Source organism: Phocoena phocoena, chromosome 18 (assembly GCF_963924675.1).
Source record: "Phocoena phocoena chromosome 18, mPhoPho1.1, whole genome shotgun sequence".
In the NCBI taxonomy this organism is placed as follows: domain Eukaryota; kingdom Metazoa; phylum Chordata; class Mammalia; order Artiodactyla; family Phocoenidae; genus Phocoena; species Phocoena phocoena.
The window spans coordinates 53,574,763-53,646,851 of NC_089236.1; the positions used below are offsets into that span (position 1 = coordinate 53,574,763).

General features: G+C 39.5%; 1 pseudogene; it reads right to left on the reverse strand.

Annotated features, from left to right (window-relative positions):
- Positions 1-25,357: 25,357 nt before the first annotated feature.
- On the reverse strand, positions 25,358-27,124 carry LOC136137552 (tigger transposable element-derived protein 1-like; annotated as a pseudogene).
- Positions 27,125-72,089: the final 44,965 nt, after the last annotated feature.

Here is a 72,089-nt window from a genome sequence, read left to right on the forward strand (position 1 = left end):
AAATAAATAAGAAACGAGTTTCTTCCCAGGAAACAAGCAAAACACAATTTTTGCCCCATTTTAGCTTCTATTTAAAACAGTGTCTAAGTTTCTTAATTCTTTGTAGGCCGCTTGTTCTGCATTGCCATTGACTCCAAGGAAATAAAGGACAATTGTAAGATAATTGAAACCTATTCTTCAAAAATTCTCTTAAGTGAATACCCTGTCATTGCAATTCAGAGGTGGGTCTGGACCTGGCCCAACTTTCCATGTGGATGATACTACGTCTTGGAAGTTACCCTTAGGAAACCAAGTATTCTCTAGTCATTCTGGATATACACGTCTAGTACCATGTGGATTTGGAGTGGAGGTGGGGAGGTGTTTATCATTGAGGAATATATTTACACTGATGGTGACATTTTGGTATATTTAAGTTTAAGGGGGTATTCAGCCCAAGATATCATCTGAGACAGGTCAGATTTGCTGACTACATTAAAATGTACCCTGAATTTGATTTAGTCAGATGTGATGAGGCCAACAGATCAGGAGACAACTGCCATGAAGGAAGAAGCTTTTACTTCCAGTTGCCTAGAAACAGGAAGCATGGCATACAGGGCCACATGCAGAAGCGCTGGGGTCAGCCAGGAGGCAGAGGGGTGAGGGGAAAGCATGACCACAAGCCTTTATCTTGGTTTCTGCGGGAAAGACAAGGCAGGGGGGGGTAAGCACCTTAGGATTGGCTTGTTTGAATAATTTCAGTGAGCTCTAGGCTATAGGGATGATCTCTAGTTGCCTGGTACTTGGACTGGGATGATTTAGAACAAGGGAAATATTGGTTTGGTGTTTGAGATTTAGTTAAAAGAAGTGTTTAGGGTTGGATCTGTTGGTTTGCATATCAAAGGTGCACTCCCAGGCAAATTGTTTGCTACCTCTAGGAATTAGCTAACCCTGGGAGGAGCAGTCCCTCCTCTGGTCCACAGGTTCCCCAAGATGCCAAAGTGTCATAAAATATAGAAAAAAATATATGATTAATACACTGGCTCTACTTCTATCCTAAAGCCTGTCCTGTAGGACCGACCTGCAACCAAAGGTGAGATTTTGAGGTTGATGGCATGTTGGTCTTCCTCTCCTAAGGGGAAGTGGGGCCTTGACAACAGATGGGAGCTTATTTTAAATGTTTGGCCAAATAACCCTCAAGGAAGCATAATAATAATGATAATTACTATTTATTGATCTGTTACTCTGTGCCAGGTACTATGTTATGCACTTGGCATATATTATTTATTTCTTTTTTCAAACGTAGGTACTGTTTTCTCCATTGTAATATGAATAAACCAAAAGCTTAGAGAGGTTTAGCAACTTGTCTATGGTTTCTTCATCAATAGAAAGCAGAGCAGGTATTCTAATCCACCTCAGACCACAGAGGTTAATGTTTGTGCTCTTAACCTCTACACCCAGACTCTGAGATTTCACAGAGTAGTAAAAAAGAAACAACGGCAAAGATGAAGAGCCTGACAGAGGGTTGGCAATATTTTAGTTTTGCAAAGCAAGATCATTTAAAAAGGAGGGCAGTGTTATTATATTATTCCAACAAAAGAAAAAAAAAGAAGTGAGAAACACGTAATCTCAGAATACAAGGCCACTGTTTCCATGGAAATACAACAAGTCCCCTACATACGAATGAGTTACGTTCCGAGAGCAGGTTCGTAAGTTCAATTTGTTCGTAAGTCAAACAAAGTTAGCCTAGGTACCCAACTAACACAATCGGCTATATACCACTGCTTTTACATTTGCTTCCAGACAACCTGGGCTTGAAATAAAGATACTGTACTACTGTAGTCTATACAGTACTGTACAGTAAATTATACAAAACACAGCCACTTGTAGAGAATGCATACCCGTGACAATGTACTCCAGACACGTGAACTAACTTACGTAACTGGACATGCGAACTCACGTTCACATCTTTGAAATTTTGCAACTTGAAGGTTTGTATGTAGGGAACTTACTGTAAATGCAGTTTTATGAAAACTCAGTGTAGTATCTTCGTTTTTCTCCTGTTACTGTGGGCAGTGTCTGATGGGCAGGGTTTGGGATTGGTGTGGGACAACACGACAATACTGAGTAGTGATGAGGGGCCCTGGTGGCTACTGGCACTGCTCAGGATCTGGTGTCAGACCCTGCAGGAGGTCATCCCCCAGTGTGGTGAAGAGGGCATGAGGTTAAAGAGGCAGATGAGAGCTATACAGCTCTTTCTAGAAACACCAATTTCAGAAGCTCAAAGGATGAAACAGATTTAAGGCAAATACAAAGAGAAGGGGATGGATTTGGTATCTTGTTTGAATGAAAGACAACAGGAAAAATGGTTTGTTCATAAGATAAAATTTAGCAAAGCTGAAGAGGACAAAGGTGAGGGATGATTGAATAAGGGCACAGGAACTTTTTGCAAAGATGACTGGTGACCAAATGTACTACATCGTCATTAAGGACAGAAAGGGGACACTGGCTAAAATAGCAGCAGGAGGAAGGTAATAAATCAGATGGAAGGAGCACATGATGGTTGTAAGTTTCCTAAAATATTGGAATTAAGAGTAAGATGCCCTGTGCCAACCCTTAGGCCCATTAATTCTTCACTGTTGACCAATACGAACAATGGAATTCTTTTTTCTGTTCCTCTCATTTCTGTTTAGAGCTGAAATGAGTTCCAGGATGGGTCTTTTCCACTTGCCACTTTGCATTTTTCACTCTGATAAGATATTTTTACTATTTTCTTTTAAAGCTATTGTTGGAGGAGACCATTGAGAGGACATGGTTGCTGGCAAGCTGAACCCAAGATACTCCTCACTCCCTCCCCTGTCCTTGGAATGTATACTCTGCCCACCATTCCCACAGTGGGAACATAGCCTTGAGAGAGTAAGGTATTGTCGAGCCCATCTGGACTATGTATATGACTGAACCCTGTTAAGGCCTCTATATAAACTTTTAAGATGCTGGTGGGTGGATGTGGAGAGCTAGTCATCTTGCAGCTCCCCAAGACAAGCCTTGTAAGTAAGTTCCCTTCCCTATTTAAACAGCCACCTACCAACCTGGAGTGGGCTGCCTCTTTCTTCAGTCTCTCCTTGCCTTCTGTGTATGGGGCCAGTTTGAAAACCAGCAGCTATCAAGGTTGAAATAAGGAACTTTCTTTTTTAAAGTTGGGAAAGACAAGGTAGATTGACGGGGGAGATATCCTACCTAGGTCTCGATTTGGCCTTTAGAAATGACAGCAATACTATGTCTATATACACATAGAGCAATGTTACCTGTGACTGTGATATAATGCCCAGGAGTTTATAACTCAGCAATTCAGGACACAGCTTGCGTGGAGGGGGAGTATGAACTTTGTGATAAGGGCCCAGTAAAGTCAAACATAGTGTGTGATAGTCTGGCACTCAGGAGACCTGAGTTCTTGTTTTTGCTCTTTCCCTATCAGTTTTGGAAACGTTAGTTTTCTCTCTGTCTATTTACACCTTTGCACTTATCTTGTTACCCACTAGCAAGCTATGGTTATTATAAAAGAAATGGCAGATATGTCTCAGGCTTCTTGCATAATTTGGAGCATGATTTTACCAGGTCACTTATCTTTATAACAACCTGGCAAGGGAGATATCGTTTTCTATATTTCATAGTTGAGGAATCAGAGACCCAGAAAGGTTAGGTGACTTGCCCAAAGCTGCACAGTAGTGGAGATGAGATTGAAACCCAAGGCTTTGTTCTGGTACCCTACACAAGGGCTTCTCCAACTGTAATGTGCATATGGGCTACCTGGGGACCTCCTTAAGCTACAGATTCTGGCTCAGTAGGTCTAGACCTGGCCTGAAATTCTGCTCTTCTAACATGCTCCCAGGTATTACCCTTGCTGTTGGTCCTTGGACCACACTTTGAGTGGCAAGGTATTACGTACCCATCGTTGACAAATATGGTGGAAGTCTGAAGTTCTGTTCTTCCTGAATTTAGGGGAAAGTATTCATTCAGTCTTTCACCATGAAGTACGATGTTGGCTATAGGTTTTTGCAAATGTCTTCTAACAAGTTAAGGAAGTTCTTTTCTGTTCACAGTTTGCTGAGAGTTTTTATCATGGAGAGATGTTGAATTTTGTCAAATACTTTTTCTGCATGAATTGATATAAGGAATAAACAAACAAAACAAAATGAAAACAAACTCCTAGATATACAGAACAAATGGATGGTTGCCAGAAGAGGGGCAGGGCAGAAACAGGTAAAGGGAACAAGAGGTACAAAACTCCAGTTATAAAATAAATAAGCCACAGGGATATAATATACAGCATAAAAAATATGGTCAATAATATGGTAATAACTTTGTATTAATACAGATGACTACTAGACTTATCATGGTGCTCATTTCATAAGGTATGCAAATGTCAAATCACAATTAGTATACCTAAAGCTAACACAATATTGAACATCTACTATATTTCAATTAAAGAAAGTGACCAAAAGCACAGTGTTCCCGTATACCCCTTGTCCGCACACATCCTCCCCTATAGACATCCTGCACCACAGTGGTACATAGGTTAAAATTTATGACGATATATTGACATATCACTATCACCCAAAGTCCATAGTTTACACTAGGGTTCACTCTTGGTGTTGTATATTCTATGAGTTTTGACAAATTACCTTTTAAAATATTATCTATGTGTTTTATATTTATTAAAAATATTAAAAATACTGTTATCAAATTGATATTGCTATCTCATATTTTTAAACTTACATTTCAATTTTCACTTAGGGGATTCTTATATACTCAATTGTATTGTTTATGTTTATTTACTTTGCCCATGATATTAACATGCTTTGCATATGTTATTCATTTGTAAAAGATTTTTATATATTAAGGCTTATAAATAATACATAAAATTTTATTTTGTTAAATATATTAATTTACTGAAATCTCTTAATAGATTCAATAGTCTTTCTATTGATTTATAAAGCTTCCTTCTGATCATCTTGTCATCTTCAAACAAGGACACTTTTTCTTATTCTTTTCCTTTGCAATGTGTATATATATCTTGTCTTTTTGCATTGGCCAAGATTTCCAGAACACTGTTAAAAATAGCAATGATAGTGAGCATCTCCTATTTCTGTCTTTAATTACCAAGGGTCCAGTGTTTTGCCTTGTAGAATCATCTTTATCACTAGCTCCTAAAATAAACTTTTAACATGAGAATGCTCTTTTCTATTTCTCGGTTACAATGAGTTCTTATCAGCAATGACTGATTCCTGATTTCAGTTGGAATAGCACTAATCTTTGACTCTGATAACTTTCAGTACCTAGACACCAGGATGGGACCTCAAACTGTTAAGCTTAATTTTCTAAGCATGTCTCAGAATTCTTTCTGACAGCAGCCATTACCTTGGTGTCTCTCTCTGATATTTTTTTACTCAGCAGTATATCCAGACCGCAAAAATCAATCTAGACTTTAGCTGCTGAAAGTTCTACAGTCACCAGAGGCTCCAGAGAAAACTAAGACCCTCAATAATCAGAGGTTTCTACAATTTCCATCATTTGGTAACACAAAGTATCCTGTTTTTATCCTCATTCCTTGGATTATGAATCCCTCAGGGCAACCATTCCAGTCTTTCTGCTTTTCAGCACCCAAGTGCCACCCTTCTCCTCACTCCCACTCTACCTGGGAACTGCTGATATTAATTGTTTTAGAAATCCTGTGGCCATCTAAATTCTCTCTGATTCTAATTCACCTGGAATCGAAGTTTTGCAAAGGAATTAGAAAAACTGGAGGTGGGGAAGCAGGTAAGCCATTTGATTATCTCAAAAAGTATCACTTGTACCTAGAGGGACAAGTCCTCAGAATTACAGAAATTGCTTTGCTGAGCAAGGGGTTGAGGGTGGAGGAATGGTCAGCATATCTTCCAACCTTTCAGATGAAGAGGTTTGCTCTTTTTCTTGAAAGGCATTATAATAGAGTGGGTACAAGCAGAGATCTAAATCCTGAAAATATGTATTTGAATTCTGGCTCCAACATTTTTTTTGAATTTTATTTTATTTATTTTTTTATACAGCAGGTTCTTATTAGTTATCTATTTTATACATATTAGTGTATATATGTCAATCCCAATCTGGCTCCAACACTTTTAACTCTTTGGCCTTGCGTAAGTTACTTAAGTTCTCTATATCTCAATTTTTTTCAGATATAAAATGGGGATTAAAATATCTTGTAGGATTCATTTGAGGGTTAAATGAGTGTAAATACACACATAAACACACACACACTCATGTATCTCTCTATCTTTCTGTCTCTATCTATCTAAACAGGTAGATATATAGATATATAGTGTTTAAAACAAGCATATGGCACACAGTAAGCTATCATTATTGAGGTGAAACATGGCAGTCCTCTATTTATTATTCTTAATCCAACTCCTTTGACCTTTTAGGAGAAAAATATCCCCAATTACTAGTATAAACTGTCACTTTTAGGTCTTAGTTGTGGTGTGAATTTTTATGTTCCTAAAAGTACTTTATTTTTTAATAGATATAAAATACTCTAGATGCATTTTAGCGTTAAGATAGGAGAGATTATTAGAATCTGATAGGCAATGTCTTTGAAAAACCTGCTTCCAATCTTGGGATGTGGGGATAAAGTAAAGAGGATTAAAAATAAGATAGATTTGGTGATTCTATTGAACTTGTCATTTATATAAACACAATATTAGGAATTCAAAAGATACTATAATGGATATATTACCACCTAATTAATGCTTTTGCATGTATGACTACTCTCAGTAGCACTTATTTTTTTAAGATTCAGCCTAAATTTTTGGTGCAGTGGACCAAAACATCTGCCTGATATCAAAACAAATATTTTTGTGTTAAATTGAATATAGAACAGAATCATATTCACTGGCAGATGATACCCCCAGTACCAGATTTAGTGGCTGGCTGTTCTAGTACAGTATCTTCTTCAACTACAAGCAAGTGTAAATACATATCATTTGCATATGTCATTGCACATTCACCAGAATGGGTTACTAGTGTGATTAAAGCTAAGGATTCAGGTTATTGATAAAGGGGATTTATTATCTCATTGCCAGCATTACCAACTTAGTCTAAAGCCTTACTACTTTTTCTTTTTATTATTTATTTATGTATTTATTTATTATGGCTGGGCCAGGTGTTCGTTGAGGCATGCAGGATCTCCACTGCGGCATGGGGGCTTCTTAGTTGCGGCATGTGGACTCTTGGTTGCAGCATGCATGTGGGATCTAGCTCCCCAACGAGGGATCAAACCCGGGCCCCCTGCATTGGGAGTGCGGAGTCTTACCCACTGGACCACCAGGGAAGTCCCTAAAGCCTTGCTACTTAAAGCTTGGTCTCCAGGTCAGGAGCTTTGGCAGCTATTTGGGACTTGTCAAAAAAGTGATATCTAAGACCCCAACAAAGACTTGCTGAATCAAATCAAATTAACAAGACCCCTAGATGACTCACATGTACATTAAATTTTGAGAACCACTGGTCTAGTGCAGTAGCTCTTGAACTTTTCTGTAGAATTGAATTGTCTAGTAACTCTGCCCAGCCATCCATACCAAGTAAACCAGAATCTCTGAAGGTCACACCCAAGGCCTCAGCATTCCTGAAAACTCCCCCATGTGATTCCAAATGTGCAGCCAAGTTTGAGATCCAGTGGTCTAGAGCCAGCTGAGAACTCTTCAAAGAGAACCCCTTCCCAACCCTGTGGCTTTTTATAAGCCTCCAATTTCAAATTGGAGCTTGGGAGCAACAGCAATGTCTTCATCTGAGCTGGGAGCCCCGACACTAGAGAAAGAAGGTTGCATTCTCTATGGAACTTAAGACTCAGGTTCCCCAGAAACTCAAGCTTTCAACTCTATATTCTCTATGACTTTCAAGAGCTCGTGAGATAGGGTTAGTTAGGGGTAGTGTCTCCTCTAATGTGATTTGTGTTTTACAGTTTCTAGTGAATGTTACTCAAGGTAGAAGAGTGACTAGCAAGGTAATTACCATACTGTACAGGGTATCCTGTGTCTCTCACTGTAACCCTTCTTATTTTCATTTACAGTGATGGCAGCCCAGAGTCACTGGAAATCACCATGGGAGCCATCTACAGGGAGAGCCTTCACTCTCAGTAATCAGTCTGGAGGCTTTGGCTCAGCACCTGGGTGTTGGGGCCTCATCCTAAAGAGCACCACTGGTGCTGCTTTGAGAAAGACCTGTGCCCACAAAGTTCCCCAAGTTAATTTTCTCCCTGCTGTGGAACTGCCTTCATTTGCATTGACTTTCAATGACCTACCTTCAGGCAAACACCTGCCTGCAATAAGAGGTGTGGTTTAAAATAGAACAGTGTATTTAATGAATAACAATTTCCACGTATGAACATCTACAAGCTTGTGGCCCTGGATCAACCAGGCTGTAGGTAGGAGACTGGCATTGATTAGGAGTAGGTAGAAGAGGTAGTGTGAATGAAAATGGGGCACTGCTCAAAATCTTGAAGACTTTCTGCCTGAAACCTCCCTTCTTCATTTCACTAATGTGATTATAACCTTTTCATTTTTTCTTCTATATAGTCACTTGTGACTTGGATCATTAGTCCATGCCCTTTGCAACAGAGGAGACTGACTTGAGGTGAGAGGGAAACAGCAGGAGAACGTGAACTTGTAAAGATTCAACTTCCATGGCAGCCTTGCAGCTTGAAAACAGACATAGAAAAATAGAGACAATATCGTGAATAAGCAAAGGTATTGTTGATTCGCGTTTTTGCAAATAATTGCCTGGGATGCAAGCAATTTTTAACGTAGAAAAATAACCTTAGGGGCTTGGGGAATAAAAGCGAGCCACCTGAGATATTTAAGTTTAGGAAAAACAACTATTTGGCATGCAGAGTGGCTACCTTTTCTGCTGTATTTTAATGTATGCAAATGTAGCTTGTATTGTAACAATAATCTCATGGCAAGTCCGAATGAAGCCAATGTAGGTGGCTCTTGGATGCAATTTTGATTTGAAATTACTCTTGGAAAATTTAGTGCATAGTGTGGAGGCAGCAAACAGATAGTGCAGGGAGAGAATATTGATTTTTTTAATACTCATTTTATTTTATTTTATTTTTTTACATCTTTATTGGAGTATAATTGCTTTACAATGGTGTGTTAGTTTCTGCTTTAAAACAAAGTGAATCAGTTATACATATACATATGTCCCCATATCTCTTCCCTCTTGCATAGCCCTCCCTCCCACCCTCCCTATCCCACCCCTCCAGGTGGTCACAAAGCACCGAGCTGATCTCCCTGTGCTATGCGGCTGCTTCCCACTAGCTATCTACCTTACATTTGGTAGTGTATATATGTTCATGCCTCTCTCTCGCTTTGTCACAGCTTATATCCTCAAGTCCATTCTCTAGTAGGTCTGTGTCTTTATTCCTGTCATAGCACTAGGTACTTCGTGACATTTTCTTTTTCTTAGATTCCATATATATGTGTTAGCATACGGTATTTTTCTTTCTCTTTCTGACTAACTTCACTCTGTATGACAGACTCCAGGTCTATCCACCTCATTACAAATAGCTCAATTTCGTTTCTTTTTATGGCTGAGTAATATTCCATTGTATATATGTGGCATATCTTCTTTATCCATTCATCCGATGATGGACACTTAGGTTGTTTCCATTTCCAGGCTATTGTAAATAGAGCTGCAATGAATATTTTGGTACATGACTCTTTTTGAATTATGGTTTTCTCAGGGTATATGCCCAGTAGTGGGATTGCTGGGTCATATGGTAGTTCTATTTGTAGTTTTTTAAGGAACCTCCATACTGTTCTCCACAGTAGCCGTATCAATTTATATTCCCACCAACAGTGCAAGAGGGTTCCCTTTTCTCCACACCCTCTCCAGCATTTATTGTTTGTAGATTTTTTGATGATGGCCATTCTGACTGGTGTGAGATGATATCTCATTGTAGTTTTGATTTGCATTTCTCTAATGATTAATGATGTTGAGCATTCTTTCATGTGTTTGTTGGCAGTCTGTATATCTTCTTTGGAGAAATGTCTATTTAGGTCTTCTGCCCATTTTTGGATTGGGTTGTTTGTTTTTTTGATATTGAGTTGCATGAGCTGCTTGTAAATTTTGGATATTAATCCTTTGTCAGTTGTTTCATTTGCAAATATTTTCTCCCATTCTGAGGGTTGTCTTTTGGTCTTGTTTATGGTTTCCTTTGCTGTGCAAAAGCTTTGAAGTTTCATTAGGTCCCATTTGTTTATTTTTGTTTTTATGTCCATTTCTCTAGGAGGTGGATCAAAAAGGATCTTGCTGTGATTTATGTCAAAGAGTGTTCTGCATATGTTTTCCTCTAAGAGTTTGATAGTTTCTGGCCTTCCATTTAGGTCTTTAATCCATTTTGAGCTTATTTTTGTGTATGGTGTTAGGGAGTGATCTAATCTCATACCTTTACATGTACCTGTCCAGTTATCACAGGACCATTTATTGAAGAGGCTGTTCTTTCTCCACTGTACATTTCTGCCTCCTTTATCAAAGATAAGGTGACCATATGTGCGTGGATTTATCTCTGGGCTTTCTATCCTGTTCCATTGATCTATCTTTCTGTTTTGTGCCAGTACCATACTGTCTTGTTTACTGTAGCTTTGTAGTATAGTCTGAAGTCAGGGAGCCTAATTCCTTCAGCTCTGTTTTTCGTTCTAAAGATTGCTTTAGCTATTCGGGGTCTTTTGTGTTTCCATACAAATAGTGAAATTTTTTGTTTTAGTTCTGTGAAAAATACCAGTGGTAATTTGATAGGGATTGCATTGAATCTGTAGATTGCTTTGGGTAGTAGAGTCATTTTCACAATGTTGATTCTTCCCATCCAAGAACATGGTATATCTCTCCATCTATTTGTATCATCTTTAATTTCTTTCATCAGTGTCTTATAATTTTTTGAATACAGTTCTTTTGTCTCCTTAGGTAGGTTTATTCCTAGATATTTTATTCTTTTTGTTGCAATGGTAAATGGGAGTGTTTTCTTGATTTCACTTTCAGATTTTTCATCATTAGTGTATAGGAATGCCAGAGATTTCTGTGCATTAATTTTGTATCCTGCTACTTTACCAAATTCATTGATTAGCTCTAGGAGTTTTCTGGTAGCATCTTTAGGATTCTCTATGTATAGTATCATGTCATCTGCAAACAGTGACAGCTTTACTTCTTCTTTTCCGATTTGGATTCCTTTTCTTCTCTGGTTGCTATTGCTAAAACTTCCAAAACTATGTTGAATAAGAGTGGTGAGAGTGGGCAACCTTGTCTTGTTCCTGATCTTAGTGGAAATGTTTTCAGTTTTTCACCATTGAGGATGATGTTGGCTGTGGGTTTGTCATATATGGCCTTTATTATGTTGAGGAAAGTTCCCTCTATGCCTACTTTCTGCAGGGTTTTTATCATAAATGGGTGTTGAATTTTGTCAAAAGCTTTCTCTGCATCTATTAAGGTGATCATATGGTTTTTCTCCTTCAATTTGTTAATATGGTTTATCACTTTGATTGATTTGCATATATTAAAGAATCCTTGCATTCCTGGAATAAACCCCACTTGATCATGGTGTATGATCCTTTTAATGTGCTGTTGGATTCTGTTTGCTAGTATTTTGTTGAGGATTTTTGCATCTATGTTCATCAGTGATATTGGCCTGTAGTTTTCTTTCTTCGTGACATCCTTGTCTGGTTTTGGTATTAGGGTGATGGTGGCCTTGTAGAATGAGTTCGGGAGTGTTCCTCCCTCTGCTATATTCTGGAAGAGTTTGAGAAGGATAGGTGTTAGCTCTTCTCTAAATGTTTGATAGAATTTGCCTGTGAGGCCATCTGGGCCTGGGCTTTTGTTTGTTGGAAGATTTTTAATCACAGTTTCAATTTCAGTGCTTGTGATTCGTTTGTTCATATTTTCTATTTCTTCCTGATTCAGACTTGGCAGGTTGTACATTTTTAAGAATTTGTCCATTTCTTCCAGGTTGTCCATTTTATTGGCATACAGTTGCTTGTAGTAATCTCTCATGATCTTTTGTATTTCTGCAGTGTCAGTTGTTAGTTCTCCGTTTTCATTTCTAATTCTATTGATTTGAGTCTTCTCCCTTTTTTTCTTGATGACTCTGGCTAATGGTTTTTCAATTTTGTTTATCTTCTCAAAGAACCAGGTTTTAGTTTTATTGATTTTTGCTATCGTTTCCTTCATTTCTTTTTCATTTATTTCTGATCTGATCTTTATGATTTCTTTCCTTCTGCTAACTTTGGGGGGTTTTTGTTCTTCTTTCTCTAATTATTTTAGGTGCAAGGTTAGGTTGTATGTTCGAGATGTTTCCTGTTTCTTAAGGTAGGATTGTATTGCTATAAACTTCCCTCTTAGAACTGCTTTTTCTGCATCTCATAGATTTTGGGTTGTCGTGTCACCATTGTCATTTGTTTCTAGGTATTTTTTCATTTCCTCTTTGATTTCTTCAGTGATCACTTCGTTATTAAGTAGTGTATTGTTTAGCCTCCATGTGTTTTTATTTTTTACAGATCTTTTCCTGTAATTGATATCTAGTCTCATAGCGTTGTGGTTGGAAAAGATACTTGATACAATTTCAGTTTTCTTAAATTTACCAAGGCTTGATTTGTGACCCAAGATATGATCTATCCTGGAGAATGTTCCATGAGCACTTGAGAAAAATGTGCATTCTGTTGTTTTTGGATGGAATGTCCTACAAATATCAATTAAGTCCATGTTGTTTAATGTTATCATTTAAAGCTTGTGTTTCCTTATTTATTTTCATTTTGTATGATCTATCCATTGGTGAAAGTGGGGTGTTAAAGCCCCCTGCTATGAATGTGTTACTGCTGATTTCCCCTTTTATGGTTGTTAGTATTTGCCTTATGTATTGAGGTGCTCCTATGTTGGGTGAATAAATATTTACAATCGTTATATCTTCTTCTTGGATCGATCCCTTGATCATTATGTAGTGGCCTTCTTTGTCCCTTCTAATATTCTTTATTTTAAAGTCTATTTTGTCTGATATGAGAATTGCTACTCCAGCTTTCTTTTGGTTTCCATTTGCATGAAATATCTTTTTCCATCCCCTTACTTTCAGTCTGTATGTGTCTCTAGGTCTGAAGTGGGACTCTTGTAGACAGCAAATATATGGGTCTTATTTTTGTATCCATTTAGGTAATCTGTGTCTTTTGGTGGGAGCATTTATTCCATTTACATTTAAGGTAATTATCAATATGTATGTTCCTATTCCCATTTTCTTAATTGTTTTGGGTTCGTTATTGTAGGTCTTTTCCTTCTCTTGTGTTTCTTGCCTAGAGAAGTTCCTTTAGCAGTTGTTGTAAAGCTGGTTTGGTGGTGCTGAACTCTGTTAGCTTTTGCTTGTCTGTAAAGGTTTTAATTTCTCCATCAAATCTGAATGAGATCTTTGCTGGGTAGAGTAATCTTGGTTGCAGGTTTTTCTCCTTCAGCACTTTAAATATGTCCTGCCAGTCCCTTCTGGCTTGCAGAGTTTCTACTGAAAGATCAGCTGTTAACCTTATGGGGATTCCCTTGTGTGTTATTTGTTGTTTTTCCCTTGCTGCTTTTAATATGTTTTCTTTGTATTTAATTTTTGACAGTTTGATTAATATGTGTCTTGGCATATTTCTCCTTGGATTTATCCTGTATGGGACTCTCTGTGCTTCCTGGACTTGATTAACTATTTCCTTTCCCATATTAGGGAACTTTTCAACTATAATCTCTTCAAATATTTTCTCAGTCCCTTTCTTTTTCTCTTTTTCTTCTGGAACCCCTATAATTCGAATGTTGGTGCATTTAATGTTATCCCAGAGGTCTCTGAGACTGTCCTCAGTTCTTTTCATTCTTTTTTCTTTATTCTGCTCTGCAGTAGTTATTTCCACTATTTTATCTTCCAGGTCACTTATCCGTTCTTCTGCCTCAGTTATTCTGCTATTGATCCCATCTAGAGTATTTTTAATTTCATTTATTGTGTTGTTCATCGTTGTTTGTTTCATCTTTAGTTCTCCTAGGTCCCTGTTGAATGTTTCTTGCATTTTCTCTATTCTATTTCCAAGATTCTGGATCATCTTTACTATCATTAATCTGAATTCTTTTTCGGGTAGACTGCCTATTTCCTCTTCATTGGTTAGGTCTGGTGGGTTTTTATCTTGCTCCTTCATCTGCTGTGTGTTCTTCTGTCTTCTCATTTTGCTTATCTTACTGTGTTTGGGGTCTCCTTTTTGCAGGCTGCAGGTTCATAGTTCCCATTGTTTTTGGTGTCTGCCCCCAGTGGCTAAGGTTGGTTCAGTGGGTTGTGTAGGCTTCCTGGTGGAGGGGACCAGTGCCTGTGTTCTGGTGGATGAGGCTGGATCTTGTCTTTCTGGTGGGCAGGTCCACGTCTGGTGGTGTGTTTTGGGGTGTCTGTGGACTTTTTATGATTTTAGGCAGCCTTTCTGCTAATGGGTGGGGTTGTGTTCCTGTCTTGCTAGTTGTTTGGCATAGGATGTCCAGCACTGTAGCTTGCTGGTCGTTGAGTGAAGCTGGGTGCTGGTGTTGAGATGGAGATCTCTGGGAGATTTTCGCCGTTTGATATTATGTGGAGCTGCGAGGTCTCTTGTGGACCAGTGTCCTGAAGTTGGCTCTCCCACCTCAGAGGCACAGCACTGACTCCTGGTTGCAGCACCAAGAGCCTTTCATCCACACGTCTCAGAATAAAAGGGAGATAAAGTAGAAAGAAAGAATTAGTAGAAGTAGAAAGAAAGAAAGAAAGAAAAAGCGAGAGAGGGAGGGAGGGAGGAAGGAAGGAAGGAGGGAAGGAAGGAAAAAAAGAAAGAAGATAAAGTAAAATAAAATAAAGTAAGATAAAATATAATAAAGTTATTAAAATAAAAAATAATTATTAAGAAAAAAAACTAAAAAAAAAAAAAAAACGGACGGATAGAACCCTAGGACAAATGGCGGAAACAAAGCTATACAGACAAAATCTCACACAGAAGCACACACATACACACAAAAAGAGGAAAAGGGGAAAAAATCATTAATCTTGGTCTCAAAGTCCACCTCCTCAATTTGGGATGATTCATTGTCTATTCATGTATTCCACAGATGCAGAGTAGATCAAGATGATTGTGGAGCTTTAATCCGCTGCTTCTGAGGCTGCTGGTAGAGATTTCCCTTTCTCTTCTTCGTTCTCTCAGCTCCTAGGGGCTCAGTTTTGGATTTGGCCCTGCCTCTGCGTTTATGTCACCGGAGGGCGTATGTTCCTCGCTCAGACAGGACGGGGTTAAAGGAGCCGCTGATTCGGGAGCTCTGGCTCCCTCAGGCCGGGGAGTGGGGGCGGGGGGTGGGGGAGGGAGTGGCACGGAGTGCGGGGCGGGCCTGCGGCTGCAGAGGCCGGCGTGACGTTTCACCAGCCTGAGGCGCGCCGTGCGTTCTCGCGGGGGAAGTTGTTCCTGGATCCCGGAACCGTGGCAGTGGCTGGCTGCACAGGCTCCCCGGAACGGGGGTGTGGATAGTGACCTGTGCTCGCAAACAGGCTCCTTGGTGGCGGCAGCAGCACCCTTAGCGTCTCATGCCCGTCTCTGGGGACGTGCTTTTGGCCACGGCTCGCGCCCGTCCCTGGAGCTCCTTTAAGCAGAGCTCTTAATCCTCTCGCCTCGCGCACCAGGAAACAAAGAGGGAAGAAAAAGTCTCTTGCCCCTTCGGCAGGTCCAGACTTTTCCCTGGACTCCCTCCCGGCTAGCCGTGGCGCAGTATTCCCCTTCAGCTTGTGTGCACGCCGCCAGCCCCAGTCCTATCCCGGCGCTCTGACCGAAGCCCGAGCCTCAGCTCCCAGCCCCGCCCGCCCCGCTGAGTGAGCAGACAAGTCTCTCGGTCTGGTGAGTGCCAGTCGGCCCTGATCCTCTGTGCGGGAATCTCTCCGCTTTGCCCTCTGCACCCCTGTGGCTGTGCTCTCCCTCGCGGCTCCGAAGCTTTCCCCCTCCGCCACACACAGTCTCCGCCCGCAAAGGGGCTTCCTAGTGTGTGGAATCCTTCACAGCTCCCTCCCACTGGTGCAGGTCCCGTCCCTATCCTTTTGTCTCTGTTTATTCTTTCTTCGTTTGCCCTACCCAGGTACGTGGGGGGTTTCTTGCCTTTTGGGAGGTCTGTCTTCTGCCAGCGTTCAGCAGGTGTTCTGTAGGAGTTGTTACACGTGTAGGTGTGTTTCTGGTGTATCTGTGGGGAGGAAGGTGATCTCCGCGTCTTACTCTTCTCGCCATCTTCCTGGAAGCTCTATACTCATTTTAAAATAAAGTGTTGTATGCCAAATGATGTGATTAGGCAAACTATTAACATCGTAAAACTCTCCATAAGGTTTGCTTTTTATGTGTTTTGAACAAACAAATCAATATTGAATTGTATTGTTAGTCTACTATATGTTTATATATTTGGGCACTATTTAACTTAGGTATGAGGGGAGGAGGTAGAGCTCTTGATCTCTCAATTCAAAATTTTTTTTCTAGAGCCATTAAAATTTGTTTCAATATAAGCCATAGATATCTATTGCTTTTTTTCCTTTAATTTATTTAATTTTTGGCTGCGTTGCGTCTTCGTTGTTGCGTGCGGGCTTTCTCTAGTTGCAGCGAGTGGGGACTTCTCTTCATTGCGGTGCGCGGGCTTCTCATTGCAATGGCTTCTCTTGTTGTGGAGCACGGGCTCTAGGCATGCGGGCTTCAGTAGTTGTGGCACACGGGTTCAGTAGTTGTGGCTCGCGGGCTCTAGAGCCCAGGCTCAGCAGTTATGGTGCACGGGCTTAGTTGCTCCGCGCCATGTGGGATCTTCCCGGACCGGGTCTCGAAGCCGTGTCCCCTGCATTGGCAGGCGGATTCTTAACCACTGCGCCTCCAGGGAAGCCCTCTATTGCTTTTTAATTTGATCATTAACCCTTTTTGTGTATCTATAGTTGTAATCACACTGTAGAATTCCGGTTTACAGGGAGGTAGCAGTGGCTAAAACCTGCATATTCAGTGTTGCTGAGATATTTTGATGTCATCACTCAGGAATTACTGAGTGTCCATTGTATGTAGAATTCTTTAAGTTGTGGAGGAAGCAGAAAAGTTATAGAAACCTTGATTCTCAGCATGAGGGGAAAAGACAGGGAACTAATATTTATAACGTATCCACTCTCTACCAACCACTGGCTTATGAATAATAATAACATGAAAATGTTATTCCCCCCCAAAAAAGCCATACGGCAAGCCTCTGAAACAGGTACTATCCCTGTTTACAGATGGGAAAAGTCAGTTGTTCAATATCATACAGCTTATTAGAGTTAAACCAGGATTCAAAGTCTGGTCTCTCTTATATCAAAACTTTGCCTTTTCCATTAGAAAGAGATATAGCATACATGTAGACATTTTGCCTTGATCACAACTTTTCTAGACCAATATATAAATGTTGATGGGATGCTAGAAAAATCAACCTGACCTAGAATTAATCCAGGAAGATTCTTGAAGAGGGTATTGCTCTTCTTGGAAAACATCTTATACGTTAAGTGTTACCATGGCCCTCCTCTGCCTGGTAATGTTGTTATTCTACTGCTGTCTTCTGCCTTGTAGAATCTTGATGGTATTTTACTAGCAAAGCTGAAGTATGCCCATTTTCCTGAAATTTTCGATGTGAAATAGCACTGTTTCTGGCCGTTTCTATGTGTCCATATTTTTCAATTTAGATTACAACTTTACAGAGTGTGGACTTTTAAAGTAGGTTATCTCGCAGTAATCAGTAAGAAATAGATTATTCACTCTTAAAGCAGAATGGGATAGTGTTGAATTGATTAACATCTATACCAGTGACTCCTTGGTATTATTATAACTCCTTCCTTTCTTGCAGAATTACCCACGTCAACAACTTTGATAGATTTATATACACTGTGTAAATTACGTGGAATTCTTTTTTTTTTTTTTTTCTGCACTGTGCGATATGTAGAACTTCCCCAACCAGGGATCAAACGCATGCCCCCTGAAGTGGAAGCGTGGAATCTCAATCACTGGACCACCAGGGAAGTCCTACGTGGTTTTCTTACAAATGCTAGTAAACCAACTTCTGGATGATCATTCTTATTACTTACTGTGTTTGCAGATAAGAGAGAAAAATAAGAAATCTTAGGGAGAGATTAAATTAACCTGATTGTGAATTCCTATGCCGTGTTGTCTTCCAAGGCATCAGTTTCAAAATTATGCCACTGTTGTTTCAGGCTGGCACTACTGGGCCAGAATTCTGTTTAGTAAAATGAGTGGTAACACAATCAATACCGCAGGTTGTGCTACTTTCCTATATTCTTGTAATGCTTGTTTCCAATTAAATTAAATAATCCCATCTTTGGCTTCTATGAAATATTGAGTTTATTAAGGCAAGCTTTATGTCCCTATTTAGGGCATGGTCTCCTGCTGGGCATGAACCAGAGGATTCTAAAGAAACCGATAGTTTGCCTCCTGTAGAATGATTTGGGGGTCTCTGAGCTCTTTGGATGATTGTCTACATCAACTAATCCAAAAATCAATACTGATATTATGATCTGAGAATGGCTTTATTGTAGTTTACATATTAAAACATAAGCTCCTGATTTTTTTCTTTAAAAAATAATATGCTGATTTATCCTTTTTGAATTCATGGCTTGGATCCTAACAGCACAAAATTATTTTAAAAATTCGATATTAAATGATCTCCTTTGAGTCAAATGAGAAATGAGTAACAAAGATATTGCTTAGAAAAGCTGCTAGCTTGGTACAATGGGAAGTGCTATTTAAGATGCTGATGGCTAGAGGTGATCCATGAAATCATTTAGAGAACTCTTAGAAGCAAAGTTGAGTCTTAAAAGACAAGGTATATTTCTCTAGTCTGGAGCTAGGCCATGACACCAAGAGCTAGAAAATCTAGGTTCTATCCATGATTCATTTACTGTCTAATCATCAAAGCAAGTTATTAAGACCTTGTGCCATGTTCTATGGGAATGCTTACCTCCTAAATATGTGAATAAGCCAAGTATTAAGAAACTACTGCTTATAATTATGTCTTGGTATGTTATGTTTCCTGAAACTTTAATTATACCTGATTTCACATCTACCCTTTGAAATTACTGATAGTATTAGGCTCATTTTTTTTTTTTTTTTTTTTTTTGCGGTACACGGGCCTCTCACTGTTGTGGCCTCTCCTGTTGCGGAGCACAGACTCCGGACGCGCAGGCTCAGCGGCCATGGCTCACCGGCCCAGCCGCTCCACGGCATGTGGGATCCTCCCGGACCGGGGCACGAACCCGTGTCCCCTGCATCGGCAGGCGGGCTCCAACCACTGCGCCACCAGGGAAGCCCTAGGCTCATATTTTTCATTGGCAGTTTTTGTTGTTGTTAAACATTACCTCTGCTTTTAAAACTTAGGATTATTCCATACTAGGGGAATGGATCACTCTTTCTACAGTTCCAGTGTATGACATTGTTCATAATGATATTAAAAGTTTTACCCTTTTTAGCTTCTCATTTTAAGCTTTGATAGAAGGTCACTATTTCTTCTCAACTATATTGCCCTGATTTGTCTTCTTTTTTCAAAATTTGTATTTTATGCTTTCTTTTCATGTTGGGATCCTCCCTATGTGATTTCATTTATTATGAAAATGTGTTAATCTATCAGGGCCTCCTTTTAGAGGAGTAAGACCCTGTAAAGGACATTTACAACTTTAAATATGATTTTATTTTTTGATATTCAAATTATTTTAAAAGCAAGATGGGAAATGAGAGGCGAGAGTAGACTTGTTTTGGAAAGGATGAAAAAGCAAAAGAAAACAAAGGAAAACAAAAGGAGAAGAGAGGGGGAGAGGCAAAGAAGCTTTGAAAACTTCATCTGTCTTTCTAAGACAGGACCTGGCATCTTTGACATTCTTCTGCTCTGGAGTCCTGTGGGGAATTTCTGCTGTTCTTAAGCAGCCCACAGAGTTCATGGATGTGCTCAGCCGTTGCATATGCTACAGAAGGTGGTAATATATTTAATGGCATGTGTCTAGTTAGTCACCAGTTACAATAAAAGGACATGAAGCAACACGCGTCTGTTGGGCCTCTCTGCTCTTTAGCAAGACTGCAGTCTTTCTTTCCAGGCTCAGGAGGATGACGTGGGTCAGGACTGTCTGGGCACTGTTCCCAAACTAGTTCTCTTTCCAGATTCCACCAACCTTGAGATGTTGGAAGACAGAAGAATGTGCCTACAGAATGTGCCTGGCACATAGTAGGGATTCAAGAAATGTTTACTGAATAACTCAAGGGCTGTGAGATGAACATGGAGTTATCTGAATCCAGCTGGAGGCTCAGGAAGGCAACAGTCCTAGACCGTGGAGATACCAGAGTGAAGTCATATGGAGATTGGCTCTCAATTTAACCTCACAATCAGTTACATTAAAAAAATAGATTTATAATTAACATGATATAAGTATCATGATATAATTAGCATGATATAAATATTGTGATATAAAATAACATGATATAAATAGATTCTAAGTGTCCAGTTCAATGAGTTTTGACAATTGTATAGACTTTTGTAACCACTACCAGAAGAAGATATAATTCTAATCATTCCAGAAAGTTCCCACGGGCCCCTTTCTGCCTCTTTCTGCTCCCACCTCCACACCTACTTCTGTAGATTAATTTTGCCTCTATTTGGATTTCATGTAAATGGAACCTGGTTTCCATTTCATAGAAATAGTTGTGTGACTTCTTTCACTTAACAATGTTTTTGAAGTCCACCTATGTTGTTGTGTGTATTGTAGTCCTTTTTAAATTGTGAACATACAATAGCATTCTATTGTATGGATATACCTCATTTGGGTTGTTTTAATAGCCAGGTTTTGGCTATTATGAATAGAGTTGCCATAAACACTAAAAATACCATACCGAACGCCTGGCAACCACTAATCTGTTCTTCATTTCTATTATTTTGTCATTTTAAGAACGCTGTATAAGTGAAATCATACAGTATGTAATCTTCTAGGATTGACTTTATTCACTCAACATAATGCTCTGAAGATCCAGTAGAGTCATCGCATGTATCAGTGATGTTCCTTTTCATTGCTGAGTAGTAGTCCCTGGTGTGGATGTACCACAGTTTGTTTAACCATTCACCAGTTGAAGGACACCTGGGCTGATTCCAGTTTTTGGCTATTATTAGTAAAGCTTCTACAAATATGTGTGAGCTTAAGTTTTCATTTCTCTGGGATAAGTGCCCAATTGCTGGGTTGTATGGTAGTTGCACTGCAAATGTAGTTTTGTAAGAAACCACCAGACCGTTTTTCAGAACAGTCATACCATTTTATATTCCTGCTAGCAACGTGTGAATAGTCCAGTTTTCCCACCTCCTCTTCAGCATGTAGGGTTGTCCTTATTTTTTATTTTAGCCATTCTGATAAGCATGTAGTACTGGAAAAGGGTTCCCAAACCCCATTTTAAAGTATGTGGAGGCTTCCCCACAACAACACACTGCTGGTATCCAAGAATTCAACTCAATTCTAAAGCTATCTACCGGAGATAGAATCAGATTCCACAGGAAAAGGGCTCAAGTCCCACGAGGCCATCCTCTACTTCAGACACCAGCTGCAAGTCCAGGTTGTTACCTCTATTTCTGGCTATAAATCAGAGGTTCCCATGACCCCTCTTTGGGTTCAATTAATTTGCTAAAATGGTTCACAGACTCTGTAAGCCTATTTACTCACTAGATAACTGATTTTTATAAAAAGATATTAAAGGACAGGGATCAGCTGCCGGACGAAGAGATTCATAGGGTGAGGTCTCAAACTAAGGAGCTTCTGTCCTCATGGAACATGTGGCACACAGCATTCTGGTTCCGCTGTGTAGAAGCTCTCCAAGAAAGGCCAAAAATCTGTCCTTTTGGGTTTTTATGGAGGCTTCATTAGATAGTCATGATTGATCAAGTTATTGGTCAACGCAATCGATACAACCTCCAGCCCCTCTCCCCTACCTGGGAATCAGGGATGAGACTGAAATTGCCAACCCTCTAATCACACGGTTGATTTTCCTGCAACCAGCCCCCCACCTTTGGGTAGGGAGCTGAGGACGAGAGACCAACTATTATTCGATTGCTCTGATCACTGGGGAGATTTCAAGGATTTTGTAAGCTGTGAGCCAGGAACTGTGAATGAAGATCAAATATATATTTTTCCTATAAATCACAATATCGCAGTAGTGATACCTCATTGTGGTTTTAATTTGCACTTCCCTAATGGCTAATGATGTTGAACTTCTTTTCATGTGTTTCCTTCCCACAAATTTTTTCTCTTCCATGAAGTGTTTGTTCATGTCTTTAGCTCATTTTTTGATTGGATTGTTTTTTTTACTGTTGAGTTTTGAGGGTTCCTTGTGTATTTTAGATACTAGTTCTTTGTAGGATTTGTGTTTTGAAAATATTTTCTCCCAATTTGCAGCTTGTCTTTTTTATCTTCTTAACAGGGACTTTCACAGAGCAAAAGTTTTAAACTTTGATGAGGTCTAACATAAATTTTTCCTTTCAGGGATCATGGCTTGGTGTTAAGTTTAAGAATTCTTTGACTAAACCTAGATCCTGAAGATTTTATCCTATGCTTTTTCTAAAGTTTTACAGTTTTATATTATACATTTAATCTGGGATCCCTTTTGAGTTAATTTTCATAATGTGTAAGATTTAGGTTGAGTTCTTTCTTTTTCTTTGTCTATGGATGTCACATTGTGCTACCATAATTTTGTTAAAAGGCTAGCCTTCTTCCATTGAATTGCTTTTGCGTCTTCGTCAAAAATCAGTTGGAAATATCTGTGTGGGTCTATTTATAATTTCTCTGTTCTTTTATTTTGGTCTATGTGTCTATCTCTCTGCCAACGCCAACTGTCTTGATTGTATAGCTATATTGTAAGCCATGATATTGGATAGAGTAATTCTTCCCATTTTATTCTTATTTTTCAAGAACGTACTAGCTATTCTAGCACCTGTGCCTTTCCATACAAATTTTAGAATAAGTAAGTTTGTCTCTGTCTGCAAAACCTTGGACAAAATTCCCTTGCTGAGATTTTGGTAGGAGCATTAAGCTTATAAATCAATTTGGGGTGAATTGACATCTTTATTGTGTTGAGTCTTTCAGTCCATGAATACAGTCTATCTCTACATTTCTTTGTCTCTTTTGATATCTGTCATGAGCATTTTAATTTTCAGCATACAGATTGTGTACATGATTTGGTAAGTTTTATTTTATTGGGAGCAACTGTATGAATGGGAATTTTTGATGCAGCTGCCCCATTTCTATCCAACCATTGTATATTATGTGTTTTAGGTGGAGGAGGAAGGTAACTTGTCTTTTATTTTGTAGGACCTCAATCTGATGGAGAGGACTGAGCTCTCCCAGAATTCCTAGACTTTATGCTACATTTAACAACTAGATGAAATTTGGGGATTCTCTCTTTTGAGAAGTGGGTGAATGTGTTCTATGTGTGTGAGGAAAAGAACACATAGGTCTTGAGGTGGCCAAAGAGGTAGACTGTGGCAGAAATTGTCTCCTAATAGTCTGTTATTCCTTTTTACACAGTAATAGACTTTTTGGTTAATCACAAAATCATCCAACTTATGACTTGATTTTTCAACCTCACTTATACCTGCATGTAGCCATGTGTTTAAGCTCTGGCCCATGGGATATGAGTGGATGTTATGTATGGAGTTTTCGAGTTGTACCCTTAAAGAGAGGAAGGGTAGCCATCATGATCTGTCTTCCTTCCTTCCTGCTATCTGGAATGTAAATGCAGGGCTGAACTTTTTTTGATGTGAATGAAGGCAACACTCTTCATTCACATAAAGAAGATGTGAACTATTGTAGGGATATTAAACAAATGAGATAGAAGGAGCTCGAGTCCCTCAAGTGTGAAGCCACTGTATCAGCCAAAAACTCTGTATGCTCAGTTTTGGGCCTTTATACAGGAGTGGAATCTGCATTCTAACCTATACTCCTGTCAACCAAGAGATAAAAGCACTATTAATATTTTAGGGTGGCACTTAGTAGTCATTTCTCTGTGTGAATATCTTTGTATGGTTGAGATTTATACTCTGTTTTCATTTCTGTATACTTACTTTTACTAAATAATATATTGTGACTGTCATTCTTTGTCAAAAGAAGTACATCTATGATTATACTTTTAAACAATGACTGGTATTCTGTTATGCATCTACCATAATTTCATTAGTCATTTTCTCATTTTTGGACAGCTTTTGCTATGATAGTACTACCATGAACATCTTTTTATATAAATCTTTGACCACATTTCTGACCATTTCTTTAGGGTAGATCTCTAGAATTAGCTATTATTTGAGCAAGAGAATAAGGATCTTAAAATTGATAAATTGCTTCCAGAAAGTTGTACTAATTTATATGCCCACAAACATTGTAGGAGAATGTATGTTTTCCCATCACCTTACCAAGATAATTAACATTAAAAAAATGTTTTTGCTACTCAGATATGTGAAAATAAATCTTATTGTTATTTCAATTTGCACTTTTAAAATGACTATTGATGTGGAATCATTTTTCTCATTTCTCTTCCATAAGTTGGCTATTCATATTGTTAAAAGAGAAACTGAGGCACATTATACTTTTGAAGAGTTTATTTGAGCAAACATCCATTTGAATAGGGCAATGCCAAACCGGAAGTGGTTCGCAGTGCTTCACCAGCAGGAGCCAAGGGAAAGGCTTTCGTAGAGCAGATGTGGAAACAAGCAAGGGAATTGTTTGGCCATAGCTTAAGCAGTTAGCCTATTTGGGAAAATCTACTTGGCTGTTTGTGACTGGTTGGTCTTAATTTTCAATTTCTTGAGGCATTTACAGGAATCAACTCTGGCTTAGGCTGGCTTCACTTTGCTTACTAGGCTGCCAAGGTATTAGAGCCATCTCAGTCTAATGGTTTCCTTGTTTAATTACTTTACCAGTATTCATTTCTCATATATCTATTGATTCTTAGACATGTTTACATTATTCAATTTCCATGAATTCTTCACATGTTGAGAATTCTCCTTTATAATATTATGGCATATATTTTCCTGATTTGATCTATGTCTTTTAACTTTAGATATTTTTGAGAAACTAAAATTTCAAATAAAAAACTACAGACATACCTCAGAGATATTGTGGGTTTACTTCCAGACCACAGCAATGAAGCAAATACCACAAAGAAGTGAGTCTCATGAATTTGCTGGTTTCCCAGTGCATATAAAAGTTATGTTTACACTATACTATAGTTTATTAGGTGTGCAATAGCATTATGTCTAAAAATACAATGTACATACCTTAAATTAAAAGTACTTTATTACTGAAAATGCTGTCATCTGAACCTTCAGCATGTCGTAATCTTTTTGCTGGTGGAGGGTCTTGCCTTGATGTTGGTGGCAGCTGACTGATCAGAGTGGTGGCGGCTGAAGGTTGGAATGGCTGTGGCGATTTCTTAAAGTAAGACAGTGGTGACTGACATTGTCGCCATATTGATTGGCTCTTCCTTTCATGAACCGATTTCTCTGAAGCATGCAGGGCTGTTTGATGGTATTTTACCCACTGTAGGACTTCTTTCAAAATTGGAGTCAATTCTCTCAAACCCTGCTGTTTTATTGACCAATTTTCTGTAATATTCTAATTTTTTTGTTGTCATTTTAACAATCTTCATAGCATCTTTACCAGTAGTTCTCACTTCAAGAAACCACTTTATTTGCTCGTCCGTAAGAAGCAACTCCTCATCTGTGAAAGATTTATCATGAGATGGCCGCAGTTCAGTCCCATCTTCAGGCTCCACTTCTAATTCTAGTTCTCTTGCTATTTCCACCACATCTGTAGTTACATCCTCCACTGAAGCCTTGAACCCATTAAAGTCACCCACGAGGATTGGAATCACTTTCTTCTAATCTCCTGTGAATGTTGATATTTTGACCTTTTCTCATGAAACATGAATGTTCTTAATGGCATCTAGAATGGTGAATCCTTTCCAGAGGTTTTCAATCTACTTGTCCAGATCCATCAGAGGCCTCACTATCTATGGCAGCTATAGCCTTACAAAATGTATTTAAATAATAAGACCTGAAAGGCAAAATTATTCCTTGTTCCGTGGGCTATAGAGTGGACGTTGTGTTAGCAGGCATGAAAACACCATTAATTTCACTGAACGTCTCCCTCAGAGCTCTTGGGTGACCAGATGCGTTGTCAATAAGCCATATTTTGAAAGGAATCTTTTTTTCTGAGCAGTAGATCTCGACAGAGGACTTGAAATAGTCAGTAAACCATATTGTAAACAAATATGAGGTCATCCAGGCTTTGTTGTTCCATTTATAGAGTGCAGGCAGAGTAAATTTACCATAATTCTAAAATGCCCTAGGATTTTTCAAATGGTAAATGAGCATTGGCTTCAATTTAAAGTCACCAGCCACATTAGCTCCTAATGTGTCAGCCTGTCCTTTAAAACTTTGAAGCAAGACATTTTCTCCTCTCTAGCTATGCAAGTCCTAGATGGCATCTTCTTCCAACATAAGGCTGTTTCATCTACACTGAAAATTTGCTGTTTAGTATAGCCACCTTCATTAATTATATAGATCTTCTCGATAACTTGCTACAGCTTCTACATTAGCACCTGGACTTTTATGTTATGAAGATAGCTTCTTTCCTTAAACTTCATGAACCAACCTCTGCTAGTTTCAAAGTATTCTTCTGCAGCTTCCTTGCCTCTATCAGCCTTCATAGAACTGAAGAGAGTTAGGGCATTGCTCTGGATTGGGCTTTGGCTTAAGGGAATGTTGAGGCTGGTTTGATCTCCTATCCAGAACACTAAAACTTTCTCCATATCAGCAGTAAGTCTGTTTCATTCCTGTATTCACTAGAATAGCACTTTTAATTTCCTTCAGGAACTTTTCCTTTGCATTCTCAACTTGGCTAACTGTTTGGCACATGAGACCTAGCTTTTGGCCTGTTTCAGCTTTTGATATGCCTTCCTCACTAAGTTTAAATATTTTCTAGCTTTTGATTTAAAGTGAGAGATGTGTGAGTCTTCCTTTCACTTGAACACTTGGAGGCCATTGTAGGGTTATCAGTTGTCCTAATTTCAATATTGTGTGTCTTAGGGAACAGGGAGGTCCAGGTAGGGGGAGAGAGATGGGGGAATGGCTGGTTGGTGGCGTAGTCAGAACACATACAGTTATAGATTAAGTTTTCTGTCTTATATGGGCACGGTGCCCCCAGGTCACCACAGATCATCATAACAAATATAGTAATGATGAAAAAGTTTGAAATATTGGGAGAATAATCAAAATATGACACAGAGACTTGAAGTGAGCAAATGCTATTTTAAAAACAGCACCGATAGACTTGCTTGATGCAGGGTTGCCTCGAACCTTCAGTTTGTAAAAGGCGCAATATCTGTGAAGTGCAATAAAAATGAAGGCAATAAAACAAGCAGTGCCTGTATTTAAAATACGCTGAGTTCTCCCATTAGTTTCATGGAAAGCATTTCTTCCTTCAGAAATAAGATATTCTTTCAAATTTTCTTCTATTTTAAAATAGTTTTTTAGGGTGTGGATTTCTGAAAGCAACTTAAAATGTATTTCAGTGTATGGTATGAGAAATCTAAAGAATTGTTTCTGTATACATACTTCTCTCATTGACATAATTTGAATATTTCATTCCTTTTCCATTGATGCTTACTCTACCATGTATTACATTTTTACATATGCAAAGGTTTGCATGGACTATTTATGTTAATTCATCCATTTCTTCTTTAAGTGGTAACTATATTTTTATTGGCTCTTTTAGCAGTCAGTTGCCTTAACTACTCGGCCATCTCATCAATTGACTCTTTTAAGTTATATTTGAAAAAAATTTAAATGTAAAAAAGCAAAAGAATAATATAACAGTCATTCAGATTCCCACTACCCAGGATTGATATTGATTAACACTTTTCATATTTGTATTGATACAATATTATTTTAGTGATTTTGCCCCCTTTTTTTTAAATCTTGGCTTTTTAATATTTTATCAGAACTGGTAGGGTAACTTCCACATCAACTCTTTTTTCTAAAAGTTTCTTACCTATTTCTACTTATTTCTTCTTTAAATGAACCTTAAAATCATTTTATTAAATTCTCTTAAAAATTCATCAAGTGTTTCTTTTAGACTTTTGCTGATTCATAAAACAATTGACGGGCTTCCCTGGTGGCGCAGTGGTTGAGAGTCTGCCTGCCGATGCAGGGGGACACGGGTTCGTGCCCCAGTCCGGGAAGATCCCACATGCCGCAGAGCGGCTGGGCCCGTGAGCCATGGCTCCTGAGCCTGCGCATCCGGAGCCTGTGCTCTGCAACAGGACAGGCCACAACAGTGAGAGGCCCGTGTACTGCAAAAAAAAAAAAAAAAAAAAAAAGACAAAGAATTGATAATCCCAACCAGAAAAAGCATATTCTTTTATTTTCTTATATCATCTTTATATTTCTCAATAGATTCTTATAGCTTTATCTACATGAATCTCACGTATTTTGAACTGGATTATTTCTTGTAATTAATGATTATTTAAAGTTTTGATATCTTATTTTCCCTACTGTATCTTCAAATTGGTTATTGCTGGTGTACTTTTGCATATTTATTCTCACATTGGATTTGAGGAACTTAGTTTGGAATGGTTAGGTACTATACCCAAATTGTACAGTGGAATGGGAGAACAAGATTTGCACCCATGTCTTTTTACTTAAGGTACAATACTCTTTCCATTCCATCATATTCTGATACTTGGCAAAGACCAAAAACTACTGCTAAGAACTAGAATACAAAGCACTGTGCCGAATGCTGTAATGGAGAAGGAATACTGTGAGAACTGATCTTTGTGTTCAAAACATTTTTTGAAAAACCAAGTGGAAGATACATGCAATTGATTAAAAAGCAATGAGAGAGATCAGCACGATTGTTTTGCAGTAGTGATTGCTCAGTGGACCTCTGTGAATTGAATGACTGAATGCGAGAGGAGCTTTCACTACATTTCCTGGTTTCGTTGTTGCCCACTCAGCCCCTTTTTTGGCTGCTGCACTTTTTACTGCTTGTGCTTATTTTTGTTCTGGCTTCTGGATCCCTGTGGCTGTGTATTCACCAATGTTAAATAAATCGTCTACATCCTCCAGCTGGATGCCCTGCTTTTTGAGAAATGTCTGTGGTTTTATTGCAACAAGTCCTAGTGAAACTTGGTCCAATTACATAAACTTATTAAATATTATATGAATAACGCTGTCACCGCCATACACTGATGTATGTTGTGATTCGCTCCCAACTCAACTGATGATGCATAGCCATTCCCCCAGATGGATAAGCTTTTGCAGAGGGTTCCCTCTGCCCTTCAGACTGCTGTTCCCTCAGAAAGCTGCCTGGCTCCACAGCCACAGAAACTACAGTATAACCAGGATGCTGATGAAGAACCAGCCTGGAGCGGGGCAGAAAGGGAATCATTTATGACAGGATAAAACATCTTTCCATCTGCAGGTATAGGAAGGTGATGCAGGAAGACATCAGGAGCAAAGTTCATCTAACAGCTTTATTTTTAAAAAAACAAATACCCTGCAACTTGTATAACCAAGAGTTGTGCTCTCAGAGAGAGTCAATCATCTCAGTAGAATTTACATGACTTTCTAACTTTTCTTGAGAGATTTCTTTCAGAACATGCCTTCATTATATATTTCGCATATTTTTAGTGGAGTCTCATCTAGTTCCTTTTAGGGTAGCTCCGATTGCTGGAAATAGCCAAAATTCCCTGGAAATTAAATCTACTGGGCAAAGTTTGTAAACAGAATAGATACCTGGATTTTTGATGGTGATGGAAATGTGACCCTGATGGGATAAAATGGATTTTTATTTGGATTTTCTACTGGCCTTAATGACCAGGGAGCTAACCATAAGGCCAGCCTCGTGGGTTTATATAGATTTATAGGTTTCTTGTTCCCAACGTTGCTTTTGTAAGGTCAAAACTCATTTGTAGGAATACATTCTAGGTTGCTTAGTTAAATGTCAATCATATTATCTGTACACCTTTTTCATGTCTTGTCAGGAAACTGTGGGATTAACGAGAGCCTCACTGTGTCCCTCTGCTACCAAAGTCAGATTGCTTCTCATTTAGTTTGTTTCCTGTCCAAGGGCCTGATAAAACCCATTTATAACATGGTCTCACCCAGTCCCTGATGAAAGAGACAATTTCTGAGTACTAGAATGATGGACTGATTAATTGCTGGGCCCCTTGGCCATTTTAGTGGTTCTCTTTTTCCAGAAAATTGCAGCCGTTTTATTTCTTGCTTTGTCATAGTTTGATGAAACCCAAATTTACATTTATTCTCTTACGTGACATTCTCTTAGCCATATTTGTAAAGAACTTAGAAAGGCCTTTTTAAGTGACTTTGAGAAAACGTTAAAGGGCTTACTCAGCTCAGTTAAAAAAAATTAAGAAAATCCGAATGCTTAGATTATGAAATCCATTTATCCAGCGATAATCATGGGGAAGCAGGAGCAGCCTTAATAAAAGGAAGAAGAGGTGGACCAAAGAGGAACAAAGGAAAGTAATTCTGGAAGCACCAGCAGGATAACAGTTGTTACTGTAGGGGAGCAAAATTTGCCACCCCTAGATTTCTGTTCAGAATGGTGATTATTTGAAGCTAAAAACAATCAGGGCCCAAAAGACTCAGGAAGAAACTTTGACCTTCCTGCTAACCACCTAACATAATTTAGGTAGAGGGTATGTTCCCAGAAGAGAGCTATCACCAGAGGTATCTGCAAAGAATATGGGCTACAAGGCCTAGTGGTCAGGGTCCACTCTGCATCCCACTGTCTCTGCAGGGCCCGGCAAACATTTGTTTGCCAAACTTTTGCTTTTCCATCTCCATGTAAATTGTCTGCTTCCCCTTTGAAGTCCCAAACCCCTACCCCGACATCCTCTTTTGCCTTTAGCTGAAGATGGGATTTAAGGTGAGGGCTTCAGCCATTTTGGTGAGTTACTCAGTTCTCCTGCGTCTCTCCCATGTCCACATATTATTAAACTTTTGTTTGATTTTCTCCTGTTAATCTGTCTCATGTCAATTTAATTCTTAGGCCAGCCAGAAGAACCTAGGAAGGTAGACACCATACATATACTAAATGTGTGCCACATGCTATGCACTGTGTTTGGTATATTCCTTGTAGTATCTCATTTAATTCTTACAGTTACTGAACTTGGTAGCTTTCTTCCACTCTATTTTACGGATTTGGAAACCGAAGCCTCATGCTCAGGATCTCATGGTAATAAGTAGTAGAACTTGGCTTTAAAGCCATGTCTTTCTAACTACAAAGTCCATTTCATTCTCCTACGCCTACTTGATTTATACACTGGCCAGTGCTGTAAAAGGTATTTTGACCATTATGGTAGAGGAAAGAAAGGAGGTGCTCATTTTCTTCACTTCAACTCATACAGCTAATTTACAACTTGGTTCAAAATGTACAAGTGATATGAAACATAAAAATGCAATAATATCTGGATTTGGGCCCCGAAAAGCAAATTAATGAAAAAAGACAGAACTGGCCTGCTACATACAATAGTACATGAAATGAGTTTCTTTATTAAAGAATAAATGCATTTCATAGTCATCATTTTGAGTAATCTAAAATATGTGAGGGAGGTTATCTTTACACAACATTACACACTTTGATGTTCCCATTCACTGTGCATTTTGACTTTCTGATGCAACATTCACCGTAGAGTCTGTCTCCCTCTGAGGGCTTTCTTTCAGATCAAAAAATGATGGAGTAGCATGGATTATTTTGGTATGTGCATTGCTCCTTCTCTGAGGTGGAAATGTTTGCTTTTCTGCAGTAAGTTCACTGGGAGACTAGCTCTGCACATAGAATTTCAAATATAGCCTTTGTACTCCGTTTCTCTTGGTTAATTTACATATTGTTGCTGTATCACCTGTTAGCTTTGCAGAGAACAAGTACAGCAGGAAGTTTGCTGTTGCCCAATGACAGGGGCTGAGATATTTACAGTAGATGAAAAATTAGACCAAAGTTAGAAGGGTTACTTATAAAATTCTTGTCACCTCTCTCTTTCACTTAAACAGATTTTGAAAATATCAAGAGAGGTTCTTTGTTTTGCATCATCTTTCATGATAATGTTGTTTGTCTCCTTCCTTTCCTTTCCACTTTTTTAAAGCTTATTTTGTAATATCTTGCCGCACTTGATTGTTAAATTGCTTGTTTGGTCGTCCATCTTCCCCATTAGACCGTAAGCTCTCTCTGTCTTGTTCAAAACTGTGCACTCAGCACATAGGTGAGCACTTGACACTCATGAGCTATTTGTAGAATGAATGAGTGCATGTTAATTGAGTGATTGGCTTCCTTTTTTTACAGGATCACTAATACTTTCCCCTCAGTATTCAACTTGATTGTTATGAATATATAGTATCTTTTTATTGCAATACAATAATCTGAACACATAAATAAATTTTGCAAAAAATATACAAAAAGACTAAGATAAGCTGAGAAACTGGACAGGAAAGGAGCTCCCACGCATGCAAACAGTTATCAGCACCGTTTTTATCCCCCTGGTTGCAGAGAGATTGACTCTTTTCTAGCTTTGACTCCCCTCTGCGGCTGCTCAACCATGGGGACTCTGGAAGCATCCAAAGCTATGCAGCCACTAAGTTTGCTGAGAGATTGTTGCCCATAGGGAAACTGAGGGGCAGTGCTGACCTTGGCTGCCAGTGCCACTAGAATTTATGTAGATTTTAGCATTATAATCTAGACGCTGTCCACATCTTCAGAAAGATACAAGTTTAAGAGAAGAGGACAACCAATATAGAGGATAAAACTACTACCCTTTTTTTAATTAGAAAAATACAGGTCATACTGAAGACAGTGTAGCTTCCTAGATGTTCATCTTTATCCATTTTTATTTAACTTCCCTTTCACATATTTCCTCCTTTGTTTCAAGTCTCTTATTTTGATAGAAAAGGAAGGAATGCAGAAAACATAGAAAGATTATTTGTTACATTAAAAATTTTTACTCTGAAATAATATGAAGTATCTATCTACTTATAGTAAAAGACTGATATAGACGAGTAGTCTAAGATAAGTCAGGTTTATTCCTCAATACCAACATTGTAATATAAGCTCATTTAATTCAATTCAACAAATATTTGTTGGGTTTCTTTATGGGTAATGAAATGTGCTCCATATATTTAAATACAATAAACAGTTAAATGAAACTGAAAATGAGACCAACTGTTCAACCCATATGTAGAAAAGATGAACACACAAAGATGTGGACAATGTTTTTTAAACATTCTAAGTAGAAAACCGAGAGAGTTTTATGAGAATTTTCCTTTTTTTAACTTAAAATATTTTTCTTATTCAGTGCCTGTAATTGCTATTTTTCTTCCGCGGGCTGAGTCCATGAGCTGCCAACCCTATGGGCCTAAGATGCTAGGAAAGTACCTAGGATGTTAAAATTTCAAATACTTTGCACCTTCCATTTCCTTAGGCAAACAATTGTTCTTGTGTTGCCAATTCCACTGATGATCTTTTGCTTCTAGAAAGTTTTGAAAAAGAAGTCCTCAGAGTTAAAAAAAAAAAAAAATCAACTTACAAAACGATAACAAGTTTGCCAGATGTATTATAATAGTAGCTTCCTAAAGATTTCTTAGAAGAGTTTAGTAGTGATCAGAAAAGCCATAGGAAATATTTACCTTTCTTCATTTAAAAGACAAAAACAAAACAAAAGAATAACAAACATTCACTATTCTGAGAAGGTGGAAGGAAGCTACCAATAGTAAGACAGCTTGTGAATATCACGTGGCATTTGTAATCTCCAGTTATTTGATATATTTGAGAGATAAAAAGATCCAAAGACTGAAACATTGGAAAGTAGTAACTTTGTACAGATGCACATTGCCATCGTGAACTTTGGGGGACACGTGTTTAAGTACTCGCAATGTGAAGTCTGACTCAATCAGTTGGCTTGTGCTTTAAGACCGTCTTATTCTTTGCCTATCATTGCTAGTTTCACCGAAGTCTGATGAAACAGAAATATGAGCTTGCAGTCCTGTGAGTACATGGCTGGCTCAGGCTAGGTAGAACGCCTAGGAACACAGTGGACAAAGAACGAAGGTGCTCATAAAATGGTGCCTGCATGGCTGAACTGAGAATGAGTTTGGTTAGAAGAGAATGGTTGTAGTAAAAAGTTGAAAGAGCAAAGCTTGCTTAATCATCAAAAAATTAAACAGGGTAGTGGGAGCTGCTACTTATACAATATATTGTGATTTTAAGTCCACTGAATTTTTGTTAGGAACCGTACTTGGAACTTCTTTTAGATTGCACTGCTGAAACAGCCTGAGGCATTGGAACACAGGACTGGTAAGTTTTGATGTTGTGACCAAGATCTGAATTAGAGGGTACCATTGGAGAAAGCAGGCCTGAAAGAAGTATTTCTGTGCCAAGGACAGTCGGCAGCATATAAGCATGAGGGCCTATCAGATAGACTCCCAAAAGAGCAGGTGGTGCTGCAAGAGATTCTGGGGGCTTGGGGGGAATTGCCTTATTTTAAAAATTAGGGCTTCCCTGGTGGCGCAGTGGTTGAGAGTCCGCCTGCCGATGCAGGGGACACGGGTTCGTGCCCCGGTCCGGGAAGATCCCACATGCCACAGAGCGGCTGGGCCCGTGAGCCATGGCCGCTGAGCCTGCGCGTCCGGAGCCTGTGCTCCGCAACGGGAGAGGCCACAACAGTGAGAGGCCCGCATACAGCAAAAAAAAAAAAAAAAAAAAAATTAAAAAAAAAAAATAAAAAATTTTTAACTCAGACAAGAAATTTTAATTCTGCATTTTAGACTCTGCAAATGCTTTAGAACCAATATTCGTTCTAACACATATATGGTATGCTCCTTTGACTAAACAAGCAACATTTTAGTTTAGCTCCGATTTTCCTTTAAAAACTTGGTTGCCAGAGAAAGACAAATATCATATGATATCAGTTATAAGTGGAATCTAAAAAAATGATACAAATGAACATATGTACAAAACATAAATAGACTCACCAACATAGAAAACAAACTTAAGATTACTGAAGGGGAAAAGTAGTGGGAGATAAAATAGGAATTTGGGATTAACAGGTACATACTACTATATGTAAAGTAAACAACAAGGGCTGACTGTATAGCACAGGGAACTATATTACAGATTTTGTAATAATCTATAATGGGAAAGAATCTAAAAAAGAATATATATTCACTTTTCTGTACACCTGAAATGTTGTAAGTCAGCAATACTTCAATAAAAAAAAATTGGTTGCCATTTAGAACAACGTGAATGGACCTTGAGGGCATTATGCTAAGTGAAATAAGCCAAAGAGAGACAAATACTGTCTATATGATCTCTCTTATATGTGGAATGTAGAATCTAAAAATATATATATTAAAATATTTTAAATATATACATGTATAATATATCATATATAAATACATATGATATATAAGATATATATAAATATATATAAAGTATATTTATATTCCACATATAAAAACTATATATATATTTATATTTTTTTCTTTGTATATATAAAACCAAACTCATAGACACAGACAACAAATTGGTGTTTGCCAGAGGTGGTTGGTGGGTGGGAGAAATGGGTGAATGTTTTTGTTTTTTAGTTTAAATACATTTATTAAAAAAAACCATAAAATTAAAAATTGACATGGCTTCATATTTTATCCTAGGCTAAAACTGATTTTTAAAATAGCTCTTTAAAAAGCATATCACATAAAACCAGGTAGTTTTAGCAAATGTATAATGACCTTTAGAAAATTCGTTTTGGTACCCAGTTCAATTTTTTTGTTTTTTTTTTGCGGTACTCAGGCCTCTCACTGTTGTGGCCTCTCCCGTTGCGGAGCACAGGCTCCAGACGCGCAGGCTCAGCAGCCATGGCTCACGGGCCCAGCCGCTCTGTGGCATGTGGGATCTTCCCGGACCGGGGCACGAACCCGTGTCCCCTGCATCGGCAGGCGGACTCTCAACCACTGCGCCACCAGGGAAGCCCAATTTTTTTTTTTATCACATATTTCTGCTCCACTTTAAGACATGCTGGTTTTAGAGTTCTGAGCAGCACTAGTCTCGTGAGAACCCATCTGCCAGATCTGTTCCTAATCACCTTGTCTCATGCAGGAGACTTCTGGAACATGTAAACAAATGATGAAGTTCAAAAAGATTTCTCTGTCTCTCTGTCTCTGTTTTTTTCAATATCTCTTTCTCTCTGACCTTAGCTCCTAGCCAAAAGGTCCAATGCTGGGTATAAGTAGTAACACAGAAAGTATTAGTTTTCTTACCTTTTCTAATAAATTATTTCTAATGTAGAAGTAGCTGGTGTATTTCCTTTCCACTAAGCCAGTTTTATCGCTGGAAACTCATTCTCTTATTCACATGCTAAACAAACATTGACTGAACATCTACAATGCTGGACATAGGGAGTACAGACATGAACAATCTTCTCTGTGCTCATGGAACTCATAGTCAATGGGGGTGTGAACAAGAAATTGGAAATCCTAATTCAGTATGGTAAATGCTATGCTGATGCCTGCATAAGGGTGCTTTATGAACACAGGAAAGAGCCCTGTAACTTAGCCGAAGAAGGGAGGGGATTAGAAAAGAAGGAGGTTGTGGTTAAGCTGTGTTTTTAAAGGATGAAGGAGATTTAGTTGAGGTGGAGAAAACTGGACAGAGTATTTAGATCAATAGTAGAGCATCAGCAAAGGAATGGTGGCAATGGGGGAAGGTCATTTTTATGGCTGAAGCATTGGCAGAGCATGGGGCTCGGGGAAGATGAGCTAGAAAGGAGCCATCAGCTGGGCCTTGCATGTCAGGAGTGCAGACTTTAATCCAAAAGCAAGGGGGACTTTAACCCAAACTAATGGGCGTTGAAGCATTTTAAGTGAGTGAGTGGAGAGAGGAGTCACTCAGGTAAGGCGGAGGAGGGTGTGTTTGTTGGGGTGAGAGGAGGCTCTTCCTTTGAGAAGATCAGTGAGGAGGTATGTAGTAATCCAGCTGAGATAGGAAGAGTTTTTGCGCCCAGCTACTAACAGTGAGTTGCAGATAAAGAGAGAGACCGTAAGAGTTACTTAGGAGGAAGATCCTTTAGGGCTTGGAGGCTGATGATGTTGCAGGGAGAGAACTTGAGAGATGGGAGAGTCAAGAATCATGTTCAGGTTTCTGGCTTGGGTAACCAATGGTGACCTTTACTAAGATTAGCATATAAAAGAAGAGGATTTGGGAGTGAAATTATGAGTATGTTGAATTTGAAGGTCTATGGAATATAACTGGAGATGTCCAGGAGGCAGTGTATGTGGAGCTTAGAAGAGTCATGTGATCTGGAGAGAGATGGGGGACCTCTGTGGAGAGGAGCTTAGGTACAGCCATGGGTGAAGTTGAGACACCCAGAAAGAGTGGAGGAAACTCAAAGTTAGTAACGCACAGATATGGACATTAGGTTACCTGTTATGTGATAATTCACTAGGAATGGAGCCCTCGTAGCTAGTGTGAATGTTTTAGTCCTTTAGAATAACAAACATCTAACTGACATTTAAATTAATTCTCTTCTTGTTCACTATGACTATATGCCCTCTCTCTGCTTTGCATTATTCTCTGCAACGGAGTGACCTGTACTTTCCTGGTAATAACAAAACACATGTTACTGGATTAACTGAATGGTTTCCCTTCACTCTTAACCACCATCTACTTTGAAAATTTACTTCTTTTTAAGGATTATTGTTGTCCCTTTTATTTCTATCATCTGATGTGTTTTTTTTTTCTACCCCTAATTAAAATGTGAGCGTTTCACTTGTATCCAGCTCCACAAACTGAATATATGGATACAAAATGGCGTGAACTTCCTCTTCAAGACCACTTTCACAAGAGCAATATGTGTATGCCTTCTTTCTTAGATGAAAATGATCCCAATGTGAGCCCCCATTAGTAAGACAAGGGCTTTGATTAATTTCCCTAGTTGTAATAGTGCATTTGCACAGTTCTCTGTAAACGTGCCTTGTTTTCTTTTGGAAACAAAGGTGGTCATCTCAGGGCTGAGTATCTGGCCGTAGGGAGTTTCAGGTGGCATCAAGCTATATGCTGGACAATGGTGTATGCTCAGCCTCACTTCTCTGCTCTCTGGCCATCCAGAGTGTGTTGGGTGGCTCTGTTCCATCCTTGACTATTTTACCACTTACTCTTGTCCTTTTATTCTAATAGGAATCTAAGTCAACTCAGCATAATTGGAAGAGCATCTACTGTGTATAAGACACTGTGCCAAGTGCCAGAGATAATATCCAAAAAGAGTTGCTGTCTCTGTTTTAGAGGGGCTTATAATTTCATAAAGGATACAGATATTTGCATAAATAATGAAAGGGTTGGCAGTAAAAAAAATAAATTTATTTATTTATTTACTTTTGGCTGCGTTGGGTTTTCGTTGCTGCGTGTGGGCTTTTCTCTAGTTTCAGCAAGCGGGGACTAGTCTTCGTTGCGGTGCACGGGCTTCTCATCGTGGTGGCTTCTCTTCTTGCGGATCATGGGCTCTAGGTGCGCGACCTTCAGTAGTTTTGGCGCACGGGCTTAGTTGCTCCATGGCATGTGGGATCTTCCCGGACCAGGGCTGGAACCTGTGTCCCCTGCATTGGCAGGTGGACTCAACCATCGCATCACCAGGGAAGTCCAGTGTTGGCATTTTAAGTCTTTTCTTTCTTTGCCTTTTTATTAGATTCTTACTGAGGACCTATTTAATTTCACCTAGTGGAGAAAACCAGTTCATTTCACACTTTTGTTGGGGGGGGGGGCTCCCCTGGCCACCCTTTCTAAAATAGCAGCCTCCCACCCAGACACATTCTCTGTCCCCTTTCCCTGCTAAACTTCTCTTTTTAGTATTTATCATTATCTAACACAGTATATATTTTACTTAATTTTCTTATCTATTATCTGACTTCTATGCCATGACGACTGGGATTTTCACCAGCTTTATTCATTGCTGGATCCCTGGTGCCTTGGTAAATATTTGTTGAATGAATGAATGAATGAATAACTAAATGCATGCGCTTATTCTTTCAATAAATACCTAGCATGTGCCATGCACTTGGGAGGAAATGATAAATAAAACTTCCATGATCCTGTCCTCATGTAGTTTACATTTGGTGAGAGAGATCGACATTAATGAAATAGTTACATAAATATGCAATTACAAACCTAATTGTACATCCTGTCCTTCAAAGTGATCAATAACTAATAACAACCCACTTTATGCTGTAAACTCTCAATTGTCTAAATCTCTTTATCTGCAAAGTAGAGTTATCGTAACCATATTGGTAAAGACAGTAAAATGGAACATTTTCTGGCAAACAAACATGTTTAAGAGCTAATATAACACTATACTGCCCTCTTCCAGTCTGTCTAGTATTTGGAAAATTAATTTGACAAAGGAAGTTAGTATCTTATACCTATAACGGCATTTTCTTACCTGTTCAGAGTATTCATCCAGTGGATGCCACCCAGATTAAAGTGCTTAGAAGTGTGTGACTGCAGTTATATTCTGGATTAATTCGTTTTCAGAAGAGCCTCTTGTTTCAACAAATGAAGTTTGGAAACTTTTGGTGCTACAGCCAGGATATCAGATTTTTCAGCTTTAATTGTAGAATATTCTAACTAAGCCCATTGAGTTTTATTGGCTTTTAAAGTAAAATACAACCCAGTCTGAACTTTCAGTTTCAAAACTTACATGTTTTGTTCAAGAAGTGCTTTTGAAGTTTTACTTTATTATTTTAAAGGTTAATATTCCTTTGACTTGAGATTGAATTTTTAGGAACAGACATAATAACATTAGTTTTTGTGGGATTAATTAAGAAAGGTGTTAATCAGTAACTGCTCAAGTTCCTCTTAGTTGCACTTGCCAAGGAATATAAATAATATTTGTTTGAAAGTTTCATCCATGATTAACCTCAAGATGTTAATGCTGCTCCTTCTGTTTCAACTCCTGTAATAAGCAATCTTTTGTGTAATAGTTGGTAAATAAGGTTGTCATGCATATTGACAGAAATAACTAAAGTATCACTGCCCACTGCCCCTCCCCCCCAAATTTTAGGACTGCAGAATTAACATGGCACTTTTAAAAAAATCTAAATACATACCAGCTGCAGTCTTTAAAGTCTCATATCATTTTGTTAGCACAGTGCCTGCCTACGTGAGCAAAAACATGGGAACTGCATCCCAACGCAGTTGACAAGATTTTTTATTTTCATGATTACTTCTCTGCCTTTTTTTATTTTGCCTGCAGGCAAAGGTTGGCATACATGTCAAGAGAATGTTCTCCAGCTGGGGCCTGCAGTACAGAGAATTGTATATACCAGAGGGCTCCTGGGACTCTAGGCAGATTATTATGGTAATATTGGAGGCTGCTGTCCTCTCCTTCCCACAGCTGGGCCGCCTCTCTCATTGTAAGTATTGAAGCAATACGTTTTGCAAATTATACGTTGGGAACAACAGGGACCCAGTAAAGTGAGGAAAAAGAGAAACATTGCAAAATGCTGCCTTTAATATTATATTTTTCTTGTTCATCAAGCAAAATAAATAAAAGCTTTAATTTTTTTAAATTAAATGAGGATCATATATTGAAAAAAGAGCCATAAGAGGAGAAACTTAATATTGATTTTATTGAGTGAGAGTTTTAAGAAAATATCGTTGTGGAGAAATTAGACAGTAGCCTGATTCAAGAGAATCATGGTAAGATTACATAATAGCTTTTCTTACGGATTTCAAAAATCCTTTTGAGTCCAATGAAGCTGGGTTAGCAAAAACTGCACAAAAAATATCATTTTAATTAGTGCTAATGTGATCTCGTCATGGTCCAGCTGTTTCACGCAGGATGAAAATGCGTGTTACTTTATTAGTAATGCATCTTAGAAAAAATGTCACTTCTGATTTCAAGCATTTGTTATTAAAGTACATTTTAATACAATAGTAGAGCAACATGATTGATTTGGCGAAATGAGGCATTAGTGAAATTCAGGCAAAAGGGCTTAAAAGCCTTCTTAATTGAGGAAGAAATGTTTTCCTCTGTCTGGGCTTCCTTTCTGGAAACATTAATAAAAAGAGTCATATTTCTATTGCGGATTTTGAAGACATATCATGTAAAAGAGTGTTAAAATGTCAATAATTCACAAATTAGCACTTTTTCCCATCTGGAGCACAAAGTTACTTCCTCAATTTAAAGTTTTAGGCTAATTTTAACAAATGCTCTGCTGTTTCAGTTTTCAATAATGAATTTAAATTTATTCATCAGCAAACATTTCCATGTCTCTCTCGATAGAGAATCTACAACTCATTCTTTTGGATTCAGCTTTCATTATTCCAGCGAGTCTTAACCCAACTTCTTCATCAAGACATGAACTCCTGCATCCTTAGAAAGAGAGCTACCTCCTGTTTTGAAAACTTAGGAGTATGGCTCAAATCTTTTCTTTAAATTCTTATTTGGTTTAGCAAGACAACCTTCTCACACAAGACAATAATATTAAGTACAGTATTTTTATTTGTAATACGTCTTCTATTTCTTTGCCATAGACCTATAAAACAGCTCACTATGTGCAATCTTGTACCACACTAATATATTTATCCAACCTATTTATTTGATATCATGCCAATATATTTTAGCTTGTTCTTGATAGGGGTGTTCAGATATAATTTACTCGTCTCAGCTAGAAATTCATTTAGGAGGAATTTAGTAAATCAAAGGCTGGTAGGAAGTGATGATCAACATAAATGCCAGCCTCTATGATCTTTACTGAATTATAGCTATCATTTGGAAGTGGTAGTAGAGGGGGGGAAAAGCCAGCAATTCTCTATTGTTTTTCACCACTGTTTCTCATTTTTCCAATCACTGTCTCAAGGTTTAGTCAAAAAAGAACACAAATACTCAACTTGATTGATGCTACCAGGGAACTTATTTGTCTGTTGCAAGCCTCCACTGCTTGATGCAGGATAGCGCTGTTTTACTGTCCTTTTAATTCTTATCGTATGGACTTGAGCAAGTTGATTCCTTGGAAAGCCTGAGATAATGAACCAAAAGCAACTTTTGATTTTATAAAATAGGCTCTTTTCTCAATGATTTTTTTCCTGTGCTTTCCTGGTGAAGGAGAGCCTTTGTAGGCAAAACAATTTTATAGTAAGTCTGTTTAAGGGTTAAGCAAACAATCCTTTTGAACAGGGGCCCAACACACACGTGCACACACACATTATTTTTCTACATATAATGTCCTGCTGTCGTGAATGGTGGTATGAGGTTGTCTTGTGATTTTGCTGGTAAGAGAATGTGGGCACCATGAAACCTTGAAAGGAGTAGAGGTTTGCTTCCCTATTTCTTTGGAACCCACTGATTCTCATACTGTGTGCTTCACTCATGGCAAGTGGGTGAATGATATTTCACATCAGATATATTCTCCTTATTTTTATTTTGAAGCTTTAGTTATATGGAAACATGCTTTTTGTGGTGATATTTTTCATGTGTTGGAAATACTGGTGTCTATCTGCCTGCCAGCACTACTAGCCTTTACCTGCTGGGAGCCCAGCAGGAGAAAATAAAAACCCAGCAATGGATGCAGGATATTTTTCTCTCTTTCACACACTATCTAGAGATATGTATGGAGAAGATTGGGGTCAAGACCCAGGTTTGGATTTCTATCATACAAAAGACAAGATTCCTGTAATGCCAAGCCGATATACAGAGCTAGGCAGCAATGGTGGGGGTCATGGTGGCTCTCAGTCCTAGCAATGGGCTGGGTGGCTTTGAGGAATAGTGTGGCACCATTGAAGATATTCACGATATTCAGTATGTTCGATTCCCATCACTCAATCTTTATTGAATGTCTACCATGTGCAAAGGTGTGGGCTAGGCATTGTGGGGTATTCAGAAGAAAGTGGAGATACAGTTTCTGCTTTCAAGGAGCTTCTGTTTTGTGAGAGAGACAAATAAAGATATGGCTAGGTTCTGAATGACAGACCTCAAGGGCTAAAGGACACCAGGGTGGTCACCATGGCTTAGATCATCAACACAGATTTCAGATGGTAGGGCTGGATAGGAATGTCAACTTCCGGGAGAGAGTAAAGGAAATAAGTCAAGGGACTGAAGTGAGGATGCAACGGAACCATTTTATAAAGTGGGGAGTGTCTCAGCATCAAATGAAGAATCTCAGTCCACTCTGTAATTTAGGAGACAGCTTAGTGATACATATTAGTGGGGACACTCTCCCAGAACATCAATCTGCAGGAATATCGACACAGATACAGATGGGTTGAAGGCTGACTTCCCAGTACAAGGAAGTTAACATCTCACTTGTATTGACTCCATTTAAATTTCAAATTATTTCGAAGTCTTGGGAAGTTCCTATCTGTGGCCAAATTCTCCTGGAAGTAGTGCTCATATATCTGGCTCCATGCACGCAGATTTAGTTTGTAGAACTTGACACTTTCTCCATCATTTATTGAATATAAAATCTTTTGGCCAAAGTAACATTTTTTCTCAGTGAACACCAATGACTTCTACATAAATATATCCTTTCACAGTCCAAGGAAAACTGGAGAATGCTAAAGCAGTCCAGAAAAACATGAAAGGCAATGCCAGCAAAATTCTGCCAATACTTCTTGCAAGTGAAGAATCATACTTAAATATTTTTGAAGACTTGCCAACATAATTAAAGACTGAGAATTTCTTTCAGGTGACTGGTTCCTTGGCCTTGCTTTTAAAATTTCACTGATATCTTTTATGAGTAGAAACTTTCCTTCTGTTTAAGCTTCCTTCAGAGTTAGCTTTTCTCCTACATTGCTTTTTCCAAAGCACACTCACGGAAAAAAATGGTATGGTAACCTGGGTAGCTTCTTTTGAATACTCTCCTACACATTGAGAGACTCCCAACTATACTGCTCTTATTTCATCACATACCATTTCAAAATTAAGTTTCAGACATCCTTTGTCAGTATAGGTTTGCATTTTTATGGGCTCCCTGGCCTACCTTCTCAACTGTCATCAAGATATTAAAGTGAAGTCTTGGGCTTCCCTGGTGGTGCAGTGGTTGAGAGTCTGACTGCCGATGCAGGGGACACGGGTTCGTGCCCCGGTCCGGGAAGATCCCACATGCCGCAGAGCTGCTGGGCCCGTGAGCCATGGCCACTGAGCCTGCACATCCGGAGCCTGTGCTACACAACGGGAGAGGCCACAACAGTGAGAGGCCTGCATACCACAAAAAAAAAGAAAAAAAAGAAAGTTAAAGCTCAGCATCTGGACATAGTAGACCCTCGACAGTGTTTGCTGAATACTAGGCTACATCATTATTCTTGTTCCCCTACCTTCAGGGGAACCGTGTCCTTTGATAGTTCCCCTTTCTTTCTCTCTATCTGTTTAAAGACTGACTTGATATTAGTCATTTTACTAAACAGAGATTCTTTTTTAGGACCTAGGTGGATTCTGTCCTATTCTTAGGAAATGCTGGTTTTTTGGAGATGGGAGAGTAAGTTGGTGGATGAAAGAGAAGGAGTAGGGGAGGATTCTTTTCGTCCTAGTTCTATGACCTGAGCACGCACTGGACTGGTCCACATCACTTTCCTCTTCACCCTCGCCCTCAGTTTGGTATTTCCTTTCTGCTTCAAGGCAGCCAGAGGCTGGGAATCACTGTCTTTTGTCTTCTACTTTTTAAAAAATTGCATAAGGTTGATTTACAATGTTGTGTTAGTTTCTGGTGTACAGCAAAGTGATTCAGTTATGCATATACATAAATATTCTTTTTCATATTCTTTTTCATAATGATTTATTACAGGATATTGAGTATAGTTCCCTGTGCTCTATAGTAGGACCTTGTTGTTTACTTTATATATGGTAGCTTGTATCTGCTAATCCCAAACTCCTAATTTATCCGTGTCCAACCCCCTTTCCCCTTTGGTAACCATAAGTTTGTTTTCTATGTCTGTAAGTCTGTTTCTGTTCATTTGCATCATATTTTAGATTCCATATATAAGTGATATCGTATGGGATTAGTCTTTCTTTTTCTGACTTACTTCACTTATTATGTCTTCTGCTTTTGAGTTGTGCTTGTCCAGGACTGCAGCTCACCCTGATTCAGGCACCCCTTCCCCACCTCATTCCAGCTCATGCACACTGCTTTTTTGGGGAAGGGGGTTGGTCATACTTTAACTTGGAACCTTTCAAAGCCCAAGTGTAAATAATTAGGCTAAAGTGATTAAACTAGCAGTAACTTAGAGCCAAGAATTATGTAGGTGGAAATTAGGAACTTTGCAATAAATTGTTTTCTTTTTGTTTTTTTCCTTTGAAAAGTAGAAACTCAAGCAAAGCTGCTGTGTTTGGGTGCTCTCAGAATCCATACAGGGAGCCTATCCAACCACAGAGACTTGACCACCCCGTTCCCCCAACAGTCCTGCCACTCTCTCCCCTCCGCCCCCTGCAGAGCGCCAACGCTAAAAGAATAAGAAGTAGAGGTGGCGCAGTAGTTGAGAGTCCGCCTGCCGATGCAGGGGACACGGGTTCGTGCCCCGGTCCGGGAAGATCCCACATGCTGCGGAGCGGCTGGGCCTGTGAGCCGTGGCCGCTGAGCCTGTGCGTCCGGAGCCTGTGCTCCGCAACGGGAGAGGCCACAGCAGTGAGAGGCCTGTGTACCGCAAAAAAAAAAAAAAAAAAAAAAAAAAAAGAATAAGAAGTAGAAACCACGGTGAGTGTGTGTGTGTGCCTGTGTATTTTTGAATAAATTTTTTCAATTCTTTCTGCAAATTATTGGAAAATGATCAAGTGATTTTTTTTCTCAGAGATCTCAGAATGCATTTAGCTTTGTGTAACTAGGTTTTGTTGTGTTCGAGGCTTTTTTGCAAGAACTAGTAGCAGGCTATCTCAATACCTTAAATTTATATTTTGAAATTGGTATCTGCAATATTTAGTATATTTGGGCTATTTTATTCTGTGACTGCGATTGTATTAGAAAAAAAGTGTTTGTTCTTTTGCATTCATGACAGTTCTGAGTATAGTCAGCATGGGATTAAATAAAAGAAGATTTCTAACTCTTCAGAATTCCTATTTATGTGTACTCTACGAAAAGTTTTCTTGAGGGACTTTTATTTTCTGATTCTTTATCAATTTTATTTCTCCATGTATTATGTGGTGCATTACTGCTATTATTATTATTGTTTATCTCTGCATCACTATTGAACGTAGTAATGTATTTTCCCTACCCTAGATTTTATTTTGTCTAGCATAAACAGCATCAAAATTTAAATATTTATGGTAGGGATCATTTTAAGAGGTATTTTTCTTTTCCTCCTAACCACTTCTAACACAAGACATTGTAAGAGAACAATATGAGAAAGTTAAGATAATATTTGTCTTTATTGGTGTTTTCATGCTGTTTTCTAGCTGATTTATATCATTATTTAATGCCAAAATGTGAGACCTGATAAAATAATAATGCAGGAGGCTGTATGCTTGCTTGGTTTTTATTGTATCAATTTGTATTGAAAATGCATAAAATATTTTAAAAATAATAATGCAAAAATTAATTAGGTCTGATGAACACTAGGGTACTCATCTTGACAGTCCTTGAATAACTGTGCTTTGGTTCTGGGGAGAATGCACTGTTGACTTGGAAGAAATGAAGACTTGGTTGGAGGGAGATTAAAATATCAACTCTCACCTCTCACCCCCAAGTATTTTAATTTTCTTCAAGAAACTCACAGAGGGTTTATGGGTTGTCAAAGTGCTTGTTATTAGGCAGGGATTAATCAACAAATATTTATTACAGACCATTTACTAAGTGCTTTTCGCCTGTATTATCCAATGTCATCCGTACACCAGCTCTGTGAAGTAGAAACTAAACCTCACGTTGAAATGACCAACCATTGACCCGACAGCCAGTTAACAGCAGAGCCTGATTCCAAATTCTGGAATGTATGTTGTTACTAGGTAGTAGGGCCTGTGCTAAGTGTTTTATGAATATACTGTACAATTTTCACACCAGTCCTCCAAGATGGTGCTATTATGTTCATTTAGAGATGATCAGATCAAAGCTTAGAGAGGTCAAGAGGCTTGCCCGACATAGCGCAGTTTGTGGTATTGGATTGGAACTGAGGCACAGGTTGTCCCAGGGCTGCATTAAAACTCCATGCTGCCTCTGTGTTCTTTCCACTGGCTTCCAAAAGAAACCTCACCATGTATTATCCATGTTTAATTCATCCAATCAGCAATTATATACCAACATTCCTCAGATCAACAGTAAGAATTATTAGAGACATGTGAGATAGCTCCTGTCCCTTCACGTGGATTAAAAAGGAACCACATTTGGGATCTTTTATTACAATTTCTTTTTTTTATTAAAAAATACTAAAGAAGAAGATCTTTCAAGATCTATATAGTAAGGTATATTAGAGAGCATTTGTAATAGTACGTTGTCTCAGCTAAGGCAGAAAGAAACAGACTTCAGCTGTGAAAGGAGAATGCAAATTAATAATGACCACCATTTATCCTGCTCCTGCTGGGTACAGATGAGGGACAAAGGAAGGATACATGAAGAATGCAAGACAAAATCCTTGTTATTGTGGTACTTGTAATCCAGCAGAGCAGACCAAATCTCCATGTGGATTCAGTGTGTATGTTGTATACCACAAGAGGAATCCTGCTTTTATTTGGGCACTTTATATTTTCCATCTTCTTGGTGCAATCCTAATTCCATAAGTGTATTAAACATCTATACTTAGGGAATTTTAAATAACCAGAAAATATTTTTGTTTGCAGTCAAAATAGAGTAATAGGGATCAGATTTATCCTCCCACCTGAAACCAAACAAACCAGGCAAAATATTTAAAGCAACAAAGGACGATAAACCCTAAGAGGCAGGAAACAAATGTGGTGAGTTCTATGATTGCTCCAGCTAACTGCATGGAGAGAGTTTCTAGGCTCCAAATCAGAAGAGAGGAACCCAGGCTGTAATGGGCAGACTCCCTGAGCTGAGGAGACAGAGCTGTGTGTCTGGGGAATTCAAAGTGGCTGGAATTCACAGGACAGAGTACTTGAGAAATAACTTCAGAGATACTTCCTTGAGTATTCACGCATATGAAGAAACTTCCCACAACTGGGGAAAGTGCCACCTGAAAGAATTAGAGAGAAACATGCCCGGCATATCCATAGGGCTAGGAATATGCCTGTTCCCAAAAGCCAGACCAGAAAAACATTATGATTCATGGAATATCAGTAGATTACTCAGAAGAGATTTACCTCAGTAGTGTGGAAAAATTAGCCCTGTTATAAATAGAGCTCTGATCTCATCTACCAAATATCAAAAGCAAGACTTGAAAAGATCAGACTGTTTTCATGTGACTTAACTTCATCCCAGAACAAAGCTCAAGAATATTTAATATTTATAGGAATACAAAATATCCGGCATCCAACAAGGGAAAATTCACAAAGTCTGGCATCTTAAGAACACCAGGCATGCAAAGGAGCAGGAAAATATGATCATTAATGAGGAGAAAAATCAATAAATCAAAACCAATCCAGAACTCACACAAATGGTAGAATAACAGACAAGGACGTTAAAATAAATTTTTATGGCTGTATTTCATGTTTAAAAAGTCAGGTTAATTGACCATATCAATTGTTGATGTAAATGTGGAGGAACAAAAATTTCATATGCTGCTGGTGAGAATGTAAGGTGCTACAACCATTTTGGAAGAGTTTGGTAGTTTCTTAAACATTTAAACCTGCCCTTCCTTTATAATCTAGCCATTCACCTACCATATATTTACCCAAGAGAAAAGAAAGCCTATGTCTATGCAAAGACATACATAAATGTTCATAGCACCTTCATCTGTAAGAGCAAAAACCTGATAACCATCCAAATGTCCATCAACAGATGAATGGATAAACAAGTTGTGGTATTTCCATGTAATGGAGTACTACTCAGCAAAGAATAAGAATAAACTATATATGATACATGCAATAAAAATGGATGAATCTCAAAATAATTAGGCTGAGTAAAAGAGGCCAAGACAAAAAAAGAGTACATATTGTATGACGCCATACAGTATATCATACTGTATAATTCCATTTATTTAAAACTTTAGAAATTGCAAACTGATCTATAATGACAGAAATCAGAAAAGTGGTTGCTTAGGAGTCGGGGAAGGATGATAGCAAAGGCATGAGGAAATTTCTGGGGATAGCTAACTTGATTGTGGTTATGCTTTCATGGGTGCATAGATATATCAAAGCATCAATTACAAATTTTAACTATGTGCACTTTATTATATGTCAACTATACCTCCATAAAGCCATTAAAAAAACTCCAAGAACAGAAAAAGTATAAATAAGGATAAAAAATAATAAGAAAAGAATCTTTGGAAAAAAAAATCAGCATTTTTAGCTGTTTAGCACTTTATAAGCTCATTCGTATTTTTGTACTTGAGAATTTTGTCCTCCTCTTAGTATTACTTTTTGTTATGTTTTCCATTTGTAAGAGTGATTTAATGACTGGCCCTGTATGAGACCCTCCAGATATGTGACATTTATCTTTTTTTAAGTTTTCTGCTTTTGGGGTTCTCATCAATGGTGGTCATTACCCCTCTCATTTCTAAAAATTGTTTAGGCTTGGCTTGGGCCATTTCCTTTTTTTTTTTTTTTTTTAGACTTGTATATTGTGAAAATCAACAAAATAAACACCAGTGAAATATTTATATTATAAGCCTCTGTTTTTTGAGGCATTTTCTGATGTTTGGGTGTATGTATTATATTGGGTGTATTCAATATATACTCATTATTAAAGTCATTGATCATGTTAATTAGCAAATGGAGGTCAAGAACTCTAAATACATTCCCTTAGGGCAAAAAAAGACCAATGAGAAAGCACGTAGAAATACAGATTGGTTTGAGAATGCCTTCAAGGTATGCAGGAAAATACATATCACAGGGTTTTTAAAATTAAACCAATAAGAATAATATAAAGCAATGAATTTCAAACCTGGTTACATATTAAAATATTATATTAAAAATACCATGGCTGAGCCCCAACCTATACTGATGGACTCAGAATCTTTGGGGATGGGATCTGTGCTAGTAATTTCATGAATCTCTCCATTCAATTCTAATCATGCTGCCAGGGTTTCAAGAACCTCCAGTATAGTTGTACAGACAGATCATGGGCTTCTAGAAAGACTTCCTCTGCCACTTTCAACCTGAATGGCCCTGGGTGAGTGATGATGAAAGTCGTGCTCAACTTTGACTTTGGAGTCACATGCAGGGTTTTTAAAACTACACATGGTAGGTCTCTCCCCGAGAGCTTCTTGAACCTGTGGACCGAGGTGCAGCCTGGGAGGGAGCTATTAGTAAGAAGCTTCTCTGGTGATTGTAACGTGCGGCCAGAACGATGAAGCACCGTTCTTAGATGCACTTCCTCATCTATGATGTGGGAATAATACTTCATAGCTTTGTGTGTGTGTGTGTGTGTGTGTGTGTGTGTGTGTGTGTGTGTGCACGCACACGATACTTTCATGAAATAATATGTATTAAGCACTTCATATAGCTGTTCGGCTTATAGCAAAAGGTTGATAAAAGGTAGTCATTATTTTTGTGTTTTCTGAAATGCCTAAACTCTAGAAAGGTGGGGTCCATGTGAGAGAACTCCACACCCATGAAGGCTCTGCCAAACCCTGGAAAAGTAGACTGTATATTTTTAAAAAGTCTAAACCCATGAAGGACTGTATGAGGGGATGTTATTTTGTATAGAATAGAGCTGAGGTATAATGAGGCTTTGCCAGTTTCAGAAGCACACGTTATTCCCTTTGAGGAAGAAATGTGTCTTATGAGAAAAGTATTTGTTTGAAATGGCACTAATACAAGGACCCAGGGAGACTGGTGGGCTTGTACCCATTCTCCCTCAGGAGCTGGTTGAAATGGGTTAGTTCATGAAGAAATCTGATTTTTTTTTAAAAAGTAAGGCTCTCTAGTGGTCAGTGAATTTGGCTGTTAAATACGATGCTTTTCTATTGTGAGAGAAAAGTCACTAAAACAAAAAGACAAAGTGCCTCATAAGTGCCCAAACTTAGCACAGAAATAAGAGCCGGGACTGCCTGGGACTGACTCAAGTTGGCTGCTCTAAAACACTGCAGTATAAACAGTCTTACGCCAGTAGTCCTGGGCTATTACCACCATCATCACTCATGTACCTAGACCTTCCCCATGACCTCACCACCCCCTTCTCTCAGCCTCTCTCTGCCTCAGCCTCTCCTATGGGCAAGATGTTATCTTTTGGTGGTATAACTTTGATACTCTGATTCTCCTAAGATCCTACATTAACTTCTAGTCCCATCAAAATAAACTTTCCATCTTGGGGTGTACAACCAGCCTCCAACTCACTCCTTACTCTACCTTGTTTCCCAGGACAGTCGAATCCAGTTGGACACACCTACCTGTCATCACCTGTGTGAGCTCTTTCCTCTCGCACCTGGTATTTCTTGAGCCTTCAATTTGTTTAGTCACGGTGTCAGGCATGGTGTCATTATCCCCATGTGAATAATGAGAAACTTGCGGATCAGAGATATTAAACAATTTGGCCAAAGACACACAGCTAGTAAGTGGTAGAACTATGGTTTGTACCTGGTTTTGTTCCCAAAGCCCATGGTTTTTCACTGTTAGTATATCACACTCTGTAGGCTTCCCCTCACCAAGAGGCATAATTTAAATTCTTTAAAAAGCTATTAATAATTTATTTTATACCACCCTGATAAATCTTGATTCCGGCCACCATAACAAGTATAGTTGAGATACTCTCCTTTATTCTAGCTTTCTAGTTTCCCAAATATATTAATGAAAACCTGTAGAAATATTTTTCTTTTTTCTGGGGGGGGGATGATTTCTCTGTTACTATCATTCCTATTAAAGTTTCATTTATTAGACTCTGTCTTAAGGAGAGGAATTGCTCCATTGTCCTCATAGAGCCTAGTAAAGATTTTGTAGCAAAAATATGTCAGCTACCTTCAGAGCAGTGTGTTGTCAGTAATATCAGGCTACTTCCAGAATACAGCCAAATCAGTATATTTGGAGAGTCTATTATGTGTTCTGTGAACACACAGTGTGTGAGTGATGAATGGTTCCTGCCGTCAAGGAGCTTATAACCTAGTGGTAAAACATGTTGAAAATAACAGCAGTGATAATTTCCTGTAAAATAATTCTATATTAATTGAATTGTTAAAACTATTTAGGGTGTGTAATTTACCCAAACACACACAAAACAGGGACAGATACTTTCATTTGAATTTCTCCAGTGGGAAGCCGAACCACAGAGTAGATCTGTAACTTTCTTCTGGTCTTCTGGTGGGAACAGCTCAGACTCACTGCTCTCTGGCCAGCTGTGCAGTAAGGCTGATACCCCTGTGCTTGGCTGTGTCCCCTTTGCAAGTGAGAGCTAGGGGGAAATTGTGAAATTTTTATTCTTAGGATTGTTTAGTGAGGATTGATGGACTTCTTGGGAATTTTCCCAAGTTTAATAATTAGAAGAGAAGGACATATAAATTAGGTAAAATTTTAAAGGAACTCTTAACACCCTGCACTTTAAAGTTAAGCGACCAGTGTTTCTTTATTATGATACCCCAGACTTACTACGCTACTTGGACAAGTGTTTCAGGTTAGTCTCAAAATAAGGCATCATAGAGCAGTTGAACACGTATTTACTGAGGGCCTATGATGTGCTGGGTACAGTGGTGAAAAAGACGGGCACATTCTCTGATCTCATGGAGCTTCTATTCTAGTTGAGGGGGGTAACGAGGAGAAGATGACAGGAACTAAGTAAAGCACTCAGTAAAGATGTTCTATGAAGAAAATAAAATAGGATAGTGTGATAAAGGATGTGTCTGGGTCTAAAGTTGATCAGGGAAGTTCTCACTTAGAGATGTCTTTTGAGCTGACATCTGAGGGGAGAAGGGAATTAGCCATGTGAAGATTTAGAAGGACTCTTCAGAACAGCAAGTGCTAGGGCCCTGTGGTAGGAACAAAATGTGCACAGAACAAAAAGCCAGTGTGGCTGGAACAGACTAAGTCAGAGAGCGGGAGAGTAGTAGAATAAAAGGGACGGGCTGCATCCATGGAGGAGGGACTGAGGATTTTGGCCCTTGCTCTGAGTGAAATAAAGAATAGGCTTTTGGTAGAGGTGTGTTTTGCTTTGAAAGTAGTTATGTTTTGGGAGGATTACTCTGTCTCCAGTGTTGAGAATAGATTATAGAGGGTGAAGAGTAGCAACAAGGAGAACATTTAGGAAACTACTGAATAACCCAAGAGAGAGAGGTGGCTTGGATGACGTGGTATCTGTGATAAGAAGTGGTCAGAGACTAGATATGTTCACATGATATCTTGATATGAGAGAAAGAAAGAAGTCAAAAAAGACTCCAAGTTGTCTGGCCTGAATAACTGGAAGTTTGGGGGTTGCCATTAACTGAGGTGGGGAAGGCTGCGAGTGGAACGGTTTTGGGGGCAAGACCAGGGGTTCAGGTTTAGGTATGTGAAGGATGAAGTGTGCCAGTGGAAATGTCAGTAACCATTGGATACAGAAATCTGGCGTTTGAAGTCTATCCTAGAGATCTATACACTGGGCATTGAGAGCACATCTGGAGCATTTAAAGCTGTGGGATTGGATGAAATCTCCCACGGAGAGTTAGGTTCTGGGGAAGGGACCTGGGGAGGGGATGCAGGACAGATGAAGAGCTGGTCCTCATGAAGCTTGCTTTCCAGAATGTGTCGAGGAAGACTCTTAGAGTTTCTGTCTTGTGATCCCGTCCTTTCCTTCAGGCTGATTTGGTTTGATTTCCTCTATTTTTCTTGGGTCTACTATCAAGTGACAGTATTCACTGATTTCTGAAACTGCATGGATAGTTAACACCAGGATAAACAAACAAACAAAAATGGTCTTAAGTAATGGGGACTCGTCCACGAATTTCAAGGAATCACTTTACTGAAGAAGACATACATATGTACAGTGTTTAATGGAGCCAGAGTGTCTCTTCTATTATGTTGTTCATATAACATTTTGAATTAGAATCTAGGAAGAACAATGATTCTGCCATAACATGTCTTCAGCTTTAAAGTCGGTCTCTTGCCCCTTTCAATTGTGGAGTCCCTAAATCCAAATATTTTTTAGGCTTGGAAGATGATAGCCACACCCACGGGGAGTTTTTAAATTAAGGCTTTGAATATTTCTATGCATTAAAAGTTGTGCTTTCTGGGAGCTCTTTTTTTTTTTTTTTTTTTTTTTTGCGGTACGTGGGCCTCTCACTGTTGTGGCCTCTCCCATTGCGGAGCACAGGCTCCGGACGCGCAGGCTCAGCGGCCATGGCTCACAGGCCCAGCCGTTCCGTGTCATGTGGGATCTTCCCGGACCAGGGCACGAACCTGTGTCCCCTGCATCGGCAGGTGGACTCTCAACCACTGCGCCACCAGGGAAGCCCGCTCTTTTGTTTTTAACTCTCAAATGATAGTGTAAAGACAAAGATGAATTAAAAATAAGAAGATGAATTAAAAATTAAAAGTAAGAATTCTCCCTGTTGAAAATAAGGGAAAAGATTTCCCACCCCTATTTTTTCCTTTGAGCCTTTGCTTGAGAAAACTTGTAATTGTATGGACTTTCTCCTCTCTTTGAAATGGATATAAATCCTTTTGAAGACTAGATTAGCATTTTGTCAGCTTTATGACCTGGGAATGTCTTTCTCCAGGACTGGAGAGCCAATTCTTTGAAATGTAAACATCAAGAAAGCTAGAGCCCCAATCTCCCAGTTACTGTAGGAAGGTAGAGGCTCACCTCCCAGTGGGCGCTTTGCTTGAACTTGAATCACTACCTTCTGCCGCAAAGAGATGAGAAGTTGTTTTTCCTCTGGACAAATCCACTTGGCTAACACAGATGGTCACCCCAATTACCAGGTAAAGTTAGGATAGTTTATATGTGACAATGCTCCTGGCAAGTCCTCTGACTTGAAGACTAGTTATGGCTTATCTTGAGAACATGTGTGGGGAGGGTTATATCTGCTTGGCCTCATAAAAGGGTAAAATTTCCTTCTGTCTTTTCATATCTTAGCAGATAGCTTGGGATGCACATCATGTTCTGGTTTAATGTGTTCTCAATAACAAAAGTGTTTTCTTTCTCTACTACTATCATAGAGAGGATTTCTGAGTCGGAAGAATATTTTGTTTTTAATTTTACTGCTCTGACATGAGTTTCCAGTAAATAACCAAATTCTGACATGCTTCGGTTTTCTAAAATCTCCTTTCAAACATTCATGGGTGATCTGCTTCTGTTGGATATTCTAAATGACTTTTTACTCTTAAAAGTAGAGTTGACATTTGAAAACTAGATTATCCCCACTCTTAGGGATAATTCTAATCACTGTACTCTTGTTATAATTAATATCTTGTTCTTTGAAAATGTTATACTCACATACTAAGGATAATCACTAAGGGATTTAGGGTCCTATTAAGGTTCTGTTGTTGTAGGTATTAGTTTGCTAGGGCTGCCATAACAAAGTACTGAGTGGTTTAAATAACAGAAGTTTATTTTCTCACAATTCTGCAGTCTAGAAGTCCAATATCCAGATGTCTGCAAGGTTGGAGGCCTTCTCCTTGGCTTGCATCTGGCCACCTTCTCCCTGTGTCCTCACATGGCCTTTCCTCTGTGCGTGTTTGTGCCCTAATCTCCTCTTCCTGTTAGGACACCAGTCAAATTGGATTAAGTCCCACCCTAATGACTTCATTTTAACTCGTTATTACCTCTTTAAAGACTCTATCTCCAAATAGAGTCACATTCTGAGGTACTGGAGGTTAGGACTTCCACCTAAGAATTTGGGGTAGACACAGTTCAGGTCAAAACAGTGTACACATACAAGTTGCTATTCAAGTATGTGCGAAGGTAGTTTGATCAAAGCACCTGGGAGACTAGAATGTGACAGTCAATTAAAATAATGTTTATGGGATTAGCATCCAGCATTCTACTTGTCTTAGTCACCAGAACCATTATTTCTGAATTTATACCCTACGTTTCATTTCTCTTTCTTATGTAAGAAAATGGGATTGGTTTTGAATAGCTCTCAGTTCCTTCAAAGGAGGGACAAAGTATTTTATTAAAAGTATACCCCAAGTTTTCTGAAAATGTACCCCAAGTCTTTTTTTTTTTTTTTGCAGCCTCAAGTTGACATAGTCAATTACCTCTGAAACACGGCAGAATAAAAGGTCTTTGTTGTCAGCTCCACCCTAAATCACATGCCTGTGAAGGTAGCCCCCAAATGGTACTTATGGCCTCTGATTAAAACTCAGTTCTCTTGATGATCACTATTGTATGTATGGGGGAAGAGATAACAGATGTACACATTTTTTGACCTCTGCATATACTTGCATTCATTAAGAAATCAGTGCTTTCCCCCAAGCACATTTTGGTGACGCGCAGATTGACTTGCCACCATGCCTGGCCCTTGGAGCGAGGAGAAGGATGAAGAAACGCTAAAAGGTAGACGTATTTTTCTCCTCAGACATTATATTTGTCTCCTTCTATGAGATTTATTTTTGGCACGCAGAAGAGCACATCCATGGGGGGACCATTTTAAAATTGCTTGTGAAGAGCCGGCATCTTTCCAAGAGGAAATGTAACCTTGTCTTCATCTGGCATATCAGATCAATGTGCCATAAAAGATCATGTTCAGTTACCTCATTTTTTTGAATTAGAATTAATGGCTCATTAGTCTTGATCATATCAATATTATAGCACCACTTCCATTTGATAGGAAAAGGAGGAAGGCTGCCGGAGCACTTAGTCCCTTGACTCTCAGTGAATAGACCACGTGCCTGTCTCAGGGAAAGCCCATCAAGATCTCCGGAGGTGGCCCTTTTCAAACCAGCCCCATTTAGGGCAAATGTGGGCTGCTGTGTTAGAGGCTCTTGAAAGAAGATTTAAAAGGTTCTAAGGGTTCGGGTCACTGGGGACGTAGATCAGTGTTTCCCCCACTTTAGGCAGCAGACCCCAGTCACGGAACCAGACACCCTCAAGCCTTTCTTTGGCCACATGTCGGACCATATGTTGGAAACTGGAAAAACAGACATTAAGACTTCTCTTGAACATCTCTCCCATTAGGAATTTCACCCCCGAGGAGCATATATTTCTGCAGAGCTCAGAGAAAGAGGCAGGTTGACTCTTCTGAAATAAAAATAAGAAACGTTGTCAGACACAAGATATTATTTAAGATTTACCCCATTCCCAATCCCTAAAATTTGCCAAAAGAAACAGTAATCAAATGGGTTTTAAAAATAAAGCAAAGTAAAATCAAAGCTACCTTTAAGAAAGGAAACGCCGGACCAGGAGTCAGGAGCTCTGGCTGTATTCTTGACACTGTCATTAACTAACTGTGTGACATGGGTGGTAGATGTTTGTTATTTTTTGCCTGCCCAACATGGTTTTCCTTTGGAAATTGTCCTCATCCCCACCCTACAACTGGTTGCGTTGTAAACCTATGGTACATGAGTTTGTATGTTACCTCCCTGGCCACAGTGATGCACTCAAGGATGCATACATGACCAAGCCAGGCCAATTAGGGACTTCCCTGGGATTTTGCTGGACCTTTCAGGAATTATGAATTGGAAGGATAATCCAAGCTGATAGCTGCTGGTCTCTGTCTTTGTCACAGAAGGGCAACCAAGAGAAGGCAAACCTGAGAAACCCCAGGGAGAAGCAGAGCTGGCTGATACATATTTGAACCCCTGCAGTTTGTCACTCTGGGAATCCATTTTTTTTTTTTTTTTTTTTTTTTTGCGGTACGCGGGCCTCTCACTGTTGTGGCCTCTCCCGCTGCAGAGCACAGGCTCCGGACGCGCAGGCTCAGAGGCCATGGCTCACGGGCCTAGCCGCTCCGCGGCATGTGGGATCTTCCCGGACCAAGGCACGAACCCATGTCCCCTGCATCGGCAGGCGGACTCTCAACCACTGCGCCACCAGGGAAGCCCTGGGAATCCATTTTTAAGCTGAGCACCACATCCGCTTAGTTTCAACTGGGACTTGGCCACTTGGAACCTGATTATTACACTTTGTATATTTGGATTCACCTCTCTGAGCTTCTCTTTCTCATTTGTGAAGGAACATACGCAATCTAGTGGATTCCATCTCTTTCCATCTCTGAGCATTTTTCAACTCCAAATCTTTTTTTTTAAATTGAAGTATAGTTGATTTACGATGTTGTGTTAGTTTCAGGTGTACAGCAAAGTAATTCAGTTATCTATCTATTCTTCTTCATATTCTTTTCCACTATGGTTTATCACAGGATATTGAATATAGTTCCCTGTGCTATACAGTAGGATCTTGTTGTTTATCTATTTTATACGTAGTAGTGTGTATCTGTTAATACCAAACTCCCAATTTATCCCTCCCCCTGCCTCACTTTCCCCTTTGGTAACCATAAGTCTGTTATCTATGTGAGTCTATTTCTGTTTTGGCAGTAAGTTCATTTGTATCATTTGTTTAGATCCCACATATGAGTGATATCATATGACATTTGTCTTTCTCTGTCTGACTTACTCTAAGTCTAATCTTTTGACACATTTTCCTTAATACTTTGTTGGGATGATATATATTTTCATAGACAGATGATAAGTTCTTAGAAATCTCCAAAATTTCCCTCCAATTATTTGGAACTTATGAAAATTATACACGGGGGTCAAATTTATCTTTATATTAACGATGAATGAGGTGTTTGATGAGAAAGTAGATAGCATAAACAGGATCAGAGAGCACCATTTAAAACCATTTTAAAAATGCAAACAGCTTTTAAAAGAGAGGGAGGCATGATGAAAATCTAACATCTATTCATTAAAGGACATCTAAGTGTTAAATATAGCTATAGCATCTACTTGAAAGCAATAAAACAAAATATTTTTCTAAAAATGTAATTAATAATTAAGACCAGGCAATTCCACCAATTAGTTCAATTCTCTATACCCATCAACAAAATTGAGTCAAAGTTCCATTAGGCAACTGTTTTAACAAAATCTCTCTCTCTCTCTTTCTTTTTTTATCCCATGGTGGCATGACTGCGTGCCAGCAAAGAAATAGAATTTGAATAGGGAAGAGCACAATTCGCCTTGAGAAAACAAATTCAAGACCTTCAGGGTGTTGGTATAGATTAACCAGTAGAATTTTTTTTTCTTTCTTTTTTTTTTTTAATGAAAGGACAGTGTCCTGAGTTCAGGTTTCTTTCACTGCTCCTCACCCAGATTTATTAACCTTAGGCAGGAAGAGGACTGAATTAAGAAGGAATTAATAATAAATATTCTTTCTGCTCTTACCCCTTTGAGAAGCTCACAAAATTTTACTATTTTTTTTAAACGGAATCCAGTGTGAATAGAAATGTCCCTTTGACAGCTCTGAAAATATGACATCTTTCTGCAGAACTGGCTCAAAGTTACCATAGCACCTAGCACTTGTAGTAGTTGAAAGCAATTAATTAGCACACTTAGCATCCTTTCGTGATGTTCGAGCGATTTTAAAAGGAGGATGCGGATGATCAAAGTGGGGGAAACACGGACTTGTATAAACAGTTTGAGTTTTAGACCTCACAACTTTCAATGAGCCTGTTGGAGAGTTATCTCTGCTTCTCCACCTGGACCAGCTTTCTTCGGGAGCGACCTCATCCTTTATTCCCTTCATTATCCCCTGGGATGCTTGCTTTCCCATACAACATGTTGGTGACTCACTCATGGTGCCCTAAGAGTGTTTTTGCTGAGGTTTTGGAAGAATGGCCTTGCTTTAGTTGAGGGGTCTCTAATGGATTGTCAAGAGCCAGAGGGTAAAAGAGAATCTACTTTCTAAAGCAAGAGTGGCTTAGGAAATCCCTGATGGGGAGGTTCCTCTCTGACTATTTGGCAAGTGTTTTCCAGCGCTAATTTCTAAGAGTAGATTCTGCGGTTTGAGTGCCTCTGCCGAAGACATCACAGACACGGCATCTGATGGAGTGAGTGGTTACTTGTGCGTTGTCCACTTTGTGCGGCTCTGAGCAAGCAGACACAAAGGAAAGTGACCAAGTTCAATTCCCAGCCACATATCTGACAGGCTTCCTCTTCATAAGCAGAGGATGAATTCATCCAACTAGCATCTGGGAATTCCCTGTGGGGTGTGTAGCCTGTTGTTGGAATCCAGTGTGCATAAGAATCACCTGGGACCTTATTACATTACCAATTTCTAGGCCCCATCCCCAGAAATACTGATTCAGCAAATCTGGAGCAGGCTTTAAGATTTAGATTCCGACTCGAGGGGTTCATAAATACTCCTGGTTCCCTAACACCATTGTTGTAAGTGCTGTGTGGACAATTAAATTCCTTGCTGAAAATCACTTGGTCACAATGGCCAGATGAGGCCCAGTGGCCCACACAAGTGACATGGATGATGGCAAAACCCCATGGAAAACCAGACAGAATTGTACTGTCCAGTGATACACAACCATGGAAGTTTTAGAGTATTGTGGGCTAGATTTGGACTTGAAGAAGTCTCTTGAAGGATTTTTAAAAGTAACCTGGACTTTAAAGAAAATCAAATCTGATACAACCATCTGTTTTTTTTTTATATGAGACAAATGAGATGCAGAGAGGTTAAAGGACTGGCCTATGGTCACTCAGCTAAGAGTTGAAGTGTGAGGATTGGAAGCAGAGACTTCTAACTCTGTCTATAAGCAGCCTTGGGAGAGTCTGTGCTGGATGCAATGGAAGTGGGTACATAGACCAGCATCCTATTAAAAATAGCATGGGGCACATAAAAAAATGAATAGATAAAGAAGATTACATATATATATATAAATGGAATATTACTCTATTCGGCCATAAAAAAGAATGAAATAATGACATTTGCACAATGTGGATGGACCTAGAGATTATCATACTAAGTGAAGTAAGTCAGAAAGAGAAATACAAATATCATATGATATCACTTCTATGTGGAACCTAAAAAATGATACAAATGAACTTATTTACAAAATAGAAACAGACTCACCGACATAGAAAACAAACTTATGGTTACCAAAGGGAAAGGGGAGGAGGGATAAATTAGGAGGTTGGGATTAACACATACATACTACTATATATGAAAGAGACAACAAGGTCCTATGTATAACACAGGGATCTATATTCAGTATCTTGTAATAACCTATAATGGAAAATAATCTGAAAAAAAAAGAAAAAGAATTAAAATTACAAGAAGAGTGTTACTGAATTGAACTTGGGTCCACTCGCTCAAGCTACAGCAAAGCCAATCTACTGACACCAGGTTGTGGTGAAGGAAAGTATAGTGTTTATCACAGGGTGCAAAGCAAGGAGAACAGACAGCTCAGGCTCAAAAGACCCAAACTCCCAAATGGCTGTTAGAGAAGGGTTTTTCAAGACAGTGAGAGAGAGAGAGGGTTGGGAGTGTGTGACCAGCTTGTGCACAATTCTCTGATTGGTTGATGATGAGGTAACAGGGTGCTGTTTTGGGAATCTCAATCATCAACCTTCTGGTTCCAACCTGTCTGGAGTCTCCATGCTTGTGGGCAGTATGCAGTTAACTTCCTCTGCTTGGTGGAGGTTTCAGTATCTGCAAAACAACTCAAGGATATGGCTCAGGTTAGTATCTATAGCCCTTGAGGAGGAGCCAAAACTCCTTGACTTTGTTTTATGGCTAAAGTATTATTATTTTGTCTTGCTTGATTGCTTTCCTTTGTTTCTGTGTTTTCTCACTTCTCTGATTAAATTTGCTCTTTGGAACTTGGGAGAAGGCTTAGGAAGCTAAAACTTTTTATAAACAAGAGGTGGGGAACATGGGGATATCTGCCCCTGGGAAGGCCCCACAGCATTCTTCTCAGTTTCAAGAAGAAAGAAAAGAGGCTGCTGATGATGATAATTCAACGTGTTTTTTTAATTTACCAAACATTTTTGCAGATTTTCCTTCTTGTTCCTTGTGAACTCTTTAAGGCAGGTATCATTACCCCTGGTTTCTAGGCAAGCATCCGGAGGTGTGGAAAATGTGATTTGTTCAAAGTCCCAGAGCTAAATCCTCTAATCCTCCCACTGTCTCTTCATCACAACCCCCTTCCCTATCTTCCTCTTCCCCATCAATTCCTCTGATGAACCTCTCTTAAAATAAAATTCTTTTGGAAAACTTCCAGTTTCCTTTTTCTTCTTTGAGCATGTACTGTGCCTTCCAATTGCAAAACTCATCTTTGACTCGTGTTGGAGACAAAAGCCCTAAGCCAGATTATATGCACACACTATCTCTTCCACTCTTGCTTTCTGATCAGTGTCTTCTGGGCCTGATTTAAAATTCTAGTAGATTTACTGGGTGAAAAACCTGTAACTCTCATAAACTGCACCCCTTGTCAGATGCTAAGAGCTCTCTCAGCCAACCAAAATGCAGGTGGCTGTGTTGTGGCCTGATCTGAGTAGTTGGACATGAAATCAAAATATGTGAAGGCTGGAAGAAAGGAAAGATTCCTTAGTATTAGTTACAAGTTTTTCTGCAAGCAAAAGACCCAAGAAAAGAAACTGCGTTCTGAGTGGAGTTTGTTTTAAGTACCTGATTCCTGCTGTGAACAGTGATATATGATTGTTTTATAAATTAGCCACATTTGAATTCTAAACCACTATAGGTACAGCACAACCTCTGATATAAGACTAAGCTTATTTTTCAGCCAACAAAATAATTGCTCAACATTGGTGAGTTGGTGGGAGGGGGAGGGGAGAGTCTATTTTTGAAGCACTATACTTGCTGCCCAGATAATATTCCAAACACCTGACAGGACAAAATAATGATATTGATAAGATGAATAAATCTGATCCTGGCTATTATATGTCAAATTGGTAGAAGACAAATTTTCATGCAAGAATGCAGAAAAGTAATAAACCTGCTTATGGAACAAATTTAATGGTTTCTAAGCCTATATATTTCTAATAATTGTTTATACTTTTAATTTAATACTATTATTCCTAGCAGGAAGCTTGTTTCAAGTTGTGGAGAGGTTGGAATAAAACAGAAGAATCAGAATTCCCCAGGAGGCAGTTTCTGAGGGAATTCGACATGGTTAGATACAATTCTATCATAGTCACTTCTTTGTCTCAAAGATTTTCTTGTAAAACAATTCTGAATAGACTTTGATAGCTCTCCCTCATTCTCCCTTGGATATGGGAGGTGAAAAGGGAGGAGGGCTAGGTCTTAGAGAATTTTTCTATAGTTGTGTTTTTGGTTTATCGCTGAAGGCATCTCCACAATTTATATTCTTACATTTTAGCTCTAAATAAGTTAAAACGTCAAACCTCAACCTGATGGTATTTTCAAAAATCAGATGAGTCTTTGACAGCAGTCAGTAGAGCGTTTCTAGAATAGTTAAATGAGGCGTTAAGCATGCAAGATAATCACTGCTGTCTGTTCTTTGATTCCTGAGAAATTAACACAGCCTTGTCTAGCTGTCCTGTCACACCCTCCACTTCGCTATCCCCTCTCCAGGCCCTCAGACTGAAAGTCCAGAGTTACTCTTTACCAAGCAAGTTTGAAATCTGTTGGCAAGCCAACCTGGAACTCTCCTGCTGCCATCGCTGAGGTTCTGCCTCTTCTGGGGATACATAAAACTCTCTGTCTCCAGGTTTGCCAAGTCAGCACTTCCCAGGAGCACTTAGAAAGGGCGGCATCCCCTACCTCTCCATCAACAACAACAGAAAGCCCTAACTACTGGCAATGGCATAATGGGGAGCGAGGGGGAACTTGAGAAAGAGTCTCAGGAAATACTTTCCCAGAGCGAGTCAATATGAATGGGAGGTTGCCTTCCAGAGCAAGCGTAAAGCCGTGTCACTGGGGCTCTGCCCATTTGTGCTATTAATACCCTGGCTGCTCTCGCATTCTGCACGTTGATCAGGCATGGCTGGTGCATTAGGCTCCTGGTGGAGCTGACTTAGACAGGGTGTCTGCAAGACGCAGCACTCCAAGATGTTCCTCAGGAAACAGCCCTGCACTGACAGGGAGAGAGGAATGATGGTCTCCTTCTCAAGTCTCTGTTTCTATTATAAATTAGCTGCCTACTTTAAAAATGAGTGAACTATAAATAATTTAAAACAAATCAAAGGCTGTTATTACCACCATATCCAGGATTTTGAAGATAACTCGTCTACCCGGCACATTTATGGATGCTTGCTCTGCCTTGCGGTCCTCTATTTCTCCCACAATGATGTGATACGAAGAAAAACAAAAACAAAGGGGGAAGAAACAACTCAGTATGGTATTCAGTCTAATGTCAAGTGCAAGTCCCAGGCCCCAGGGGAGCCAGAGTTCATTCCTGAGATAGTCCGCTCCCGAGGTCTAACGTGAGTCTGTCTCCCTCTTCCTCACCAAAGGGATGGATGGCTTTAAAACCAGAGTGGAAGATCCCAGAGTGGTGATAAAGCCACCAGGGATGTTCTGGGAAGCATTTAAAAGCAAATATTCATTGACCCAGCTCTTCCCATCAAATTTTTTACTGCTTCTAGCTCTGGTAAAGTTGCAACTTCTTCTATCTCCTTTCCATTTATTTTTTTATTTTTTCTGGTAATGACCAAGGCCTGATGAAAACAATGAATTAGGGTAGGTAATTTGAGAGCTTTGGTTCAGGCAAAATACTCTAAGTTAGTTCCCAAACCTGGCTGCACAGTGTATCACTTGGGGCCCTTATTAAAAATGCAGGTTTCCTGGATTCACACTGGGAGATTCTGCCTCAGGAAATCTGGGGTGGGGCTCAGAATAGTGCCTTGGGAATCATTGCTCAAGAAGCAATAAAATATAAGAATGGTAATTAGCACTTGTACTTTAGCTGCTTACCCTGAAATAAGCTAGATTGGACAGGACTAGAGCCTGTAGTTAACCAGTATCTGAAAGTTATCCCAGTAGTGGTTAAGATTTATGGTCGGTTTTGTGAATTGTGGTTATATTTTTATTTCTTTATAAAAAGTTCTAAAGAGTATAGAGAATGGCATTGTATTTATTTACCAAAAGACAGTTGATTTGACAGTTGTATTACCAGAACAAGGGTCTCCCCACACTTCCCTGCTGGCCGTTTTCTATAATAAATGTGTCTGAAGAATCTTATCTTCTCAGCCTAGTTGAAATCACAACCAACATGGAAAGCAAAACAGGCAACGTTCTTCTAGAACAGCAGTTCTCAAGCTTTTAAAGGATCCCATTACATTCTCAAAAGTTATTGAGGACCCCAAAGAGTTTTTTTGGGGGATGGGTTATATCGATTGATATTAACCATATTAGCAATTAAAACTGAGAACGTTTATAGTATTTTAATTTAAGAATAACATAATAAAAATAACATCATAAATCCATAATATGTTAGCATAAACAATATTTTTTGGAAAAATAATTATATTTTCCACAACAACAACAACAAAAATCTGTGAAGAGTAGTGTTTTGTATTTTGGCATCTTTTAAAAGTGTCTGGCTTTATAAATGATAGTTGAATTTTCGTATCTGCTCCTACATTCAATGGGTTGCATTATGTCCTTTTGATTGACGCATATAAAGGAGAAAACAGCTTTAGGCAGATACATAATTGGAAAAGGGAGTCCCTTGTAAGTTCCAGGGAAGTGTCTCAGGGACCTGGCCTCAGACCATACTTTGAGAACTACTCTTGTAGAATGACTGCAACACTCTCACAGTGATGATGAGCTGGCAACATCAGCTGAAGGCACTCAGCCTTGAGGTCTGTGGGGCTGGATAAAGTCACGAGGTTTTCGGCGCTAAGGACAAAGCATGTCTAGGGAGTCCAGGTTGGCCGGGAGGAAACCATCAGTAATGAAGTGGTGTGGGCCCTTGAGTGAGGTGTGATGGGGGACGTTGGAGGGGCATCTCTGGGGTGGGGATGGGGTAGGGAGTCTCCAGTGCAGGCATCTAAGAGAGTTGCTGCACGTTTCTGCTGCTTTATAATCTGAGGGCAGCTCAGGCTACTGCTTTAGGCACTTAAAACAATTCTGTTTAGTCTTTCTAGAGCATTCAGTTGACTCAGTAAAACTTGCTCACCGTTTCTGAGGTGTCTTTCTGAGGTGTTCTGAGGTTGGAGCCTTGTATTAAGTAGAAGATTGCCCATAAGCTTTATCAAGCTTTCTCTCTGAGGGAATTTCTTCCCTCTTTTGCCTTTTCCAGAAAGTTTACAATCTCGTCTATGTTTGAGCAATGATTTCCCGGGTTCTCTCTTCTCCATAGATTAGCCCATTCAGCAGTCCAAGGCATAGGGCGTAGGTTCGATTCTTTCACAAGTTGTCTTCTCGTCCAGGGAATCTGACGGCAGAATTGATCTAGTCTCATCGATTCTGTGACCCTTCTCCCTGGTTCCTGCTTCAGCCTCCTGAATCCAGTAATTAAGATGGCCAACTGGTTCAGCTGTAAAGTCTATTAAGGAAGGACTCCCTTCGGCATGAGGCTCCAGAGCTTCCCTCAAATGGGTTTAAAATCCATCGGCCCTTTTCGAGATTTTAGGTTTATATTCCAGATTAATGACAAGGTCACAATTGTGGTGTGAGGCCAAAGACATCTCCGGGGGGGGGGGCGGGGGGCTGGCTGGTGGTAAAGGAAGTTTGCATACAGGCATCATCCTCTTATTCAACATGGCTTTGCCCTGCTATCAGCCTGTCAGCCCCAAGGTAGAACCCTACCATTTTCCTTTCTCTTCCTCTCTGCCCTCCCTCTCCATGCAGATGGATATCCAGCGTTGCCTGGGGCCAACTCCAACCTCAGTGTCTTCTTCTTCTTCCTCTTGCTTTGCCCTGCAAGTCCCCCGTGGAATCTCTAAAGACAGAGCGACTTTGGCCAGAGGCAGTGGGATTAAGCCTCTGGGGTAGCAGAACTGTCTAGCTCTTCCATCCTCCATCCTCCTCTCTCCCAGGATCGTTGTTCTTTTCAGCAGGAAAGAAAATGAATGTTTATTGAATGTCTCCTATGTTCCAGCCACTTCTATTGATATAAACATTACATATCTCATTTAATCCTAAATAACCTTACAAATCATTACTTCTGTAGGTAAATAAATGAATATTACGCAAGGTCACCCAAGGGTCTGTCAGACTCCAACATTGATGCCTTTGTATTGCTCTGTGCTGTCCTGCTGCATCCCAGGAACGACCCAATTGTCTTCTTTCTAGAGGCAAAGTTGGCTGCCTTTGAATCCTCTTTCTCATGTTCTCGCTGCATGAAATGAAACTCGTTCCTAAATGTTATCAGTTCTACCCTTGTTCTGATCCTCACAGCTGCCTCCCTGCACCGTGATCCTACTTCAGCTGTATGACCTCAGGCTCTTATTGTGTCTCAGCTGCCGCCGCTGCGCCGGCATTCTCCCTGGCCCTCCTTATGCTACCCTCACCTTCTTCTGGAGCAGCAGACTGTGGGGTTAGTGGTCAAGGGCATGGAGGCTGCAGCCAGATTCCCTGGATTCAAGTCCTGCCTCTGTCAATTCCTGACTATGTAATCATGGACAGTTGATTGAATTTCTCTGTGTCTCTGATTCCTCAAGGGTAAAATGGCGACAATACTAGTACTCACCTCATAGGATTTTATGGAGACGAAAGGAATTCATGCACATAAAGCATCTGAGATGGTGCCAGTCATGCGCTGAATAGGTGTTAGCTGCCAGCTCATTTTTCCTACTGCAGAGTTCAGATCAGCTTGTTCCTTAGTGAAGCAAACTTCCAGGCTTCCCCATTTTGTACCAAATAAAGACCCAACTCTTGACTTGGCCTTCAGTGCTCTCTGTTGTTTTCCTCCGATCTATTTTACAAACTTCTTTTCCATTAGATTACCACATACACCCCCAGCTGGCAAGAGCTGCTAGACAGCCTCTGTGTCTCATATGCTTGCTTGCATATCTTTATTCCTCTGCACATCCAACTTCCCACACATTCTAATTCCATTTATTCTTCAAGACTCAAAACCCAGTGGCATCCTTTTCAAGAGGGCTTCCCCGACCCTCCCAGCGGGGAGTAATCTATTTACCTTGTAGACTCCCATAGCAATTTATTATACCTCTCTTTCAGCGCTTCAGCATGTTTTCCCATCAATTATAGTTATTTACGTATTCATCTACCCAACCAGGATCTAAGCCCCTCCAAAGTAGGGACTGTGCTGTGTTAATCTCTGCATTTCCCTAAGTGTCTATACAGTGTCTTGCTCATAATGAGAATTCAATAAAAATTCTGTTTGAATGACTGGGATGTGAGTTTTATTTAATAATGATAGTTACCATCTATTGAGCTCTTCCTCGGTGCCAAGTACCGTGAGGAGGGTTTAATGTGTATTGTCTCATTCAGTCTTCATGACCCTATGAGGTACTTCTTCTTCCCATTTTTTAGACGAGGATATTGAGTCACAAATAGGTTCAGTAATTTGTCCAAGGTCACCCAGCTAGTAAATGATGTAATCTGGACTTGACCCCATTGCTGGTCAACTCCAAGCCCATACTCATCTCCACTGCATTAAAGTGCCTCTCTTATTGTCAAAGGAAAGCTTTAAGGAGCTAAGTCAACGCACACACACATATACTTACTGGTACTTAATTGGCCATCGGGCCTGCTGCCATCTCAGCAGTTGCATCTTGCACACCCCTAGCTCTATCTTAACTGAAGCATACTTCCTCCTTTTCAGGCAGGGTGAATTCTAAGAGCAGTCATAGGGAGACCTCTCCCGCCAGCTCTGCTCCTTGGGAAAGGAACTGAGCTCCACTCGGCGGCCCGACTACAGTGAACTCATCAACAGTTGTGTCAGCATTTATGCCAGGCTGATTACAATGCAGCAAGCAAATCATTCATTGCCTAATGAGCAATGCATCGCAGCTTACTTGATAGCGTATTTATGCACGCATCTTCAGAAACAATATTCTTGTAAATCTTGTGTCAAACCCTTAGGGAGGTATTGGTTGTAAGCAGGAAATCAGCAAACACATTGATCCCTCATGTTCTGTGATGATAGTAGTAGTCATGAAATTGAATTTCATCTTAACATATTAAAATCAATATACAGTGTTCAGTTTAATTTAGAATGTAAATACCATCAAGGGTTTTCAAGACAGAGAAAATAATAGTCTCTAATTCGGATATATATGTATCATTACACAGGCCACTTTCCATTATTTAGAACGTGTATAACCCTGGAAGAGAAAAATAGCTAGCTCAGCCTGTTAGAGTAGATGGGAACTCAGGTTCTCTACTGATCAGAATCAGCAGCTAAAAAGGGGTCCTCATTTTAAACTAACACAGAAAGTTTAGCTATTCTCCTCTATTTTATTTAAAAATAAAATTTTGCCTAAAATCACACTTACCGTTTTTAATTCTCTAAACTGTATGTCAAAGAACCTTACCTTATGTAAAACTCCAGTGAGAGGACTGAGAAGATTTTTGAAGTGTGTAGCAAAATAAAACAAAATGAAATTCTTTTTGACATCATGAAGGATGTGGACCCAGAGATACTCCTTATCTGGGGATATGGGAATATGGAATTCTGAGTACATGGGCTCCCAGATTCTCTCACAATCTTGTTCTTCTTTCTTCCTCCAACCCTTTCTAGTTTCATGGATAAAATGGGAAATAGTAATCATTGTGATTACTATTGCATGCAATTGTTGTATGTTTATTGAAAACTGAAGACATGCCAGGAATGACATTAAGTTCTTTGCATGTGGTTTTTGTTAATACTCTTACTAGCCCTCTGGTGTAGAGATCGTCATTATCTCAGTTTCATAGGTGAGAAATGGAGACATAGGATTAAAACTACTTTTCCCAAGTCACACTGCTTGTGAGTGACAATGGAAATGTGAACTGGGTTTGTGGGACTCGGGGACTCGTGCTCTTTTCCATGAATGGCCTGAGGGGACAGCGCTGGTCTCTTGGAGAGAGTTATTACCCTGTCTTTAAACAACCTTAAAGCCTTACCTCTAGAAAGACTTGAAAAGAAAGCAGGAGGAAGAAGGATTGTCCTCTGACTTGAATGTGAAAGTGTGTATTTCCTGGAGCACAGGGGTAAGGAAAAGAGTAGGCACAGGGGCTGCTCAACAGAAGGGATTTTTTTGGTTCTGTTTTGTTTGCGTTACGCGGGCCTCTTACGGTTGTGGCCTCTCCCGCTGCGGAGCACAGGCTCCGGACGCGCAGGCTCAGCGGCCATGGCTCACGGGCCAGCCGCTCCACGGCATGTGGGGTCTTCCCGGACCGGGGCACGAACCCGTGTCCCCCGCATCGGCAGGCGGACTCTCGACCACTGCGCCACCCGGGAAGCCCAACAGCAGGGATTTTGAGGCTAACACACCTTTCCATTTTCATCACTGCTGCTGGCTCTTGTGAATGTGGGATCTCTGTGTGATCTCTTTCAAATACCTGAAAGCCTAAATAGGAAGTACGTACGGAGTCAATCAGATAGTTTTCCAAAGTCCACAGCTGCCTGAGTCAGGCCTGTAGAGCCTGTTCATCTTTCCTGTGCTCCAGACTGGCACATGTGATGCCCAAAGAATATATAATCATTAAGTCCAAGATGCTTATTGCCTGTGCTACCTAAGCACTCTGAAAAAAAAAGAAAGAAAAAAAGCCCCTCAGTGGTATTTAAGTAGTCCCACTTTTATCCTTAAAAGAATATATATTACCTGCTGGTTTCTAGATTTCTTGTGCTGATTGAATAGGGCTGTACTTGTAGGAGCCACTTCTCGGGTTAGCATCATAGGGATGTTGTGAGGTAATGTCTGGAAAGCACTTTGAGCTCCTTTGAGAAAGGTGCTACGTCAATACCATGTATTATTATGTATTATATCAGCCTGAGAGTAAAGCACGGGCAGGAGGTGCCTCGTGTCCTTCCCTGGCTACAGCAGTGCAGTGGCTTAGGTAGATTTCAGCTGGGGGAATGTTCCAGCACCTGCAGGCTTGGACTGAAAGGATGTAGGCTGCATTGGGAGCACTCTAGGGACAGTGCCACAGGGGAGGAGGGGCAGAGTCTGTGGCTGAGTCTGCCCAGCGCACTCTCTCTTAATGACCAGAAGCTGTGCTCTGTAGCTCGGGAACTGAAGTTTGTGGGGGACAGGGGATGGATTTTGAGTATCTGGCAGTAATGAAACACTCTTAAAAACAATCAAAGTGCTCAATGCAGTAGCATCTGAGCCGGAGTCTGTCGAGTCCTGCCCAATTCTATTTGTATTGATAAAATGCATGCAGAGCAATAAAGACACAGACCTACTAGAGAATGGACTTGAGGATATGGGGAGGGGGAAGGGTAAGCTGTGACAAAGTGAGAGAGAGGCATGGACATATATACACTACCAAACGTAAAATAGATAGCAAGTGGGAAGCAGCCGCATAGCACAGGGAGATCAGCTCGGTGCTTTGTGACCACCTAGAGGGGTGGGATAGGGAGGGTGGGAGGGAGGGAGATGCAAGAGGGAAGAGATATGGGGACATATGTATATGTATAGTTGATTCACTTTGTTATAAAGCAGAAACTAACACACCATTGTAAAGCAATTATACTCCAATAAAGATGTTTTAAAAAAAAAAAGTGGCATCATTGTGCCAAACTGATAAAAATATATGCATGCACAGGGAATTCCCCAGTGGTCCAGTGGTTGGGACTCCGCACTTCCAATGCAGAGGGCATGGGTTCGATGCCTGGTGCGGGAACTAAGATCCTACATGACAAGCAGCGTGGCCCAAAACAAACAAATAAATGAATAAATAAATGCATCTCCCAAGGTGACCAGATTGAGCTCCAGCTGTCCTCTCAGTGCCCCCAAATAAGCCTCATCCTTCTTGGCTGCTACAAAATTCAAGTTATCTTTTAAGCCCCAGCGTAGATACCATGATTTTCTCTTTAAGCTTTTCTAAATAGCTGTTATGGGTGAATTGTGTCCCTCGCAATATTCACATGTTGAAGTTCTGATTCCCCTAACCCACAATATTCA